This window comes from Mesoplodon mirus (genome assembly GCF_964341445.2).
Source record: "Mesoplodon mirus genome assembly, chromosome: 9".
Lineage (NCBI taxonomy): Eukaryota > Metazoa > Chordata > Mammalia > Artiodactyla > Ziphiidae > Mesoplodon > Mesoplodon mirus.
The window spans coordinates 104,207,907-104,279,995 of NC_138985.1; the positions used below are offsets into that span (position 1 = coordinate 104,207,907).

The 72,089-nt window shown below is 42.8% G+C and overlaps 1 protein-coding gene across 3 annotated transcripts; it reads right to left on the reverse strand.

Moving 5' to 3' along the window:
- Nucleotides 1–29,437: 29,437 nt before the first annotated feature.
- TCAF2 (TRPM8 channel associated factor 2) lies at nt 29,438–59,602 on the reverse strand. 3 transcript variants are annotated; one of them, XM_082631621.1, is made up of 8 exons: nt 59,502–59,602; nt 56,505–57,138; nt 38,556–39,547; nt 38,182–38,279; nt 36,996–37,209; nt 36,417–36,656; nt 34,562–34,899; nt 29,438–31,905 (listed from the first exon to the last, which is right to left on the reverse strand). In XM_082631621.1, exons 2-8 carry the CDS (start codon nt 57,125–57,127, stop codon nt 31,651–31,653), a joined length of 2,760 nt encoding a protein of 919 aa, XP_082487747.1. In that variant the 5' UTR covers nt 57,128–57,138; nt 59,502–59,602; the 3' UTR covers nt 29,438–31,650. The 3 variants fall into 3 exon arrangements, with proteins under 3 accessions (XP_082487747.1, XP_082487749.1, XP_082487748.1); XM_082631623.1 differs by having other exon boundaries at nt 38,556–38,887; nt 59,502–59,601; XM_082631622.1 differs by lacking the exon at nt 59,502–59,602 and adding an exon at nt 58,164–58,989.
- Between the last annotated feature and the right edge of the window lie 12,487 nt (nt 59,603–72,089).

The window sequence follows — 72,089 nt, forward strand, 5'->3', positions numbered from 1 at the left end:
CTGGTGTGTGTTTTGGTGTGTCTGTGACTTTATTATGATTTTAGGCACCCTCTCTGCTAATGGATGGGGTTGTGTTCCTATTTTGCCAGTTGTTTTGGCATAGGGTGTCCTGCACTGTAGCTTGCTGTCGTTGAGTGGAGCTAGGTCTTGGCGTTGAGATGGAGATCTCTGGGATATTTTTGCCGTTTGATATTATGTGGAGATGGAGGTCTGTGGTGGACCAATGTCCTGAACTTTGCTCTCCCACCTCAGAGGCACAGCCCTGATGCCTGGCTGGAGCACCAAGAGCCTATCATCCACATGGCTCAGAATAAAAGGGAGAAAAAAAGAAAGAAAAAAAAAGATAAAATAAAATAAAAGTTATTAAAATAAAAAACAAAAAATAATTATTAAGAAAAAAATTTTTAAGTATTTACAGAAGAAAGAAAGAAAGAACAACCAAACCAAAAAAGAAATCCACCAATGATAACAAGCGCTGAAAACTATACTAAAAAAACAAAAAAAATGGACAGACAGAGCCCTAGGGCAAATGGTAAAAGCAAAGCTATACAGACAAAATCACACAAAGAAGCATATGCATACACACTCATAAAAAGAGAAAAAGGGAGGGCCTCCCTGGTGGCGCAGTGGTTGAGAGTCCGCCTGCCGATGCAGGGGATACGGGTTCGTGCCCCGGTCTGGGAGGATCCCATATGCCGCGGAGCAGCTGGGCCCGTGAGCCATGGCCGCTGGGCCTGCGCGTCCGGAGCCTGTGCTCCGCAACGGGGGAGGCCACAGCAGTGAGAGGCCCGCATACCGCAAAAAGAAAAAAAAAAAAAAAAAAAAAAGAGAAAAAGGGAAAAATATATATATCGTTGCTCCCAAAGTCCACCTCCTCAATTTGGGATGGTTCGTAGTCTATTCAGGTATTCCACAGATGCAGGGTTAACTGCATCAGATACATCATGTTAACTGTGGAGATTTAATCCGCTGCTCCTGAGGCTGCTGGGAGAGATTTCCCTTTCTCTTCTTTGTTCGCACAGCTCTCAGGGTTCAGCTTTGGATTTGGACCCGCCTCTGCGTGTTGGTCACCTGAGGGCGTCTGTTCCTGGCTCAGACAGGACGGGGTTAAAGGAGCAGCTGCTTCGGGGGCTCTGGCTCACTCAGGCCCGGGGGGAGGGAGGGGTACGGATGCGGGGCGTGCCTGCGGCGGCAGAGGCCGGCGTGACATTGCACCAGCCTGAGGCACGCTGTGCGTTCTTCTGGGTAAGTTGTCCCTGGATCACGGGACCCTGGCAGTGGCGGGCTGCACAGGCTCCCAGGAGGGGAGGTGTGGAGAGTGACCTGTGCTCGCACACAGGCTTCTTGGTGGCGGCAGCAGCAGCCTTAGCGTCTCATGCCCGTTTCTGGGGTCCGCGCTGATAGCCGCAGCTCACGCCCATCTCTGGTGCTCGTTTAAGCGGCGCTCTTAATCCGCTCTCCTCGCGCACCAGGAAACAAAGAGGGAAGAAAAAGCCTCTTGCCTCTTCGGCAGCTCCAGACTTTTCCCCGGCCTTCCTCCCCGCTAACCATGGCGCACTAGCCACTTCAGGCTGTGTTCACGCCGCCAACCCCAGTCCTCTCCCTGTGCTCCGACCGAAGCCCGATCCCCAGCTCCCAGCCCCTCCCACCCCGGCGGGTGAGCAGACGAGCCTCACGGGCTGGTGAGTGCCGGTCGGCACCGGTCCTCTGTGCGGGAATCTGTCCACTCTGCCCTCCACACCCCTGTGGCTGCGCTCTCCTCCGCGGCTCCGAAGCTTCCCCCCTCGGCCACCCCCCATCTCCGCCCGCGAGGGGGCTTCCTAGTGTGTGGAAACCTTTCCTCCTTCGCAGCTCCCTCCCCGAGTTGCAGGTCCCATCCGTATTCTTTGTCTCTGTTTTTCCTTTTTTCTTTTGCCCTACCCAGGTACGTGGGGAGCTTCTCGCCTTTTGGGAGGTCTGAGGTCTTCTGCCAGCGTTCAGTGGGTGTTCTGTAGGAGTTGTTCCACATGTAGATGTATTTCTGATGTATCTGTGGGGAGGAAGGTGATCTCCACGTCTTACTCTTCCGCCATCTTGAAGCTCCTCTCCTTGGCCTTCATTTTATGTCTTCACATTAGCTTCTCAGGATCCAGATATCTTTTGTCAAGAAACAAAAGCAGGGGCCTCCCTGGTGGCGCAGTGGTTGGGAGTCCGCCTGCCGATGCAGGGGATACGGGTTCGTGCCCCGGTCTGGGAGGATCCCATATGCCGCGGAGCGGCTGGGCCCGTGAGCCATGGCCGCTGGGCCTGCGCATCCGGAGCCTGTGCTCCGCAACGGGAGAGGCCACAACAGTGAGAGGCCCGCGTACCGCAAAAAAAAAAAAAAAGAAACAAAAGCAAAATTGTCCTATTTCTCAAGGGATTTGTATAAAAATTACTAATCAGAGCAGGTATGATGCCAACACTAGACATGGAGAATAAGGAAGCTGGGTTCACGTGAGGACAACAGCTCACATGTTTATCTTCATTGACTCCACATTCTTACTAGACAGCTCTGAGCCAAGGACCTTTCATGGTAACTGGTTGCAACTTGGTGGAAAACAACTTGTTGAAGTTTTTTTCCCTGTTTTTTTGAAGTTTAGTAATAAATACATGTGATAACTTTTGAACTATTTTTATCCCTTAGTTTGTGAAATAACATATTTACCAAATGTGAGTTTGAGGCTACACCCCAACCTCAGCCAGGTGGTTTAATACATTGAATATCACACCTGACGCTTACAAGATGCTAAACAAACTATTAAATGAAACAAAACAAAACAAAAGCAAAAACAAAAATCAACCAAGAATAAATGAGAAGCCCATTTTATAATCATCAAATTGGCAAAAATTAGAATGCCAGATAATGTAAGGTGCTGGTGAGGTTGTGGAGAAATAGGAACCCTCCTGCACTGTGGGTGGAGGTATAATTAGTGCAGTTTTTATGGAGAAGAACTTAATATTAGTGAAATTGCATCTTGTTAGTAGTCTATGTCTGCAGTTTCACTCCTGAGAATATATCCCACACTTACTCTTCTGGAGAGATAGGAAAAATAAATTCTCAGAAGTTTACTGCAGCATAGTTTGAACCAGCAAAGAGCCGGAAATAACATGAGTGCCCAATAGTAGAGAAATAGGTAGGAAAATGTGCCACATGCAAAAAATGGAATACCATGCAGGGGGTTAGCAGTAATGAACTAAAATTAAGTATGTCTACCTTAATAAATCTCAAAATATAATGATGAGTAAAAACAGTAAGCAAAAGAAATGTAGCATAATGCCAGGTATCTTAATTAAACACATGAGTGAGTACCTGAATAGAATAATAAAAGAAGAACCTTGCATGACTGATAATGTAATTGTGCCACAAAGTGATTACAGCCAAGTTAGCATTTTGCGTCACTCCCTGAGGCTTAGTTTTTCCCTTTATCCCCTGAAATGAGTGGGAATGGGAAAGGATATAATTGTTATAGCTAATTAATATCAAATAATGATTGATCCTTCCCTTATTACCCGGTCTTCTCATTTGAGGTCTATGGTATCACCAATTCATATCAGAAGTTATTGTCACCATTGTTTACAAATTTCTAAGATTACTTTTACCATCTTTGATGATTTCTCATAATAACGACTTCAAAATGTGGGGATGAGGGCCATATTTTCAACCTCCTTGCAGTCACATAATTCGTTCGTTAATGAAGCAATACTGTCGAACCTTGTCCCTGATTTTCCTGTCCATTCATCTTCTGCTGCATTTTCAGTGACTTCAGCACTTAAGTTGTAATATACTAACCATACTTCCCATCCTTGACTATTTCCACCTTTTTGCTTAACTAGTAGTGAGGAGATGATTTAAACTTCATGACTATCACCAACACTCCTCTAAGATAACATCTACTAAACCTTTTAACTAGTTGCCCCCTTGTGTAGCATGACTGCCTACTTACTGAAATTTCACCCCTTATACTAGCCTCCTTTCTGACCAGACACCTACCAACCTTTCCCAATACCAGTGCCTGGCTAAACTTCAAGTGGGTTCCTACAGATGCTTAATAATAGTTTGCTCATTTGCTGATGAAATCTCCACAGTTTCCCTGTCCACCAACCTTCTTCTATTTTTCTTAAGCTTACTTCTGCTCACTTTATTCTGAAACAGATATTTCTTATTGATTATTGCCACTATTGCTCTGTCTAATTCCACCATCCCCACTACATAATAGCTTAGAAAAGTTCCTGGAATACAGTAAACACCCAGTAAATGTGTCCTGCAGTTCTCACTACCACCACTCCTACCATCTACTGCTATTCAGTCTCCTAGGGCCACCATACATCAAACGATTATTATACATGAAGCCTAGTGCCAAGGATTTTGCGTATGTTGTCTCACTTAATTTAATACGTTTTTACTGAGAACACTGAAACCGTTCAAGAACAATCTTTAGGCTGTTCAAAATTGAGCTCCTTAAAATGTGAGCCTTCCTCTTATCCTTTTTATCTCAGAAAAAGAGGTGTGTTCCTCCTCTCCAAGGCCAACACTTCAATGTGTATTTCATTCTCAGTCCTTGCCTATCACTCCCAAGACCATGTGTTCTTGTTTTCTGACTGTAGATTCTTTAGTCTCTCTCTTTCCACTGGCTCCTTTCTCAGACTTCAAATGTGCTCAGGTCTGCCTAACTCGACTTGAAAATCCCCAAGTTTGAACTGATTTCTGTATAAGATTCTATTATATTTTTCTCCTTCAGTTTTTACTATCTTAACACCTCTTCTTGCCTGAATTCTATGTTCCTAGACCCCACCTCTATTATTTCTGAACTAATCATAGTTGGTAATGATTTCCTAGTTACCAAACCCTCTTCTAAATTCTTAGTTTCATAGATTTTTCTAGTGCATTTGCCCCTTTGACCACCATATCCTTAAAACTCTTCTTTGGTTTGTATTACAGGACAGATTCTTGATTCTCGCATACCTTTCTGTGCACATTTCCTGGCTCTCCTTGCCTCTTTAAGGCCAGATGGTGAGCATGATATGAGGGTACCACCTGAGGGATGTTGGAAACAGAGCATGCACAGAAGGTCAGGGCTGAGGCAGAAGCAGAGTCATTATTCACACTGTTGCAGAGACACCAAGAGGACACAAGAAGGTAGAGAAAGCCAGAAGGTTCATATTCCTGGCGCCAATTGATAGCTGAGATAGCTGCAGTTGTAGGTGAAATATGAAAGTCTGGGCATAGTTTGTCAGAGGGTTTACAAAAACTGACGGAGCAGGAGAAAGGAAGCGCAGAAGGTGTGCAGGGAGCAGTTGGTTGCAGGCGTGCAGGGGACAGGGAAGTAGGTTGGTTGGTGGGCAGAAGAACAGATGGAAAGCAAAAAAAAAAAGGATAAAGAGAAGGAGTTTTGGCGCCATTTACTTACCTCCTCCTAGTGAAGTTAATCTTGGCTTGGCCTTGCTCAGAGGCCTGGGGGTAATTACAGCATGAAGCAGCAGACTGGGTGATCATGAGAGCAAGGTGAAGACCTGGGCTGGTCTGATGATTGGCAGTGGAAACAGTAGAACCTGGCAGAGGTACAGATACAATAAGCAAGGCGCTCGGACCGTCATCATCCTTCCTCTCCAGTAAACCTCAGCCGTCCACACACTTTATAGCTTTTTATTGTAGAAAGTTTCATATATACATAAAAACAGAGAGAATAGTACAATAAGCCTTCATGTGTGTATTATCCAGTTCAGCAGTTATCAACATTTTGCCAATCCTGTTTAATCTATCTTTGCCCCACACCCTTTGGGTATTTGCTTTTGCTGCAGTGTTTTAAAGCAAATCCAGAGCATCCTGTTATTTCACACACAGATAATTTAGTGCACTCATTTGTTTTGTATCTAAGCACCTGCACACACTCGTGCATTTTCTGCTCTGGAACAATTATTCATGTAGCTCTTCAGTTAGGATATTTGAGTACCAGGTGAGTCTTAAGAAGGAGTAGTAGCCTAGAAGCCCAGCGGGTTCTGCAAATGGATGTAATAAGGACTCTGGAACTAGTATCTTCTGTCTCCTTTAAATTTTGTGGCTTTAAGAGGCCCCACTAAGACTACACCTTATTCCTTAAATTAAAGCAGGTTATTCCTTTCTTAAGCAGTCTTTAAAGTTGAAATTTGTATTTTGGGTAAAAAGGATTTTGTTATTTGGACGTCTCTGAGCTAGTCTGATAAGCAACATTAGAGTCATCATTATAATCAACCTAAGTTATAGAGCAACTAACTCTGGGAGATAAATAAGTACTAGAGATAAATGAGCCAAACTATCAGGAGAGATATGAAGGAATATAAAGCATAATTAACAACACAGTACTGCATACAGTGCCTCCAATAAGCAGTACAAAAATAGGTGTGCTCAATAATTATAGGGAACTAACTATAAATCAGCAATCAGAACATATAATTTAATAAAGGATTTTTTTTCTAACGTGAATTTATTTACCTTAGAGATCCCTTCAAAAAAATCACATTTCATGCTATGTTTGAATCATCTTCATTTAGAAGAATAAATCATATAAGCCCAGGGCCATGTGGACAATCTGGGACGAGTGAGCTGAGCAATCAACAGGCCTAAGGTGGTTAGAGAAGGGTAGTGTTGAGCTCAAAGGTGGGCTTGATCTTACTTGGTCAGGAGCCAGTTTCAAGGCCAGGAGGGATTTGTACAGGGTACTAGTGGAAGGTAAGTTCAGAAAAGGATGTGGACCTGAGGAGGTAGATGTCATAAACTGTGTTTTGTGGAACATTAGTGCCAAGCAGATGTTCCTAAGGTTTCATTGAAAAAAGTGTTCTTTTCAAGTGCATTTTGAAATGCCAATTTAAAAAAAGTTTCCACTCTTGATCACATATTCAGGCTCTTAGCTAATGTTCATGTAAATGGGGAAGAGATGATAGTAGGTAGCATTTCTTTCTTTCCTTTTTTTAAATGAAGTGTCTATTATCCAAAGAGCACGTGTTTCTCAACACATGGTCTGGGAAACACCAAGGTAAGGAATTGATCTTATCTTAAAGGATATGAAGAGTCATGGAAAGTTTTTCTGCAGGAGACGAAGTGACATGTCACCAGGATTAATCTGGTGTGGTTTTAAGATGGAATGAAAAGGGAGAAAATGAAGACAAAGAGAACACTATAGTAATAGTTGAAAGGTGAAGTCATGAGGGCCTGGATTTGAGCAGTGGGTGTGTGAATAAAACAGAAGGTTCACATACGGGAGAACCTTCAGGTTCAATAGATAACTGAATGAGAAAGGTGAGGGCAAGGGGTAAGTCAAGTGTTATTCAGAGTTTTTGAGTGTAGGCAAAATTTGTGACCATTGACAGAAATGGAGGCATACGCAGAGAGAGAGCTAGTGAGCTGGAAAGGATGCTGAGGTCAGAACGGGACTCACTGAGCTGCACGTGGCCATTCAGGTGATGATGCACAACAGCTGCTGATGTGGGTGTAAAGTTCAGGAGAGGGAGGGCAGGGAAGGACATGGAAGCTTGGAAATTTTTGTGGCTGGATTTTGAGTGGTGGAAGCCTGGTGGTAGTAAAAGTCCATGCAGACTTTATAGTCAGTGTGGTACCTCAGAAAGAATAGACTCTGTCTGGAGTTAGAAAATCCGGTTTCTAGTTCTATCTCTGGCACTTTGCAACTTTGGACAAATTATTTACCTTTCCTGAACCTCGATAGATAGAGAGATAGACGATAGATAGATGATAGATAGGTGATAGATAGATATACAATAAAAATGTCTGTCTGGAAGGATTGTTGTGAAGGTTGACTTAGATAATGTTTGTACAGTATAAACTGTAAAGGGCGGTACCAATATTAGTTACTGCTTTGAGTGTTAGAGAGTTAGCAAACTAAAATGTAAACTCCAGATTCAGAGATCAGTCCCAGAGTAAGTGGGCAGTGAGTAAAGACCATTATAGTTCATGTCTACACAAGTGCCAGGGGCTTCCCTGGTGGCGCAGTGGCTAAGAATCCGCCTGCCAATGCAGGGGACACGGGTTTGAGCCCTGGTCCGGGAAGATCCCACATGCCGCGGAGCAACTAAGCCCATGCGCCACAACTACTGAAGCCCCCGTGCCTAGAGCCCGTGCTCCGCAACAAGAGAAGCCACCGCAATGAGAATCCCGCACACGGCAATGAGGAGTAGTCCCCGCTCGCCGCAACTAGAGAAAGCCCGTGCGCAGCAACAAAGACCCAACACAGCCACACACACACACAAAAAGTGCCAGGATCTGAGGAACTGAACTGGTATGGGGGAGGTAACGTAGGGTAAGAGTGGGCAAATAGTTTGTAACACGGAATTCTGTTAGCAATTATTAGAGATCTACGCATTGGGAATCTGGGGCAGGTGGGGGCCAGCCCCTGGGTGCGCTATATGAGGGAAGAAATCTAAGCAGCAGGCCTGGGGTGGAAGATAAGGACACCCACTCCCTTGGAATGCCAAGAGCACAGCATTAGCAAGAGCAAGGCAGGCAACAGTCAGAATTGGTCTCAGAGTTTGGAGCAGAGAATACTTAAAGGGGTCCTTCAGTAATAAAAATACAACAATAATAATGAACTCTCCAGCACTTACTGTGTGCCAGCCTCCATTATAAGCTCTCCTCATACTGACTGAATCATTTGGTCCTTAGAGACAACCCTAGGCTTATCAGTCTTTTGCAGATGGGGAAACTGAAGCCCAGAGCAGCGAAGTGACTTGCCCAGGTTCACACTGCTGGTAAGTAGCAGGGTCAGGATTCGCAGGGAGCGGGCTGGCTTCAGAGTCTGCCTTTTACCCTGGGCCACAGTTCTCGTGTTAGAAGGGAGAGGAGGTTTCCTAAAGGGTGGATAATCCATTCAACAACCCACATCCCAGGGTCTGGAGATTTTTACTGTTAATCCCTGTTCTTTATACCTCTGTGCTCTCCGTCTCCTCTCCACCATTCATTAGTGTATTCACAGTCACTGTATTAGTCCTGTGACAAAGGGTGGTGGCTTTTCTTAGTCTACTGCATTCTCTATTATGGAGGCAGTGCGGGGTGGGCCCAGGGCTCTGAGAAGGCTGGGTTTGAGGCTGACCCCACTCTGTGTGGCTGTGTGCCCTTGGCTGTTACTTAAATCCTCCAAGCCCTGGTTTTTCCATCTGTTGCTTTAGACTAGTATTGTGTGTGAGGATTCCATGTACAGGCTTTGGAATCACACACTTTGAATCCTGACTTGGCCTCTTATTAGCTGTGTGCTCTTGGGAAAATGATGGACTTTTCTGTTTCTCTGTTTCCCCATGTATAATATTGGGATAATAGCAATCATACCTGTGCCAGAGAGCTGTTCTGAGGATTTAATAGAATATTAGCCCGATGCCTGAGGCTGTCAGTGTTCTCTATATGCCAATTTATAGGGTTACAGAGAGGGTGCAAAGTGCTCATTCTGTGCAGTGCTGAGTACAGCACATGGCACAGAGTGAGTCCTCACTGGACCTCATATGTTATTATCTCCTTGTTTATCCTAATGCTTTTACCACAGAACAACAGCAGTGCACGGTCCGCATTCTTTTCCTCGAGGACTGACCCTCTGTGTGTTCTCAGGGGATGTATCTCTTGAACGTAGATGGCCTCTAGGTAGGATTGAGTCTAAAATTCAGTCGTTACTGATTCCAAAATACAGAGAGAAATTTTTGTCTTCGACTACTGGCCGCAGGGCACCATCTTCCCAGCTCCTTTCTGTGGTCTCACCTGGAGCGCCCTCCTGCACTCTGTAGCTCTCTGAAGGCTGCACAGCAGGGCCCTTAGCCCTCCAGAAGAGCCCTCACAAGGCATGGCTCTGTGGCTTCAGGAGTGAGGGCTGGCAAGTCTGCTACCTCTACTTGCTTTTGGCTACATGACTCCTTGTAAGCTTGCTTCATGAGTCTTACCACATACCCTACCTCATCCTCAAGCTCCTGGAAGGAAAAAGCACTTCTGTTTTAGTTGGAGTTTTATTTTTATCAAAGTTAAAAAATAATTATTTAAGACTGAAAACAGTATTTCCCCTCCTCTGACCCTGTCTGCCTCTGACTTCTGCTCCTCAGTGTCTTAATCTATTATTGGTTGATTTTTTTTTTAGTTTTATGTATTTCTCAACTTTCTATTGTGGAAGATGGGAATCTGGCTTTCTGACACTCCTCCCCAACACAAACACAAGACAAACACACATACTTCCTTTCCCCATAGAATAATTACATTATTATCTTGGTATAGAACAATATTCACTGTATCCATTATTGTAATTATGTTAAGAGTATTCATGGATGAGCCGTAGATTACACTATTATCACCAATTATTAAATTTCCTTTCTTGTAAAACTTTCATTTCCCCTAGAGTTAATAATTACCTCATTTTTTTTGTTTGTTTGCTTAGCTTTCTATGCAGCTATTACTGCTTCACCCCAGAGCACTGAGTCAATAGTGTAAAGCTCCGAGTACATTTAAACGTATCAGCAATATGTCAGTTTCACCAATGTCATGGAGATGTCCCCCCTGGTGCAAAACTACTGCTCCACGTGGCTGGCTGGTCTTTGCTCGCTGTACATCTGTCTTCCTGGCACTGATCGCCCTTTATGCACATCCTGGAGGTTACCTTCACTTTCTCTGGGGTCCCTGTTTGCTGGATGCCCGATTTTTCTCTCTCTCATTTATTCCCTTATTTGTTGGAAACTATCCCCCTAGAGACTTCCTTAATAGAAGGAATATGGGAAAATAAAGTTGTTGTTGTCTTTAACATCTGTTAATGCCTATCTGTCCACACAATGGAGTCATACTTTGGATGGGTGTAAGATTTTGTGCTGAAAATCATTATTCCTCAGAATTGTGAAGGATCATTCTATTGTTTCTGGCCTCCAGTGTTGCTTTTGAGAAGTCCAATCCCATTCTGAATCTCAACCCTTTTCATATAACCTATTTCCCTCTTTCTCTCTGAAAACATTTTGTGTCCTCTCTTTGTCCAGAATAACCTGACATATCATGGCACTGTGCCTGTGGGTGGGTCATTTTAAAAATGAATCCTGAGTACTTCAGTGGGTTCATTCAGTCTTGAAACTCAAGGCTTTCGTTTCTAGGAATACTCATTTATTATGTTTTAGATAATATTCTTCACTTTCTTTGTTCTTTCTTTTTGGAACTTCTATTCAGGAACTTTCTGGACCACTCCTCTTTCTTTTTTTTCAAGTATGATTTTTCTCTAGTTTTTCCTCTATGTCTTTTTCTTTACTTATATAAGGGAGATTTTCTTGAATATCTTCCTAAACTTTCATTGAATTTTTCATTTCTACTGTCAAAGTTCTGATTTTAAAGAGCATTTTAGTCTCTGTTCTTTCTTTTTTGTGTGTGATATGATGTTCTATTTGTTTTCACTTGATAGATGGAATATCTTTTGTAATTTGTCTGGGGAGATGCATTATATATATTTTGTAATAATTTTCTTTCTCCTGAGAATTTTTTGTGTGCATATTTTCTCTAATATTAGAGGTTTTTAAAATGACTGGTGCTTCCTAGCTTTCTGTCATATTTATGAGTCAATAAAACTGTTTAGAAGCACAGTATGTACAGACAATTCTTGCTGATTGGTAGGCTTCAGCAATTGAGTGGTGCCTCCGCTACTTCGACGGGGGAGCCTCTCAATGTCACGATCATAAATTTCTTCTACTGACTTGTCAGTATACTCGGAAAGAAATGCACTTATTTCTAGCTGGTAGGGTATAAGTCTGGCTGCCAACATCTCGGGTGAAAGGGGTTTGAGGGTGAAATGGGGAAGAAGCCTCACCCAGTGTCTCTAAACTACCCCTGTTCTCGGATGTGTATGGAGTCCCTGAGTGCAGAGTTCCTCTAGTTCAACCTCTTCATCTTCACCTGGGGTGGAGTAGGGGCAGCTCACTGACTGTATGGATCTAACTGCTTTTGTGCAGACTTTTTAACCAGACCTTATTTCTTCAGCTTTCAAATCCCGACTCCTCCCCAATTCCAGAGACTTTCTAGTAATCTGCAGCATAAATCTAGCCTTTAAGAGCTACTGTATTTCCAGCTTTGGTTTCTGTTTCCCTTGATCCTCTAAGTTGGTTACCCATCCATTTGTTTTGCAAAGACTAAAATTGTGTTGCTCTCATCACCGCTCCTATTTTCTTGATCCCCTTGAAGATTTACACCTTTTGTAATTCCTTAATTGTCATTTTAGTGAGGTATGAGAGGAAGAAGAGGTAAATCTCATGCATAAATGGAAGTTTCTTGAGAAGCACTTTCACCATCTTCTGCAGGGCATGTGTGGTTACCAAGCATGGAAGATAGTTTTGTTTTTGTTTTTGTTTTTTTCATTTATTTTCCTTCCTGACAGCAGCCAGATTTGGTTTTAGGATTTAACTCCTTCATAGTCAGATGAAACAATAACCACTGGTTCTGCTCTCTCCTAGTCAGGGGCTGGGCATGTGGCCCATGCTGAGCCAGACTGATTCTTTCCCTTAAGATTTCAATCTTCAGAAGATGTAAAACAAGGCTGAAGATATTTGCCATTCATCCATCCCATCCATGGCATCCTAACTAGATTTCTTCTTCTGTTAGACAATTTCTGGTTTTCTTGCCTTCTAGATTTCAGAAATGACTGCTGACTTTAAAAAATACACAATGTGAGAGTTTCTAGTTAAGTTTTATTTGGGGCAAAATGAGTAATATAGCCTGGGAGACAGCATTTCAGATAGCTCTGAACAACTGCTCCAAAGAGGTGGGGGGAAGGTCAGTATATATATGTGATTTTGGTGAAGGGGGAGTACACGCAGTCAAGCACATATTTTTTGCAGAAGGTGTTTGCTAGTCACGAGGAGCAGTCATCACCATGAAAGATTTTAGCGCTTTTCTAGATATGAGGAGATGCAAGAATTGGGATCACAAAATGGGCCCCTGAAAATATCTAACTATCTGAAGACCTGTTCTGCCAGTTTTTCCCAGAGGTGCCTCATTTCCGCTCTCCACCCTGAACTCCTTTCAGGGGTGTTGAGAACCAGCACTCCAGCAGCACATGATTTAATCCTTGTAGAAGTAGATGGCAAGTGCCAGTTTGTAGTTGACACGACTGTTATTACTATTGGTTTCAAATCTGATTCTATGGGCTTCCAGTCAATTTTATTAGCTTCTGATAATGTTTCAGTAACTTCACACTTGATGTTGTCATTACTCTAAGGCTGTGTAAAAGTTGCCATAACTTTGATTTGGTGAGAAGCTGCTTCATTACCCAACCCTGCACATTTCCAACTCACTAAATTTTCTCTAAATTCTTGCAAACTGACCAGTTCTTTCCTCAGTTCAGCTCTTTTAGGTAGCACTTTAATAATGTAGCTAGTAGCAGCTCATCTTTCAACATTCTTCTGCAAAACATCTTTGCTTAACGCTATAATTTTGTTAGTGACAGTTTCTGTCTTACAGGTTATCACAGTCACAATTTATGCCAAATGTCTTGCCTCTATATAATACACGTCGGCATTTTTTCCAGCTTCCACCAACAGTCTCCTTAGAGCCTAAAGCTAATGCCACATATTCCAAGTTTTTGTTATGGCAGTACCCCACATCTGTGTTTCAATTTGTGTTTCAGTCAGCTATTGCTATGTAACAAACAACCACAAATCTCAATGTTATATGACAAGATTATGCAGTCTTCATCAAGTTCCCTTTACATCCTTGTGAAAAATAAATTGATCATTTATGTGTGAGTCTATATCTGAATTCTGCTCTTTTACATTGATTTATGTGTCTGTCCTTCCACCAACACTACACTGTCTTGATTAATGCAGTTTTATAGTATGCCTTGATATGAGGTAGTCCTCCAGGTTTGTCTTTTTCAAAATTGTTTCAGCCCTTGCAGTTCTTTTGATTTTTTTCCATGTAAATTTTAGAACCAGCTTCTCAGTTTGTACAAAAAATATCCCACTGTAACATTAGGATTGCATTGAATCTATAAAACAGTTGATGGGGAATTGACATCATAGCAACATCAAGACTTTCAACTCATGAACAAGGTAAATCTCCTATTTGTTTAGGTCTTTGATTTCTTTCACCACTTTTTTGGAGTTTTCAGTACACAGATCATAAACGTATTTTGCTAAAATTTTTGTGTTACAATGCACCAAATTATTTTGTATTTTTTGGTGTTCTTACAATGTTACTGTTTGCAATTTTCCAGTTTCCATGGGTAATACATAGAATATATACAGAAACATGATTGATTTTATGCTATAAGTAAATTGAACTTATATTGGCCTAATATCCATTGACCTTGCTAAACTTATCTTCTAGCTCTATTAGCTTCCTTGTAAATTCTTTGGGATTTTCTCAATATACAACCACGTCATCTGTGAAGAGAAACATTTTTATTTCTTCCGTTCCAAACTGTATGTCTTCATGTCTTCAAGTCTCTTATTTATCTCTACTTATTGCAATGAGTAGAACTTCCAGTATGATGTCAAATAAGAGTGGTGAGAGTGGACCTCCTAGCCTTGTTCCTGTTCTTAGGGGTAAAATATTCGATCTTTCACCATTAACTATGATGTTAGCAGGCCATTTTGTAGATGTTCTTCCTTAGTTTTAAGAATTTCCATTCTGTTATTAACTCCCTGAGAGTTTTTTTTTTTTTTTTTTTTTTTTGTGAATAGATGCTGAATTCTGTCAAATGATTTTCTGCATCTCTTGGAATGAGCATATGATTTTTTCCTTCTTTTGTGTACTGATGTGAATTAATTCAGTTAGCTTTGGAATGTTCAGCTATCCTTGCATGCTGAGATAAACCTCACTTCATCATGATGTCTTTTTTTACATATTGTTGGTTTGCAGTTGCTAGTATTTTATTGAAGAGTTTTGGATCTATTGTTGTGACGGATATTTGGTCTGTAGTTTTCTAGTAATATCTGTTTTTAATATCAAGTAATGCCAGCCTCATAAAATGAGTTGGATAGCATTCCCTCCTTTTTTATTTTCTGGAAAAAATTTGTGTAGAATTGGTATTATTTTTTGAAATGTTTGAGAAAACTTGATGGTACAGCAATCTGGCCTGAAGAGCTCTTCTTGGAAGGTTTTTAAACCACATATTCTATTTTTAAAATACATATTAGATTATTGAATCTATATATTTCTTCTTCATATCCATTTCATCTTTATAGTTATAAATGTCTGTAGGATCTGCAATGATGTCCCCTCCTTTGTTCCTCTAATTGGTAATTTATATCTTTTCTCTTTTTTTATCTTTGTCGATATAGCTAGTCATTTAATAATTTTTAATTTTTTTCCAAAGGACCAGCTCTTTGGTTCATTGATTCTTTTAATGTTTTTCCATTTTTTATCTGTTGCTATTTATATTATTTCCTGGGAATTCTGGAACAATTTCCATGAATCAACACTCTAGGTCACTGTGTTTAAAACTTAAAATAAATTGTGACTTATAAGAAGTACTCTTTACATCATATCTTGATATGTGTACAAAAAGCCTACATACATATAATTAAAACAAACTTTCTTGCATTACGTGTGATAAATTTCATTTTCCCCTAATTTAATTCCATTTGGTTCCAACCTGGCTGTGTTCTCTTTTGTTAAGAAAAATCTGTTCACAACCTGCTAACTATATTCACTGACCACTAATGGTTAGTGATCTACAATTTGAGAAACTTTGCTGAGGATTATTCTGTTAACAGGTCGTATATACCACACTTTGTGAAACTGGTTACTATTTCTTGATCCATGTCATTGATAAAAATAAAAAACAAGATAGGATACATTATCTAGTCCAACAGCATATCCCTAGAAATCTATTGACAAGTTGAAACAGAGCCATTAATGAATATATTGATACTTTGCATGTGGTGGTTTATATATCCATTGGACAAACACTGAACCCAGGTATCAATTTAGATAATGTGAATACAGCAGTGAATAAAGCAGTTCTCTACCTATGATATTTCTATCTTAGTGGGTAAAGTAGTTAATAAACAGAATGTATAAGTAAGTATGTCAAGTGATAATAAATGCAATGACGAAAAGTAAAGCAGGATAAACGAGAAAGACATGGCATGATGCCATGCTATTTTATTTGTCAGGATTAGTGACTATTTCTCTTAAAAGAGAAATGAAGAAATGAGAAATAGCTGGGGAATGAGTATTCCAAACGGGGGAAAGAGCAAGTGCAAAGGCCCTGAGGCAGGATCAAGGAGCTAGAGAGGAGAACATTGGGGGAGGAGAGTGGTAGAGATGGGAGCAGAGAGGTCGTAGAGTCCAGGCCATGGACTGCTTTACAGGCCTCGGCAATGACTGGATTTTACTCAGAGAAAGGGGAAGCTACTGAAGTGCTTTTGCAGCTGAGTTACATGATCTTATAGACTTACATGCTAAAAGACTCAGACTGCTGTGGGGAGAGTAGAACACAGGGAAGTAAGATGGGGCAAAGGAAGGTGTTGCAAAGGTCCAGGCAAAAGGGGGTGGTGACTTGCGTTAGGGAGATAACAACAAAGGTGGTGAGAAGTGATGAATTCTGCTTCTATCTAGTAGGTAAGGCTGAACATACCTGCTGATAAATTGTATGGGGGTTCAAAAGAAGGGAAAAAGCCAACCCCCAGTCCCTATCATTCCATTTTATGTATTTTTGTAACATTAGTTACCATTTATAATTACACTATGTATTTTTTATTTCTCGTTTATTGTCTTCCTTAACCCATGGATTAGGTATTGCATGAGATTAGAAGCCTTGTCTATCTGTTCACAGCCATATTCCAGCACCTAGAAGAGTGCCTGGCGCTAAAGATGCTCATTACGTATCTGCTTGTATGAACGAGTGAAAGGAAGGGAATTTGAATCCATATTGAGTCCTAAATATATTTTGGCCTTTTCACCTCTAATTTCACTTCTAGGAATCTATTTTGAGGAAATCTTCACAAATACAAAGACTTATCCCCATAGACACTCATCAGAGCAACTGATGCTAATAGTGGAAAATCAAACACATCCTAATTGTTCAACAAGAAGAAAATCTGGGGCACTTTCCAAAGGTTTAAGGAAGACTTTGACCACTTTCAGGGCAGGACAGTGGATGGCAGGAAACAGCTCTCTCTGCCAGGGCTTTAGCACCAGAGCCCAGCAGACCCATGGGCAGAGGACCACACCAGTTGGATGGCACGGTGATGTTAGTTCACTTCGAATCATGCATTCTAATCACAACTCTTAAAATCTCAAGGGTTTAATTTTAAAAGTTTTACAGCGGGCTTTGAGCCAGTTCCTGGGGCCTCATTATTGTCAACTCTCTTCACCATGGGCCTGTGTGGAGGGACTTAGGGGGAAGGAGAGAAGTAACTAAGGGAGGAGAAGTGTACATATAGAAAAACACGAGGGAAAGTGAGTGCAGAGCTTCAGTTAAAACCCAGCTGGGCCATCTGCATCAATGAGTTTAACTCTGAGAAGGAAAAGGTAGTCTTAGGAAATGCTGTGGGAATATGGGTTTGCTTGGCCCCTCGGAGGTAACACTTCCCATAGACGTTGAAGTATAGCTCATGGCAGGAACTCGGCATCTTCCTGTGGGAACTCATGCTGCTGTGCTCAAACTTGACACACTGGCATGTACAATTTTACTAATTAATGAAAACTACACTTATTCTGAGTGCTGAGTGCTGGGGAAAATTAATGAGATATAACCCCATTTTTTCCTCACCAAAGAAAGAATCCTTTTTTAAAAAATTGCACACAAGAGTTCTAGTATCCAATCTTTAGTATATTTATTCCAAAATCAAAGAATTTCTGAGCTGAAAGGTAATCTGAGCTATTTTGCCTCTTTATTTTACCAATAAGGAAAATGATGTCCAGAGAGTACCTCAAGGTAGTAGAGAAAAGAAGAGAATGCTTTGTTTTCTGACCCTTATTTCAGCTCTCTCTCCATGATTCTGTACTGTTTTCTCATTTTTAATGGATTTACTTACTCAACAAATATTTACTGAAAATTTATATGCAATGCACTGGTTAGCCATTGGGGAAAGATAAAAAGGAAATGAATTATGTTTTCCAGGGATGTGTACTCTGCATGTACATGTTCTTGTACTCATTCTTTCTCTCTTCCCTCTGCCTAACTCTAAGACCAACTTCAGGTGCCCGAGATTTTGATCATCGGGAGCCAAATGCAGGACCTAATGCAAAGGAGAAAAGGTAGTTACTATTTGGGCTTCCAAAGACTCTAAGATTTGGGTGGAATTCTTGGAGGAAGAGGCTGTGAGGTTGGCCTGGGGATCCTACAGTTATGCGTATATCTAGTGTAGCACTCAGGGATCTTGGCTGGATAGCAACAGAAAAGAAAGCCTTGGCTAAATTTTGCAGGAAGGAAATTTACTAGAAGTAATTTGGGTAATTCTCGTAACTAATGTTATGTATGGAGAACTGGGCCTGAATACCCTAGGCACCAAGATCTGGATGTTTGGAAGTGCAGCAAAAATTATGCCACAAGAAGAGTTTGGTTGACATGTGGCTGCTGTGGTCACTGGTCACTGGATGCCACCAACAGAATTAATTCCATACTTTACTCTCCCCGTATGTCATCTGTTTGGTATTCAGTGTCCCATTGGACATGACTGACTACTCTAGCTACAGGGTTGAGGGGAAATATATACGTATCTGGCATTTTTAGCATGTGTGTTGTGAAGAGGAACCTTGTCTTACACGGTGACTTGGACTATTTGAGAAGACCCCAAACAAAATGAGGGTCCAAATGCTGAGCAGCCAAAAAAGAAAAAAACCCAAAACTCTAAAAAGTCTGTTTAAAATTGAATATAATTGAGTTGAGACCAAATAGGCAATCTGTATAAATTTAGTCAGATTTCCACTTTTTCATCCATAGAAGGTTTCTAGGTATGAATTAATAAATCTTTTGTCAATATAGGTTTATCCTAGATACCCAAAGATATATTGGGAAGTAAGGTGCTATGATTAGGGGGAAAGCTCCCAGGTATTTTACTATAATGAAAATAATCTATGAGCTAATTAGATATCTGTAAAAGAAAGAATATCTTTTACACATTAGTCTCTTAAACGTCAAGCATATAACAAAATTCAAATCCAATTGAATTAATAGAAAATCACTTTGGCTGACTTACAGATCATGTTCTATCTAGTCTCCTTTTACTTGAGAACTACTTCATAATTTCCTATAAAACTAAATTTAATTTACTTCCCCCCCTTTCAAGCACGTGTCAAAATTTCTCGCTCCAGGGCTTCCCAGGTGGCGCAGTGGTTGAGGGTCCGCCTGCCGATGCAGGGGACACGGGTTCGTGCCCCGGTCTGGGAAGATCCCACATGCCGCGGAGAGGCTGGGCCCGTGAGCCATGGCTGCTGAGCCTGCGCGTCCGGAGCCTGTGCTCTGCAACGGGAGAGGCCACAGCAGTGAGAGGCCTGCGTACCGCAAAAAAAAAAAAAAAAATCTCTCGCTCCATACTGGATTATTCACATCTTCATTGTAGAAATATTCGTTAGTATTTCATTATCTTTAAAAACAAACCTCTCTTAGTCCTTTATCCCTCTAGTTATCACCCTTTTTCTTTGCTTCCTTACCAAGAAAAATGTGTCAAAAGTGTTTCGAATATGGGTTGTCTCAAATCCCTCACCTCCCATTCTCCTCGACCTGTTTTCTGACTCAGCCACCACCCACAAGGACCGCCCCAAAATTGTGTCTCCACACTTGTTTTACGTGACTTCTTCATGAGCATTCAACAACATGAACTGTTGACATCTCCCCCCTTATTTGCTATAAAAAAATATTTTCTTCTCCACAGTTCTGTGATACTGTAATAAATTTGGGCTTTCTTCTTATCTCACCAAGCTAGTCTTTCCCAATCTCATTTGCTTTCATTTAAATAGTGGCTTGCAGCATACTAGTGTTCTTCTTCTTAAGGAATTCAGTGTGGCCTAAAGCTTTGAATACCGTCTATATTCTAATGAGTTCTAAATTTATATCTTCAGACTGGACCTCTGCTCTGAAGTCTAGACTCATCTATCAAACTGCCTATCTCATAACTCCTCTTAATTTTGTACTCCAAACCTCTAAAGTCTAGACTAATATATCAAACTATTTCATGTTTTCTCTTAATCCCATACTGTCATTTCCCATTATCTCAGTTAAAGGTATGAAAAACACTGAGGGCTCATTTGCAGCAACATGGATGGACCTAGATATTTCCATACTAAGTGAAGTAAACCAGACAGAGAAAGACAAATATATGATATCACTTTCATGTGGAATCTTAAAAAAAAAAGATACAAATGAACTTCTTTCCAAAACAGACGTGAAAAGCAAACTTACGGTTACCAAAGCAGAAAGGGGGGTGGGGGGAGGGATAAATTAGGAGGTTGGGATTAATATATATATACACACTACTATATATAAAACAGGTAACCAACAAGGACCTACTCTATTGCACAGGGAACTATACTCAATATTTTGTAATGACCTACAAGGGAAAAGGACCTGAAAAAGAATCTATCCGTCTATCTATCTATCTATCATCTACCTATCTACCTATCATCTATCTATCTCTAAATTGGTGTGCAGTATACTTGAAACTAACACGATATTGTAAGTCAACTATACTTCAACAAAAAATTAAAACAAACCAAAAAAACCCACTGAGGGCTCAAGCCAAGAGCCTAGGTGTCATCCTCGATCTCTCTTTACCTGTCCCCATCACATCCACTTCATCAGCTGTCTATTATATACAATCCCGAAATATAGAGGGTCATATTTTCTGAAAATAATGACTTTTTCCCCTTCCTTTCCAGTCTGTTTTTCTTGTCCAAATGCATTAATAAAGACCTCCAAGGATATGCTGAAGGTAACACTAAGAATGAACGTTCTTTTCATATTCTTGAGTGTAATGTGAGTGCTTCTACTTTTTAACTACTGAGTATAATGCTTGCTAAAGGTTTCTGGTACATACACTACTTGTTACAGGAAGTTTCTACTTCACTGTCTTACAACATGTTTAATCATGACTGTGTCTTGAATTTTTCAAACTATTTTTTGTCATGATTGTAAAGTTTTTCCCTTATGATCTGTAAATTCAGCCAACGTATTAGGTATACTATAAATGCATCATCCTTGCATTCTTGAGATTTGTCTGTTCCCCCAAGCTACCTTCTCTGGATTTGGAGAATTCCTGTGGTCACTTCTGCTCTGTAAAGCACTTTGCACTGAGCAGGTTCTTGTTTTTCTTTTACCATGTGATACCACCTCCCTGGATCTTTTAGGGGGAGGCTGCCTTCTGGCTTTCCAATGCTGTGTTAGAATTTTGGAAAAGATCTGGTCTTTCTAGTAATCTAGGGCCAGGGGTTGAAAGAGGCTGGAGCCTGTGCTTAGTGTGCCATCTTGAGGACAGACTGGAAAGGACTGGATTACTTTGGTTGATGATATAAAAAGATTTGGGGATCATCCTGACTTAGAGGAATGCCCTTGATCCAGAATTTAACGACATATAGCAGGACTAGGGGGAGCGATAATTCAGAGAAAAGAAAAACCTCTCCAAAATTAATGTTGGCCAAAGTTCAAGTGAAGAGAGAAAAGAAACAGGTATGCAAAGAAGTGAAGACAGAGACCATAAAATGTCAAGACCTAAGGAATTTATTTAAAAAATGATTACATCCCTTGAAAGTTTCGATCTTCATTCCCCACAAAAATTTTTCTAAAAACAAACCTTCTCATAAGTACTGAATCTTGAATATATGAGTGGTTGGGAGGAGACCAATGGAAAGTTCCCACTCATGCAGTCTGACCACAAATATGACCAAAATTTTTGTAGCCGGGTATGAGGTGTAAAAAAATAGAGGAAAGGCTAAACTCATATTACTGCTTCCTTCTAGAGTAATGGAAGAACTTCTTTGAATTTCAGTAAATATCATAGGGCTCTATAAGATATTCATTGTGGACAGGCGTTGGGAGTCCTTAATCAGTCTTGTCAGCCAACAAATACCTATCCGTAAAAAACTTTCGATGCGTCAGGAACTGTGCTATTTATTGGGGATAAAGTCTGAGACATATAGACGGCAGCCTTGCCTTCATGAAATGTGCAGTCTGGTGAGGGAAGAGAACATTAAACACACATTAAATGTGAATGTGATGAGAAGTATTGAATGAAGCATGGGTGGTGTGGCTGCAGGTAAGCAGCGTGCATGGTCAGAACACAGCTGGGCGTGGCGTTTCCTCTAAAAAATGACTTTTAGATTGAGACCCAAAAGAGAAGACAAAGAACCATTGTCAGCCTTTCCGACCAGACTCCTGTCTTTCCAAAGCTGGAAAAAAAAACCCCAAATTCTTTGTCTAGCCTCTCTGTCCAGAGGTACCTTTAAAAACAAGAGTGTATGGTTTCAGAATCATGGAATTCTAGAGGCGAAGGCTTTGGTGACTGTTGGTTATCTTTACCATCAGTGGAAAACTGGCTTGTGTTACCACTGTCGCAACTCATGTTATACTGCAGCTGCCCACTGTGAGTAGAGGAGAGAGATATGAAAGCAGGAGGGTCTATCCCAGGTAAGTCCTTCCTGAGAAAAGGCAGGAGTCACATTGCTCCAATAGCAAACTGGAGAGGACTTAAAAAGGGGAAACATTTTATTTGGACATTTCTGATGACAGGTAACAGGAACGCAGCTCAAACTGGTAGAAGCAAAAGGAAGCAATTTATTGATTCAAGGAACAGAAGAGTCTGGGTGTTGCCATGGAGCTTGCAGCAGTACTGGATCTAGATTCTTGAACAACGTCCTTAAGGATATAGATCTTTGTCTTGGATTGTCATTGTTTTTCTTTGTGTGGGTTTCATTGTCCATCAGCCCCTCTTTATGCAAAGATGATATTGCAAGGCAGCTCCTGGCTTAAATGGCTCATGGAACCCGTGATCTCAGAAAAAAAATTGTTCTTCCTCCACCAATGACTTTATTACTTATCAGAAAAGGACACTGCCTGGTTCTACTTAAGTCATGTGAACATCCACAATCCAGTCACTAGGTCCAAAGGATGGAGTACTCTGGTTATCCATGGTCTTGTGCCAGCTCTTATGATGGGAATGCTGTGGTCCCTTGATTGACAACCCCATTCCAATCATGGAGAAGGTAGAGGCAGCTCTCAAGAGGCAGCTTCATAGAACAGATGGAAAAGTGAGTAAGTCCACTAAAGAAAGGTGCATTTATGTATTTTTCTCCTTTGAGCTTACATTTGGCTCCTGTAACTAGAGGAAGAGTAGCCATGATCATATGTTCTTACAGTTAATCCAGTGATTGGTTTCAGATGCTTGCTCTGCTACTTGTTAGTTTCTCACTTTGAAATTTAAGCATGCTTGTGTGCCAGTGAAGATTATATATGCATACATGACTTAGCAGTACTCCATTCAGCATGGATTTGCAGCAGCATTAATCCTCCAGCACAGAAGATACTCACCAAAACGCAGCCATGTGCCTTGCAAAGGTTTCATTGATATGCATGGAACAAGCCAATATTTCTTTTTTTTTTAACATCTTTATTGGAGTATAATTGCTTTACAATGGTGTGTTAGTTTCTGTTGTATGACAGAGTGAATCAGCTTTATGTATACATATATCCCCATATCTCCTCCCTCTTGCGTCTCCCTCCCACCCTCCCTATCCCACCCCTCTAGGTGGACACAAAGCACCGAGCTGATCTCCCTGTGCAGTGTGGCTGCTTCCCACTATCTGTTTTACATTTGGTAGTGTATAGATGTTAATGCTACTCTCTCACTTAGTCTCAGCTTACCCTTCCCCCTCCCTGTGTCCTCAAGTCCATTCTCTACATCTGTGTCTTTATTCCTGTCCTGCCCCTAGGTTCTTCATGACCATTTTTTTCCTTAGATTCCATATATATATGTGTTAGCATATGGTATTTGTTTTTCTCTTTCTGACTTACTTCACTCAGTGTGACAGACTCTAGGTCCATCCATGTCACTACAAATAACTCAGTTTCGTTTCTTTTTATCAAGCCAATATTTCTTTCGTTTGCTTGCCTTGGTCTATCTTTCTGACACTAACGTCAAATTTTCTCAGATAACAGGCTTTGAATTGTCAGCAAATTGTTTGATCATTTCCCAAAGGAGCCACATGGCGTGTTTGGTAGGCTGTGTGGCAGCTCCCATCTGTAGAGGTGAAATGGATGTGCGTGGTCCTCTCTGCTACAGGAATAATTCTAAAGAATTTTGTGAAGTAGTAGATCAACACCCCCTCCCCTGTGCATATGGAATATTTCTTCATGAAGTTTAACCTATTATAACGTTAGAGCTTTAATTTCCAGGAACACATTTTCCTACTTGGAACAGGACCTGTAATAGTTCCTAACTCAGGGTCGCTGCAATCAGGAAATGACCTGGTCCAGTTAAAGCACTTACTGGCTGGCACACAGTGAGTTCTCTATCATGTAGTTGTTACTATTCATTTTCTTTTATTATTATTATTTATTTATTTATTTATTTATATTTATTTTTAAAATTTATTTATTTATTTTTGGCTGCATTGGGTCTTCGTTGCTGCGCGTGGGCTTTCTCTAGTTGCGGTGTGCAGGCTTCTCACTGCGGCGGCCTCTCTTGTGGCGGAGCACGGGCTCCAGGCGCGCTGGCTTCAGTAGTTGTGGCTCGAGGGCTCTAGAGCGCAGGCTCAGTAGTTGTGGCGCACGGGCTTAGTTGCTCCACAGCATGTGGGATCCTCCTGGACCAGGGCTCGAACCCATGTACCCTGCATTGGCAGGTGGACTCTTAACCACTGCGCCACCGGAAAAGCCCCTGTTATTCATTTTCAACAAGTATCTGTTGACCAACTACTGTGTTCAAACCGTGCAGACAAAAGATATTTGTGAAACATATGAAATAATTTTAGGATAAAGAGAAAGGTGCTCTAAAGGGATCTAAGGAAAGACATTCCTGGGGTTAAGTCTTTGGGTCTGAGCAGTTCCTGTCACCCAATAAAGCAAATGTAAAACACTAAACAAATCAAGAAAGCAATCTCTTAGGATTAAAAAATAAAACTAGAGAAAACATGGTTGAGTTATGCAAATTACTAATTTTGAAAATCACTCTAATTTAATCTCTATGTTGCAAATGAATTAGGATATTCTGAACAAGATGGAGAAAAAAAAAGCTGAAATTTGGGTTGATTATGTGAGGATTAGATCTGTTATATCCAATGATCTGTTTTAAAAAGTGAACATTTCTACAATGCTTCACTCCTTTCTGTAGTGTGCATATAATTTCATGGGATTTTCTTGCCACTCAGGCAGACAGGGCAGGCTATCAGCCACTCCCTTCTGGACAGACCAGCCCCAGGCCTCACAGGAAGGAGCCAGGTTCTTCTGCACCTTTTCAGAGAACTCCTTCACCACAGATTCATCTTGCCAGTGTTGTCTTTGGGGATGCCAGAGAGGGTCTGGTACTCAGGAAAGAGCTGGACGAATGCCTCCCACCCAAAGGCCTCCTGGAGCTGGGAAGAGAAGGAAGGGGCAGGATGAGGTGTCTGGTCTACAAAAGCCACGCCCCACCCGACACATACTCACATAAAATTACATGGTAATGCTTAGTTATAAGCTATCTTTTTTTTTTTTTTTTTTTTTTTTTTTTTTGCGGTACGCAGGCCTCTCACTGATGTGGCCTCTCCCTTGGCGGAGCACAGGCTCCGGACGTGCAGGTTCAGTGGCCATGGCTCACGGGCCCAGCCTCTCCGCGGCACGTGGGATCTTCCCAGACCGGGGCACAAACCCGTGTCCCCTGCATTGGCAGGCGGACTCTCAACCACTGCGCCACCAGGGAAGCCCTATAAGCTATCTTTTAACACTGATTTAATTCTCAACAGTGGCTCTCTCCTTCTCCATTCTCTCATATGCTCATTCCAGTGAGTGGTGTCCTACCTTATTCTGCCTCACTCCAGTCTCAGAGATGGAGTCTGTGCTTGCACTTTACTTGGTCTCTAATAAATGGTAGTTACTTTTAGTATTATTATTTTTCTCACTCCTACGCTCAGTGGTAGATAAAGATTTTAATCTGACATAGGTGAGGATCATCTTGTGTAGCTGAAAAGTGGAATCCTTCCATTTGAAAACACAGACACCACCCAGATGTAATGATATTTTTATTCTTTGTTGAAGTCTCAACTCTTAGTAAGTCTGCCACATTGTCTTATGGAGACAGGCAGATGTGTAAAAAGAATGCATTCTTTCTGGGTAGAGCTAAGATGAACTCAGACATAGGGAGAGATGTGTACTCAGAGTCAGTTCCTGGAAGGCCCTCTGAAATGGATAGTTTAGGATTATAGAACTTTAGAGCTAGAAAGGACACAATCCTGGTCCATCATTTAGGAATCTAGGACCCTGGAGGAGCACTGCCTTGAAGACAAGTTAAAGTAGAATGTCTCAGCCAACACCACTATCACTCTTTCATTACTGCTCAGCTGAGATCACAGACTGAGCCATTAGGAGATATCTAATACTAACTATAATCAACTTATTAAATTAAATTTAATGTTAATTAACTGAATTGAATTCAACAAATAACTGACAACCTGGGGTCATTTCAACACAATTGTAACTCAGCACTATCTGTTCTTCTTTGTCCTTTTCCACCTGAGTGTAGGATTTTGGTAACAATTAAAGGGATACATTGACTCAGATCCTTCTAAGGGCAGCCAGCTATTCACATTCATACATCAATTTCTTGCCACTAGAGGAATAGCTAGAGCTCCCTAGAACATCAATTCTGATTAAGATATCCACTGCATAATTCTGCTTAGAATCTTTTCATATATATATACACACACACACATTTTTATGTATATTTGGTTGGTATCAATATATGAGACTAAAATTGTACTTAATCTGTATATTTGACCAGTGCTTTTCAGATTTACTTGTTCTGTATTAGTTTGGATCCAGTATACCAATTGTCCCATACACTAGGGCTTGATCCCAGGTCCCAGATCATTGGAGGCGGTGCAGGAATTTTCTTTGTACCTAAACATTTGATTCTGCAGCCTTTCAAGATCTTTGGGCAGGACATAGATGTTGCTTTTAGTGCTGTCTTAAGCAGGGCCACAAAGTTCTTGACAAAAAGTTTGAGAACAGATAATCAAAACTAAAGACCCATGAGGTCAGAACGCTGCTCTTAAGAGTAGTGTTAGAACTCCCTGGTCATGGATCCTATATTGGTGAGGTGATGAATGACCAAGATATGGATGAAACTCCTCATGAATTTATTTCCAAATGTACTTGGACATTTTTTTGGCAGAGGTCTTATTAGCCTTAATTGTCCTGTGGCTGCAGATATTTTCATTACTCAATTTTTTAAAAAAAAACATTTATTTTATTTATTTATTTTTGGCTGCGTTGGGTCTTTGTTGCTGCGCACGGGCTTTCTCTAGTTGCGGTGAGCAGGGGCTACTCTTCGTTGCGGTGCGCAGGCTTCTCATTGCGGTGGCTTCTCTTGTTGTGGAGCACAGGCTCTAGGCACGCGGGCTTCAGTAGCTGTGGCACACGGGCTCCGTAGTTGTGGCTCGCGGGCTCTAGAGCACAGGCTCAGTAGTTGTGGCACACGGGCTTAGTTGCTCCACGGCATGTGGGATCTTCCTAGACCAGGGCTCGAACCCGTGTCCCCTGCATTGGCAGGTGGATTCTTAAGCACTGCGCCACCAGGGAAGCCCCATTACTCAATTTTTAATAAGTAGTTTGTAGCACTTGACGTCCTTCTGTGAGTAGCTTTTTTCCCCCCAAAATTGGTCCTTAGCGGCACCAAGCGGCCAAGTTTCCTTTTCTGTGTGGTATGAGACAAATGGAAAGGCAGCCTGTACTGTGACCTGAAAAGCTTGTAAACATCTTACTACTTCTTTTCCCCAGTGGGAGGTCACTAATTTACACATGTCCCAAAGCATTAGGCTGGAGAAGCCTACCCAAATCTTGAATGGGTTACCGCTAGTTATAAGGCTACTAATCTTTGTGCCTCTTTCTTACAAGAGCTAGTGTAAATGAGAGAAAGGTAAAGTTTATTTTGGGAGAATATTTCTCTGTGGTCTGGATGGCCCCAAAGGTATATTTTGGGAAGCCTCTTGGGCTTGTTCTAATAATCATTTATTTTATGAAAGTCATAAATTTAGTAAAAAGTGTTAACTAAAACTTCATATGTGTAATTGATAACGGCAATAACTCTTTTGTATGCCAAGAATCTAAATCCATTTTAACAACATTACGAGCTAAAGAGTAGATGAATTTGTTTCCATTCCAGTTGAAGCAAATTGATTTGGGTGGGTTTTTTTATGGATATTAAAAATGAAGAGCATATTGACCATCTGTTTCTTCATGGGAAGAGTCACATGAATATGTCTTTTAAATTAAAACTAAGACAGAAACAGTTTGCCTCTGGGAATAATTACACTGTTACAATTGATGGTCAGGAGCTGTAAGGTTTTCTAGGTGGCCATAAGGGGGAGACAAAGAGCAACATAGGCGACCAGGGAATGTACAATGCCAGAGATTTAGTCAAGATAGAAGATCACTTTAATTCCCTTTAGAAGTGCTTGTTATTTTATTTCAACAATATTTGCCACAAGTATGAGGTGTTGTGGTTCCATTTAGTGTGGCCAACCACTCATGCTTTAATTTGTTGAAATTGTCCATTCTTCTAATAAGTCGGTGGCTATCTTGTGCTCAGGGGATAAGATAGAGGTATAGTCCTTTTTAATCTCCTTTAAAACCTTAAAGTAGCCATTAATACTTCCCCTGAAGTATCCTATGGTGATTTCTTTCCTTTGAAAATTATCCAGTTTGCTAGAAATTTCGGTATTTCAGATATTCGATCTAGTAACCTATAAGAATGCATGGGCTCCTTTGTCTAATACCAGTCTTACACATGAGGATGGAAGTTTGGGTGTCCTTAAGAATGAGCAAAGGACACTTGGGCACAAGCCCTGAGGTTAAGACAAGCTTCCTCTAGGCCTCCGCGAAGTTGTTATTTGCAGTATAGGATCTTTAAAACCTTTCAGACTTGGTAGGGCAGGGTCTTGGTATTGAGGGATGTGTGCCTTGGATGCATGCCCCTTATGGCTAACTAATTCCTGTTTGAGTAACTAGACGTAATCTGTTTGGTTTTTAGTGGTTTGTCTGTGGTCATTGTGTGCTACAGTAGCCGTATACACATAGTTCCATGCAAGTAGAGCTGCAGACCCGTAATATAATGTACGGTAGTACATAGCGTGCTGGCTAAAGTGTGGGTCCTGAGCCCAACTTCCAGGGACGGAGATGTGGTTTCACCACTCGCTACCCCCGTATCTCTGCTGCTTTCCCTGAAAAATGGAGACAGTCATAGTACTTATTCCATAGGACTGTTGTGAGGATGAACAAATAAAAAGCACTTACAACAGTTCCTGGCAAATGGCATTTATTGATGATCCACCAGACCTGCACAGACATCCTTCGGAGCAGGTTTGCTCTGGAATACAGAATACTCTGAGAGTGTTGCAGTTACACGCGATTAATTCTGAACGTAGAAACAAGCGGCAGAGCCACAGTCTCTCTGTAAGAGGGAGAAGGGCTCCAACTTCCACTACAGAGAATGTGGGGAAAAGTCAGGTTTTGTCTTTGTCTCTGTGGCAACCTCTTAAACCCAGCATTATCCATTCATTTACTCACCCCTAGCATCATGGGTAAGAACACCAGTTCTAGAGTCGAATTGCCTGGGTTCAGATCCTTTCTCTACCTATAGGGAAGCTAATCACTGAGACAACCAGAAAATCAGGTCCCAACATTTTCTTAGAGGTCAAATTTTATATTTAATAAAAATTCAATAGTGAACATGGCATAAGTCAGAACTTTGTTGGACTTCCATTTTCTCGGTGAATTTGTGTCTAAATTGAAAATCATTCTTGGAGAAAAGCTCTACAATTTTTTCATTGCTGTGGGCTTCAGTCAAGCCCCAACTCTTCCTCTTATTAGCTTTGTGACTTCAGAAGCTATTTAATATCCTTAAGTGTTCATTTTCTCATCTATGAAATGGGATAATAATATCCGTAAGATAACTCATAGGAAATACCTCACACAATGTCTGGGACATAAAGACTGTTCATTATGTGTTAGGTGTCTTTACTGTTCTTTCAGTTAACAAATATTTACTGAGTACTTTTCATGTGAAAAGCACCTGACGAAGGACACTAATGAAATAAAAGGAAATTATCCTAGAATTGGGAGAAGGATGTGCTGATGGGATTCAGAAAAAGACATTCCCTAGGGTAGTTCTCCACCTGAGGAGTCTCTCTATTCTCAACAAAGCTAATGGAATGATATTGAAAACAACAAAAATATGGTTTAAAAGCAAGCTAGAGGAAAATGGGTAGATGTACACCCCATTAATCCTGAGGATGCATCTCTAATTGGAATGCCACCCAGCCAAAGAGCCGGGATGGGTTGGAATGAGATCATGAGAAAGCTTGGGGCTGCTGGTTTGTGGGGTAATAAGTGAGTGTGGGTTAGTTCGGTCAGCTGCACTCAGGAATCCTGTTCCACTGGAGCCTGTCCTGGCCATGGCCCTCTCAGCACAGTAGTTGTTGATAACTGACAGTGCCTTGATTCCAAGGTGACCAGAGGAGTCAGACACCTGTTTTGTGCTAAGAACCAATGGGCTTATGGAGTTGGTAGGGCTGCTGGAATGATTTTTTCCTTTGGTTGAAGCAAATGTACTCGAAGATGAAACTAACCAAGAAGACCAAACCCCAATAGCTTTGTAACCTCCAGTCTGAGTCCATACCACATTCTTGGGGTTAGGTTATACCCAAGAATCTTTCCAGAGGCAGAAGAAAGGACACATAGGATGGTCTAGGATCTTGAGGACTGTCATTGATACCATGTCTGGGAACAACACTGGTGTTCACTAAATACTCTCACACAAGGACTGAATGCTAACCCTCAAGGAGGTTGACTCTGAAGGGAGATTCAGTTTTCAGGTTGTCCACACGGAAGTGGGCAGACAGGCTACTATGGGGCCTGGTGAAAGCTGAAGAGCTCCCTTATATGCGTATGCAGGTTGTGTTCAAAGACGTTCACCATCATCAAACAGTAGATTTTTGTCCCATGTCATGGATAAGAATCCAGATGCAGACAGAGTTTAGTGATTTTCCGTAGAACCAAAGCTGGTTCAGGGCTCGCTCCAGTATACCAGCCTGTCTCGCTTGCTGTTAGAAAGCTTCTCAAAGCAGAGGTTAAGAGCTTTGTTCAGGGCTGGCTCGGGTGAGGGAGTGATATCAGATTATAATGGAATCCATGGTCTTTAGAACTACCGGTCATAAATAGAAGTGAAGAGCCTGCAGAAACTCAAGATGCCAATATGAAACATCCTCTTCTGGAGGATGAGGATGGTGAAGCAAGTCTCTTGATGAGAGCAAGAGTACAAGCAGAGAAACAATAAAAGAAGCATAGCAACTTGAGAAAGTTGGTCTCATTTTGTCTTAGGACCTTAAGGGCCTTCCTGAGGACAGGTAGGAAGTAGGATTCAGGCTCATGGTACACTAGGCAAGAAAGAGGGTGGCAGAGTTGGTGAGTGATCACCCCCCGTTCCGCACACACACCCCTTGGTGCACATCTTTTAGTCCTCAGTCTGGATGTACATCTGCATGGGGTTTTCCTGCCACTCAGGCAGACAGGCCAGGCTTGCAGCCACTTCCTTCTGGACAGGCCAGCCCCAGGCCTCAAAGAAAGGAGCCAGATTCTTCTGTACCCTTTCAGAGAACTTCTTCACCCACAGATTCATCTTGCCAGTGTTGTCTTTGGGGGTGTTAGAGAGAGTCTGGTACTCAGCAAAGAGCTGGGTGAATGGCTCCCATCCAAAGGCCTCCTGGAGCTGGAAGAGAAGGAAGGGGCAGGATGAGGTACAAGTTTGTGAAAATACCTGCAACATGCGTGTTCGTGAGTGCATCTCATTTCTGGTGATTTCTTCCCCTTAATCATTCACTAGCTTCACTTCTTTGCTTGCCCTTATCTCCCCATCTCAACCCTGCACATAAACACAGTCTTGTTGGCTCATTCCACTTCTTGGCCACAAACCCTGTACCCCCTGAATATAGTAGGGGACTACATGAGGACCCTAATGGCTGAAAAGAGGTAAATACTCAATAAATGACAGTTATCATTATTATCTCTATTTTAAAGAATTATATCCCCAGTTCCTAAGTGTTTTCCCAGGCATCAGACAGGTTTGAGCCCGACTGAGATGGGGATTGGGAGCCAAAATCTGGGAACTTCCGACACCTTCCAGACATAATAAAACCCTTGTTTTTTTTCTCTTTTTCAGCCATCTCAGAGCTGTGACTATTTTCAAGGCTACTGTTTTTCTCTGTGGAACACTGCCTTTGGGGCAAAACAAGGAAGAAGCAGGTATGTCACAAGGGGCTCAAAATGAGAGTGACTCATACTTTATAGGGAACAGCCCACCTGAAAGCCATGGGCAGGAGACTCTTACTTGCCAAGATTATAGAGATTTAGAATTAGCAGGAATCTTGAGGTTTCCGAGACCACCCCCTTTTACGGAGGAGAATCCTCTGACTCTGAGGTGTAAAAGCCTGAGGACAGATGGCATTTGGATCAGCCTCCCTCTGGTCTCACTGTTGTGATCTCACTGCTTATCTGCTCTCACCGCTTGGCCTTTCACAATCGTCCTGTTCATCTCTCTTAATTAATAATCAACAAATTAAATATTTATCACACATACAACATTAAAAAATATCTGCAATGAGCCAGGTATTTCACTAGGCAAAATGATGAAGGCTCTTGTTTTTCTGGAGGTCACTGGTCAGTGGGAGAGACAGACGTGTAAGTAAACAAATTACAAAAAAAGTTGGCTTGTCAAGGAGATGATGTCGGGAGAAGAGGACAAGAGAGCTGAATTTTGACAGGTGACTTGACAGGTAACAGACAAGGTGTTCAAGCACGTTTCAGCTGCAGGAAGGAAATGTGAGGAGGTATAGAAACGAAAACAGCAAGATGTGTTCATAGTGGGAAGCAGCTCGGTAAACTGCAGGATAATTATGGAGATGGGAGATTGGGAGATGGAGCCGGAGGTGTTGGCCAAAGCCTGATGATAAAGGGCCTTCTGCACCCAGCTAAGCAGCTTCCATTTTATTCTGTGTGCGAAGGAGAACACTTGACGAGCTTAAACATGGAATATTCAGATTATTTTGGAAGTGGCGTGGAAGATGGATTATAGGTGGTTGAAGCAAGATGCTGGAAAAACTGAGGAGGCTTTTAAAACAGAAGAGGATACTGAGGATCTATGCTAAGGCAACAGCAGGAGGAATGATGGGGAGCAGACCTCCCACAGGTGAAGAAAACAGAAGGTATCTCTCTGTCCTGGGACCAAGTCTCAGACTCCAAGGTGAGGGGTCTCCCCAAAGCTTTTGCAAAATGATATTCATGGTGAGTGGGTCAGTAGGTAGGGTGGAATTAGGGCTTTGCCTTACACTTCAGTGGCAACTACCATGTAAGGTCTCTTTCCCTATAGACCCTCAGACTGGCTCTAGAAGAATCCTGAGCTGATGCTACACAGTTATCTCACTGACTGGGGCTGTCTCACACTCACTCTTCAGAAAATGAGTGAAAAAAAAAATCAAAGAGAGGGTTCAGAAATGCAAAAGCCTGGGCTTGTCATTAGCTCCTGATTTTAGGTTCTGGGTCCATCATTTAAATGTGTGACATTGGACAGGATGCTTAAACTCTCTAACTCAGTATGTGCCTGTAAAAAGTGGGCAGTACCCACTATCTAAAGAGTCATGGTAGACAGTATAGGAGATCTGATATGGGGAGTGGCTTTGACAACTTGAAAATATAAAAATTCAAAGCAGGATGGGAAGGGGAAAGGGATTTATGCTTATTTCATAGGAAATCGACTCACTTTGGGACTTTGGTGTTCTTTTATTGGGTTGGTTATTTACTTATTCATTCTAAAGACATTTTGGGTTCAAATGGGTGATGGAAATATGAGAATCTCGTTGACAGATTTACCTCCTAAGAGGCCTTCTTGTAATGCAATTGCCCCTAACACATCACTGTAATTATGAAGGGATGCGACACTCACTTGACCCATAAAACTAAGGTGAGAGAAAACAAAGCAAAGCAAAACAATCACCATTTCCGAGGCACCTACTAGGGGACAAAGGACAAATGAGTGAGTGGGAGAGCTGTGACTCAGTCTTGGGAGTGTCTTACTCAGAGCTTCTGCTCTTGACCGATATACCTAGAGACTACATTCTCTACTTATTTTCTTTTCAAGTATTTTTTATTTCCTCTTACATATCATCACAAAACCACAGTATGTGAGTGGGACAGGCATCATTATCTCCATCTTAGAGATGTATGACCTGAGAAGCACCGCCATGCAGCTAGGGGAGGTGGTGGGCCCAGGCTGATGGGGGTGGTGAAGGAGTTGGAGAGCTCCTGGGATCCAGGATGCTACACGACTGAGGGTCTAGTGGCCCCCATCTCCCTGAATTTCTGTTCAGTACCTTTAGATACGTTTCCAGAGCTGTCCACACATTCCAGTCATTCAGGGGCGCTCCCTTTCCCAGGTGTGTTTTGATCCTTTTCTCTCGTTCTGGAGGGCTCAGAGCTGGGTGGGCCTGAGCCCTGGGGATGTGCAGGACCGTCTCGTGCACATAGACTGACCAGAGGTTACAGGTGGCCTCGGTGGTGTGTGGGGGGAACTCCCACCCGTGCCGCTGCTGGTTGTGGCCCAGCTCGTGGATGGCTCCCCACAGACCTCTGCTTCTCATGCCCATCTCACTGATGAGCTCCTGCACTGACTGCAGGTGGCACATGATAGGGTATCCTGAGTGCATCCAGCCTGGGAACGCGAAAGGAAGAGTGAGGCATGGTGGGCGTGGTCCTCCCAAACCCATCTCCCTTCATTCCTCTCCATGGTATAACTTTTTCTCGCCATCCTGGCTGCCACCGTAATTCCAGAATCTCCATGCTGATTGGAAAGCAGATGCTTTCTTCGACTTGGTCTGAAGAGTCCCTACCCTTCTTCCCAGCCTCCACAATGGAGTTATGCCTCTCCTTCTCTCTGGCCCCCCAAATATTAACACTTTATATAGTCATTCTCACTATAATTCACTGCTTCCTTTTGTGTGGGTTTTCTTTGCATGTGAGTCTGCAACATTAGGTCCTGTGTCTGAATTTGAGATCCCTGAGGCTAGGGCAGTGCCATTCCGTCTCCTGTGTAAACTACTGTTGGCCAGATTTATACTTTTTAACAGTGAAAATCTTGTGTTTTTTTGAAGATTAGAAAACAGGTCCAGAGGAATTTTCCACATGTTGGAACCAGATTTATGGGGTTTTTTTTGGTTTGTTTTTAAGATGGACTTCTTTCCTCTAAACCACTGAATACTTAACATAAACCTCTTTACTCTCTCTTTTCATTGCCAACTCTGACTTACGTTTGAAGGAGATATTTCTGTTTTAAACTCTCCTTCAAACAATGCTCACTGCCATCTTGAACTCCTAGTACCAGTTTTTCTGAGACTATTCTCCCTCCTGTGAAATCTTACGCTTTAGATGAACATGATTTACCTTTTCACATGTAAACATCTTTTCATCTCCATAAAAGTCCACGTCTTGAACGTCTTTTTTTCCCTTACTTTACTGGTAAAATTATGCCTTACACATATTAGATGTTTAAAAAAGGCAAAATAGATGTCAGCAGAAGGAAGGAAATAACAAAGATCAGACAGGAAATAAATAGAGATTAAAAAAACAATAGAAAAGATCAATAAAACCAATAGCTGGTTTTTTGAAAGGATAAACAAAATCAACAAACCCTGGCCAGGCTCACAAGAAGAAAAGAGAGGGGACTCAAATAAACAAAATATGAATGAAAGAGGAGAAATAACAACTGATACCACAGAGATACAAAAAATCACAAGAGAATACTATGAACAGTTATATGCCAACAAATTGGACAACCTAGAAGAAATGGATGAGTTTCTAGAAACAGCCTGCCCAAATTGAGTCAAGAAAAAACAGATAATTTGAACAGACCAATTGCTAGAAGTGAAATAGAACCTGTAATTTAAAAAACTCCCTACAAACAAAAGTCCAGGACTGGACGGCTTCACAGGGAAATTCTACCAAACATACGAAGCAGAACTTATACCAATCCTTCTCAAACTCTTCCAAAAGATGGAAGAGGATAGAACACTCCCAAAGCCATTCTATGAAGCCGCCATCACCTTGATACCAGAACCAGACAAAGACACTACAAAAAATAAAAAATAAAAATAAAAAACTACGGGCCATAAAAAGGCAAAATAATAAATAAATGGTGTCCACAGACTAGGAGCATCCCTCTGGAACACCCACCGGCTGAGATCTGCACATCAGCAACAATCCTCTCTGGACGGAGGAAAGGAAAGGGCTGGGCTGCCAGCCTGGCTATAGCCTGCATCATCTCATCCCAGAGGTGGAGTAAAGATTCGGGGTCCTCCAGGGCCTGGAGGTCTGCAGTTGGCACTGTCAAGATGATGTTGTCTGTTGCCAGCTCTCCCCAGGGAGCTGTGCTCTCCTGGATATGCCTCTTCCACTCCTCCAGGGATGTCTTACCTGGGAATAAAGGGCATGGAACCTGTCACCCACTTCCTCAACTTCCCTTGAGCTGAAAAACACAACTGCAACTCCAGGAGGAGGACAGTGAAGTGATGAACTACTGTCATGCGGGTCTATGTGCTGTGAAGTGAAGGACAGGCCCCCAGACCCTTCCCTCTGTTCTGCCCGGAAGTCTCCATGGACACAGGGTGTCCCTCATCTCCTGCCTCCACTGGCACCTCAAACAGTCCCTCCTCCTCCTGTCCACCAATCCTCTTCCCTCCCCTCCTTCAACCAGCCCATCAACACCGCAGCACCCCCAGCTCTCCCACTCCCCTCCACGTTCAGTCCACTCACCCAGCCTGTAATATGGGGCAGGCACAGCCCTCTTGATGGTGACGGACACGGGGCCCAGTTTACTGCCCTTGGGCACGATGACATAGAGGAGGCCACCCCAGAGGCAGGAGACTGACCGTTTGGTCCTATCCATGCAGCACTGGTGAGTCACCACAGGGGCTCGAGACAGCTTGCTGGCACTCGTCAAGTCATCGGTGTGGCAGCCAATCTGTACCTGGAGAGGCGATTCCACCATGTGTGCTGTGTGTGTGTGGTACTGTGTGGATGGAGGGTATTAAAAAACTCTAGCTTCCCCTTTCTATGAGCAGTGCATGCAAACCTGTGAGCTTTTAGCACTCCAAAAATCATAGGGACCGAAAGGGACGCAGAATCATTTTTCTAGGGATTTAAGCAGCTCCACAGTGGACCACCATCAGGCAGACCAGGCATAACCCCGAGGCTGATACTGACTAGGGTCCCGTGGTGCCTCTGTACCAGGCAGAACCTGGGCTCTCGCTCCAGGGTTCAAGCCCCTGAGATGATTCCGATGCTGGGAATGAGGCAGAGGGAATCTTCACCTGCCCTTTGTGCACAGACAGGAGGCCCATCCAGAGGCAGTGGGATATGGGGTGACGGGGGAGAACTGGTTCTCTCTTCCCCCTTTGTCTCAGCCTCCCCTCCTGGTCAGGTAGATTGAGTACATTTTGTCTGGAGTCCTGTGACTGCTTTTCTTAGGTTTAATGTAAGTGAGCTCGAGAAAGGAGACTAACCCAAAAGAAACCCTTACTATGGTAGGAACTGACCCTCAAAATGGAGGCAGGAAGAATTTTAATTCTGCACGATGGCCTGTTTTTGTGAGTGACGGGGTTAAGTACACCCTTCAGCGATCAAGGTGAAGAGGTAAAACCCAGAAAGGCCGTGTTGGAGAAATGAGTGAGGTTCCGAATATGTAACAGGTGCTCCTTCCCCTCATACCCCTGTCGGGAGGTGGAAACCTGAGGGCTTGTGTTTGAGGACTGGATCTGATGTTAGGAGCTCTGGCATCTTCAGTCACTCCCTTAGGCTCCCTGAAACTTAGCTGTTTCATCTGTGAAATCTGTAACGTGGGCAGAACAATGCCTTCCTGCACTCCTGGAAGAAGTGCCACGAGCTGGATGAGAATGAAGCTCTGTGGCTGTGAGATGTGGCAGTGGTGTTCTGGCCTTACCTTCAGTCCAGCAAAGACTGCAGCTTCAGACAAGGAGACTTCTGCATTTTGTCCATTTGGGAGGTAGAGCCCGGTACTCACCCAGGAATCACCGCTGCCTGACAAAAGCCATAGGAAAGGCTGAGTTATTTCCCGACCTGACTCCACCCCACCTGGAACCTCACAGCCCTTCCCAGAGGTGCAGCCCTGCCCTGCGCACCTCATCTCATCCATGCTTCTTGCATGCATCCCACCTAATCCCTGAGCAGAACCCCAACCCCCGTCTCCTGAGAAGTACCTGTTAGAGAATGGAGCTGGCCCACCTGAGCTACAGCACCTGCAATGTCCTGCAAAGCTCGCTAGCCCCACTTTCCCCCAGGTCCCTCATTCTGTACCTGGGTTGTTTCCATCAATCTCCACTGTGACGGCGTGTTCTGAGGGGTACGAACTGGAGCTGCAAGACCAGGTTCCAAGCCCCTGTGCCAGCTGAGAGCAGTCTGTGCCGGAGTGTGCCAGCTCCGTGGCCAGGCAGAGCAGTGCAGCCTCATAGGAGTCACTGGCAACTGGCTTTTCCCTGCTCACAGCTGGGAGGCCCGACAGACGCAGCATCTTCCTCAGGAGCCGGTGCAAGGAAGCATAAGCAGGGACCCCCTCTGCGGGGATCTGCAGGAAGCCTGCTCCATCTGCTCCCAGTTTTGCCAGCCAGCTCTTTTCCAGGTTCCTGCCCCTGTGGTTCACGATAAGCTGGAATTCAGACAGTGCCTTGCGGAAGTGGTAGCTCTGCTTCTCAGGGGTAGGGACAGGGAAACAGCCTGGGTTCAGAGTCCGAGCTAGGATGCTGAGGCCAAAGCAGTTGAGTACGACATTACCAGGGAAACTAGCCAAAGTGGAGCGGCCGGGGTTCTGGGAGGCCCACCACCAAGCCTGGCCCCCGATCAGCAAGCCCCCACCCTCGGCCACATACTCCTGCAGCTGCTTAGCCTCCTTGTCACTGTAAGCCCCACAGCAGTAGACACTCAAGTCAGCAGTCAGATGGGGCTCCAGACTGCATTCCAGGCCATACTCTGACAGCAGGGCACACAGATTCTTTAGACACGTGTTCACCCCAACTTTGCTCGTCTGGCCTCTGGTCAGCCAGCGCACAGCATTGAGCAAAAAGGGCCCCATCTTGGGCGTACAGAGCATGCCCTCGTGGGCAGCCAGAACCACACGGCCCCGGCCATAGCGGGCAGCTGCCAGGAAGCAGCCTAGAGAGGCATCTAAGCCCAGGGGGAAGGCCAGGGCCCCATGCACCAGCAGCTGCGAGGGAATTCCCCCTGTCTTGATGTCCAGCTTTGAGATCCCTTCCAGGAGCTCCTGCTGATCCTGCCCGAGATCCTCCCCAAACCTGGAAAAGAGACAAAGGAGAAGGAACAAAGGGGCTACAGTCAGTGAGTGAACCACTGAAATGAGCTCACTGAATAGAGCAATCTCTGTGGGTACAAAGATACACAGCTCATGCCAATCTTCTTATTCTCGCTAAGATTTGAGATTTGAATCACTCGTGTGACTCGCTTTATTGCAGTGGTCTGGAACTGAACTCGCAGAATCTCCGAAGTCTGCCTGTAACTGAACATGTAAATGAATTGTTAGAAAAAATGGATCTATTACTCTTAGAGAAAGTAGTCCTAAGACATTTTTCAGAGTAACGTTTCTGTAAAAGAAGGCAGTAAAAATCAAATCCCCCTCTCCACGTGCTAGCACTGATCTAGGAACATGTTACAAGTAAACTATTTAATACTACACTTGAAGATTTATACAAACTCACTCTTTTTAAAAATTGTCACTTAGGTGATTCTAATGTGCAGTGCAGAAGGACAGCCACTGCAGGCCACCTTCTCCAACTCTGAAGGCACTCCAGCCGTGTGGCTGACAGGGTCTTGGTGCTCTGGCCGGGTGTCAGGCCTGAGACTCTGAGGTGGGAGAGCTGAGTTCCGGACACTGGTCCACCAGAGACCTTCTGGCCCCACGTAATATCAATCAGTGAGATGTCTCCCAGAGATCTCCATCTCAGTGCTAAGACCTAGCTCCACTCAATGACCAGCAAGCTCCAGTGCTGGACACCCCATGCCAAACAACTAGCAACAAAGGAACACAACCCCACCCATTAGCAGAGAGGCTGCCTAAAATCATACTAAGTTCACAGACACCCCAAAACACACCACTGGATGTCATTCTGCCCACCAGAAAGTCAGGATCCAGCTGCATGCATCAGAACACAGGCACCAGTCCCCTCCACCAGGAAGCCTACACAGCCACTGAACCAACCTTACCCACAGGGGGCAGACACCAAAGACAATGGGAATTACAAACATGCAGCCAGCGAAGAGGAGACCCCAAACACAGTAAGTTAAACAAAATGAGAAGACAGAAAATATGCAGCAGATGAAGGAGCAAGGTAAAAACCCACCAGACCAAACAAATGAAGAGGAAATAGGCAGACTACCTGAAAAAGAATTCAGAGTAATGGTAATAAAGATGATCCAAAATCTTGGAAATAGCATGGAGAAAATACAAGACACATTTAACAAGGACCTAGAAGAACTAAAGAGCAAACAAACAGCGATGAACAACACAATAAATGAAATTAAAAATTCTCTAGAAGGAATCAGTAGCAGAATAACAGAGGCAGAAGAATGGATAAGTGACCTGGAAGATAAAATAGTGGAAATAACTACAGCAGAGCAGAGTAAAGAAAAAAGAGTAAAAAGAATTGAGGACAGTCTCAGAGACCTCAGGGACAACATTAAATGTACCAACATTCGAATTACAGGGGTCCCAGAAAAGAAGAGAAAAAGAAAGTGACTGAGAAAATATTTGAAAAGATTATAGTTGAAAACTTCCCAAACATGGGAAAGGAAATAATCAAGTCCAGGAAGTGCAGAGAGTCCATACAGGATAAATCCAAGTAGAAACATGCCAAGACACATTAATCAAACTATCAAAAATTAAATACAAAGAAAAAATATTAAAAGCAGCAAGGGAAAAACAACAAATAACACACAAGGGAATCCCCATGCGGTTAACAGTTGATCTTTCAGCAGAAACTCTGCAAGCCAGAAGGGAGTGGTGGGACATATTTAAAGTGATGAAAAGGAAAAACCTACAACCAAGATTACTCTACCCAGCAAGGATCGCATTCAGATTTGATGGAGAAATTAAAACCTTTACAGACAAGCAAAAGCTAAGAGAATTCACCAACACCAAACCAGTTTTACAACAAATGCTAAAGGAACTTCTCTAGGCAGGAAACACAAGAGAAGGAAAAGACCTACAATAACAAACACAAAACAATTAAGAAAATGGTAATAGGAACATACATATTGATAATTACCTTAAATGTAAATGGATTAAATGCTCCAACCAAAAGACCTAGACTGGCTGAATGGATACAAAACCAAGACCCATATATATGCTGTCTACAAGAGACCCACTTCAGACTTAGGGACACATACAGACTGAAAGTGAGGGGATGGAAAAAGATGTTCCATGCAAATGGAAATCAAAAGAAAGCTGGAGTAGCAATTCTCGTATCAGACAAAATAGACTTTAAAATAAAGACTATTACAAGGGACAAAGGAGGACACTACATAGTGATCAAGGGATCAATCCAAGAAGAAGATATAACAATTGTAGATATTTATGCACCCAACATAGGAGCATCTTAATACATAAGGCAAATGCTAACAGCCATAAAAGGGGAAATCGACAGTAAGACAATCATAGTAGGGGACTTTAACACCCCACTTTCACCAATGGACAGATCAACCAAAATGAAAATAAATAAGGAAACACAAGCTTTAAATGATACATTAAACAAGATGGACTTAATTGATATTTATAGGACATTCCATCCAAAAACAGCAGAATACACATTCTTCTCAAGTGCTCATGGAACATTCTCCAGGATAGATCATATTTTGGGTCACAAATCAAGCCTTGGTAAATTTAAGGAAATTGAAATCATATCAAATATCATTTCTGACCACAACGCTATGAGATTAGATATCAATTACAGGAAAAAACTGTTAAAAATACAAACAAATGGAGGCTAAACAATACGCTACTAAATAACCAAGAGATCACTGAAGAAATCAAAGAGGAAATTAAAAAATACCTAGAAACAAATGACAAAACACGACGGCCAAAAACCAATGGGATGCAGCAAAAGCAGTACTAAGAGGGAAGTTTATAGCAATACAATCCTATCTCAAGAAACAAGAAAAATCTTAAATAAACAACCTAAAGCAATTAGAGAAAGAAGACCAAAAACAAAAAAATCCCCCAAAGTTAGCAGAAGGAAAAAAATCATAAAGATCAGACCAGAAATAAATGAAAAAGAAATGAAGGAATGATAGCAAAGACAAATAAAACTAAAAGCTGGTTCTTTGAGAAGATAAACAAAATTGATAAACCATTAGCCAGACTCATCAAGAAAAAAGGGAGAAGACTCAAATCAATAGAATTAGAAATGAAAAAGGAGAAGTAACAACTGACACTGCAGAAATACAAAGGATCATGAGAGATTACTACAAGCAACTCTATGCCAATAAAATGGACAACCTGGAAGAAATGGAGTTTCTTAGAAAAGCACAACCTTCCAAGACTGAACCAGGAAGAAATAGAAAATATGAACAGACAAATCACAAGCACTGAAATTGAAACTGTGATTAAAAATCTTCCAACAAACAAAAGCCCAGGACCAGATGTCTTCACAGGCGAATTCTATTAAACATTTAGAGAAGAGCTAACACCTATCCTTCTCAAACTCTTCCAAAATATAGCAGAGGGAGGAACACTCCCAAACCCATTCTACGAGGCCACCATCACCCTGATACCAAAACCAGACAAAGATGTCACAAAGAAAGAAAACTACAGGCCAATATCACTGATGAGCATAGATGCAAAAATCCTCAACAAAATACTAGCAAACAGAACCCAGAAGCACATTAAAAGGACCATACACCATGATCAAGTGGGGTTTATCCCAGGAATACAAGGATTCTTCAATATATGCAAATCAATCAATGTGATACACCATATTAACAAATTGAAGGATAAAAACCATATGATCATCTCAATAGATGCAGAAAAAGCTTTCGACAAAATTCAACACCCATTTATGATAAAAACCCTCCAGAAAGTAGGCACAGAGGGAACTTAACATAATAAAGGCCATACATGACAAACCCACAGCCAACATCATTCTCAATGGTGAAAAACTGAAACCATTTCCACTAAGATCAGGAACAAGACAAGGGTGCTCACTCTTACCACTATTATTCAACATAGTTTTGGAAGTTTTAGCCACAGTAATCAGTGTGGAAAAAGAAATAAAAGGAATCCAAATCAGAAAAGAAGTAAACCTATCACTGTTTGGAGATGACATGATGCTGTACCTAAGAATCCTACAGATGCTACCAGAAAACTACTAGAGCTAATCAATGAATTTGGTAAAGTAGCAGGATACAAAGTTAATGCACAGAAATCTCTTGCATTCCTATATACTAGTGATGAAAAATCTGAAAGAGAAATTAAGGAAGCACCCCCATTTATCATTGCAACAAAAAGAATAAAATATCTAGCAATAAACCTACCTAAGGAGACAGAAAACCTGTATGCAGAAAACTATAAGACACTGATGAAAGAAATTACAGATGATACAAACAGATGGAGAGATATACCATGTTCTTGGATTGGAAGAATCAACAGTGTGAAAATGACTCTACTACCCAAAGCAATCTACAGATTCAATGCAATCCCTATCAAACTACCACTGGCATTTTTCACAGAACTAGAACAAAAAATTTCACAATTTGTATGGAAACACAAAAGACCCTGAATAGCCAAAGCAATCTTGAGAACGAAAAATGGAGCTGGGCAGGCTTCCCTGGTGGCGCAGTGGTTGAGAGTCCGCCTGCCGAGGCAGGGGACATGGGTTCGTGCCCCGGTCTGGGAAGATCCCACATGCTGTGGAGCGGCTGGGCCCGTGAGCCATGGCCGCTGAGCCTGCGTGTCCGGAGCCTGTGCTCCGCAACGGGAGAGGCCACAACAGTGAGAGGCCTGCGTACCGCAAAAAAAAAAAAAAAAAAAAAAAAAAAAAAAAAAAAATGGAGCTGGGGGAATCAGGCTCCCTTACTTCAGACTATAATACAAAGCTACAGTAATCAAGACAGTATGGTACTGGCACAAAAACAGAAATATAGATCAATTGAAAAGGATAGAAAGCCCAGAGATAAACCCACGCACATATGGTTACCTTATATTTGATAAAGGAGGCAAGAATATACAATTGAGAAAAGACAGCTTCTTCAATAAGTGGTGCTGGGAAAACTGCACAGCTACATGGAAAAGAATGAAATTAGAACACTTCCTAACACCATACACAAAAATACACTCAAAATGGATTAAAGACTTAAATGTAAGGCCATACACTATAAAACTCTTAGAGGAAAACATAGGCAGACACTCTATGACATAAATCACAGCAAGATCGTTTTTGACCCACATTCTAGAGAAATGGAAATAAAAATAAACAGATGGGACCTAACGAAACTTAAAAGCTTTTGCACAGCAAAGGAAACTATAAGCAAGATGAAAAGACAACCTTCAGAATGGGAGAAAATATTTGCAAAGGAAGCAACTGACAAAGGATTTGTCTCCAAAATATACAAGCAGGTCATGCAGCTCAATATCAAAAAAACAAACAACCCAACCCCAAAATGGTCAGACAACATAAACAGACATTTCTTCAAAGAAGATACACAGAATGCCAACAAACACATGAATGGATGCTCAACATCACTAATCATGAGAGAAATGCAAATCAGAACTACAGTGAGGTATCACCTCACACCAGTCAGAATGGCCATCATCAAAATATCTACAAACAACAAATGCTGGAGAGGGTGTGGAGAAAAGGGAACCCTCTTGCACTGTTGGTGGGAATGTAAATTGATACAGCCACTACGGAGAACAGTATGGAGGTTCCTTAAAAAACTAAAAATAGAACTACCATATGATCCAGCAATCCCACTACTGGGCATATACCCTGAGAAAACCATAATTCAAAAAGTCATGTACCACAATATTCATTGCAGCTCTATTTACAATAGCCAGGACATGGAAGCAACCTAAGTGTCTATCAACAGATGAAGGATAAAGTAGATGTGGCGTGTATATACAATGGAATATTACTCAACCATAAAAAGAAACGAAATTGAGTTATTTGTAGTCAGGTGGACGGACCTAGAGTCTGTCATACAGAGTGATGTAAGTCAGAAAAAGAAAAACAAATACCATATTCTAACACATATATGGAATCTTTAAAAAAATGGTTCTGAAGATCCTAGGGGCAGGACAGGAATAAAGTCGCAGATGTAGAGAATGCACTTGAGGACACTGGGAGTGGGAAGGGAAAGCTGAGACGAAGTGAGAGAGTGGCAATGGCATACATACACTACCAAATGTCAAATAGCTAGGTCGTGGGAAGCAGCTGCATTTCATGGGAGATCAGCTTGGTGCTTTGTGACCACCTAGAGGGGTGGGATAGGGAGGGTGGGAGGGAGACGCAAGAGGGAGGGTATATGGCGATATATGTATACGTATAGCTGATTCACTTTGTTATATAGCAGCAACTGACACAACAATGTAAAGCAATTATACTCCAATAAAGATGTTAAAAAAATTGTCACTTAAACCTGATGAGCATATTTACTACTTCTTATTGAGAAATGGTCAAAATGTAATGAATTGAGGAAAGATTTTGTATTTCAAGAATTTTTAAAACCCATTTGTAGATACTTTGTCAAGCAACAGGAGATTGGTTAAATAAGTTATGGTTAACTGTAGATGGCATATCATATGGCAATTAAAATAATTATTGGAAAATGCTTAATAGAAAAAATTTTAAGTCAGATTCTAATATACTATGCTCTAAATAAGCCAAATTTTGCACAACAAACTGCCAAGAACAAACGAACAAAAAACAAAATCCACGAGACCAGACAGAGAAACATTATCCAAAGTATGTTTATCAAAATGTCTTCAGTGATCATCTTGGCTAGTGCGATTTAGATGATTTTAATTACCTTTATAAAACTTTGTCTCATAATAAAAATCAAATGTTAATAAAAAGGTTTACTCAGGGCCTCCCTGGTGGCGCAGTGGTTGAGAGTCCGCCTGCCGATGCAGGGGATACGGGTTCGTGCCCCGGTCTGGGAGGATCCCATATGCCGCGGAGCGGCTGGGCCCGCGCGTCCGGAGCCTGTGCTCCGCAACAGGAGAGGCCACAACAGTGAGAGGCCCGCATACCGCAAAAAGAAAAAAAAAAAAAAAAAAAAAAAAAAAAAGGTTTACTCATTCAAGTGGCAAAACATTACTGAAAAAAATTCCTCTTGTACAGTACAGTTTCTCCTTAATTTCTCTTTAGCATGAAAATGGAGACACATCATGTTTTCATTTTGTCATTCCATTTTCAACTAACACGGCCAAATGTCAAAAGGGTTCTGGCATCAGTTTAGCTTGTACCTTTTTTCCACCTGTAGAGGCTTAAAGACTTATTTTGTGGGGCAATGACGTTGAGCCACAACACTTTGCTTATAGACTTAGCTTCCACGCTAAGTGTTCTGCCAGAATCTTATGACGGGCACCTTGTGAAGTCCAGCTACTGATAAAACACCTTCACTGTGGAGATCTGTGATAATGAGACTGGGAACCTGAAGGTTTACACTCATGTGCTTATAAAAATATCTAACTGCCGCTGTCCAGCTGAGCAGGTCATTGGTGGACTCTGGCTCTGACTGGTCAGGATGATCCTGCTTCCTCCCTTGGCAGAGTAGCTGGAAGATCCTGTGAAATTTACATCCCCTCTCCAAGCCACCACTTGCTTACCACCACTTGTGTCTGGGAGTATTCAATAAAGACGACGTCCCTAAGTTGGCTAACATAGTACCTGATACATAGTAAGTCTTCCAACACATGTTAGTGGGTATATAAAACACACAAATACATACAGAATATTTATCTGATAATGAAAGACTTTATATCTGATAGACAGGGACCTTAATACCTAAAAGTATTAAGGGTATAAATGGTTATGGGTTGAGTTGTGTCTCCTCCAAATTCATTTGTTGAAGTCCTAACCCTCAGGACCTCAGAATGTGACCTTATTTGGAAATAGGATCATTGCAGATATAATTAGCTAAGTTAGGATATGGTGGGCCTAATCCAACATGACTGGTGTCCTTATAAGAAGAGGAAATTTGGACACAGACACACACACACATAGGGAGAACGCCATATAAAAATGAAGGCAGAGATCAGGGTAATGCTTCTACAAGCCAAGGAAGGCTAAAGATTGCCAGGAAACCACCAAAAGTAGGAGAGAGGCCTGGAGCTTATTCTCCCCACAATCTCAGAAGGAACCAACCCTGCCAACCCCTTGATCACAGATTTTTAGCCTTCAGTGGTGCGATGACAAAATTCTGCTGTTTAAGCCAGCCAATCTGTGGTACTTGGTACTTGGTTATGGCAGCCCTAGGACGTTAACACAGTCACAATTCTGAAAAGTGATCCACACAGAACACTCTGGGGGTAGGTGATCTGTAAAATTGGTCTGGATGTATCCTAACATTTTTGGGCTTACTTTTTTTTTTAATTAATTAATTTTTGGCTGCGTTGGGTCTTCGTTGCTGCACGTGGGCTTTTCTCTAGTTGCAGCGAGTGGGGGCTACTCTTCGTTGTGGTGTGCAGGCTTCTCATTGCAGTGGCTTCTCTTGTTGCAGAGCACGGGCTCTAGGTGCGTGGGCTTCAGTAGTTGCGGCTCACGGGCTCTAGAGCGCAGGCTCAGTAGTTGTGGTGCACGGCTTAGTTGCTCCGCGGCAAGTGGGATCTTCCCGGGCCAGGGCTTGAACCTGTGTCCCCTGCGTTGGCAGGCGGATTCTCAACCACTGCGCCACCAGGGAAGCCCCTTGGGCTTACTTTTAAAAACACTGATAACTGAATCAGAAAGTTACCCAGGGGTAGGACCATATCTTGTGTGTCTCTAGTTCCAACAGCACCTAGCGTGGTGTCCGGTGGGAAGCACTACCTAGCGGTAGTAAGACATGCCACAGAAATGAGGGGGCAATCATGTAAAATTAACATGCAGTGGGCTGAGAGCAGCCCTCTGAGCTGCAATGCCTCTCACCTTTCTTCTGAAAAAGGACTCACCCTCTCACTTATACAGGAGTACATGTGTGTATATGTATTTGTATTTATATGTGTTTATATATACACATAGGCATGCATATATACACAGAGACATGTGTGCACACCCATATATGTATACATATACTATATATGAAATGATTATATGGGCCTGAGGAAAACTATGGAAGATGACATCCTGGGTTGTCAACACGGTTCCTGGGGAAGGGGTGGGAAGATGGTGTGCACAGCACCATAAGGAGGAGCAAATAAAAACCTGGCATTTAATCGCACTGCAGCTTACTATTTATCCGTTACAAACAACAGGGAGACTTCTGAGAACTAACACGGTCAGGTGTTCCAAAACATTTTTTTGAGTAAAACGTTTAAAAATAAAAACTAACAATTTGGTGATACAATTTATATAAGAGAAAAATAAAACAAAGTAAAATATATGTCAATATATATGTCAAAAAAGTCAGGACAAAATCACAAGAGTGTAAGAAGTATTCTGAATTGTGTGATGGAGACAAGGGGTTGGTATTGAAAGAGCTGCTCAAAGGGGACTTGTCTCATCAGTATTTTTTTTTTTCAAATACGGAGAATGTATGAATATATTTCTCAGGTAATTAAGAATTAAATTTAAAATGTGAAGGTAACTGATGGAAAAATAGAACTGAGAAGCATAATCTACAAATATGTTGGGAGAATTTAAGGAGTAGAGAAAACTAGATCAAATACTATAACGAAGAAAAAATGCAAAAAGAAACAAAGTGTAAAAACAAAACAGGAAAATGAGGCAAGAGTAAGAAATACACTTGAATTATCACTATCTAGGACTGGATTAAATTTTTAGGCGAAGAGACAGATGCTCTCAGACTGGGCTAAAAACATCTAGGTATAAGCTGCTTACAAAAGACACAATTGAAACTATCAATAAATGGTACACAAAGATTGAAATGAGGAAGTCAACAAAGGTATATCTGGAAGATACAACAAAAAGAAAGCAGAAGTGCCGGTATTAATATGAGATGCAATTGATTTCAAAGAGGAAAGAATGAAAATAAACAAAAGATGAATATTTTCTATGAATAGAAGTTAAGCCTTCCAAAGATATAATTTTCATTAATTTTTATGGGCCTATAAACAAAGTGCTGAAAGCAAAAACTGCTACAAAGAAAACTAAAATTTGATGAATTCATAATCACATTTGAAAATAGTAACAGATCTCTCAGCATCCAATGGATCAATTAAAAAAAAAAAAAAGGATAGGGATGATTTGAGCAGAATGACTGACAAACTTGATTAGAACCAGAACACAATAGTGCAATATCACCTAGAATCTGAGGATGAGAAAGTGAGAGCCTAGAATGCTGTACTCTGTCAATTTGTTGTGTAAATATAACAAAAATGCAGATATTCTCAAACATGATACATTAAAAATGTAATTTTTTAGAACACACACACAGGCATAGACAAGCAATTGAGAGGATCCATATCAAACTTCTAAGAGCGGCTGCCTTAGTCCAGAGGCATGAGACTGGGAATGGTGGTGTGTGATGAAAGACAATTTGTCACTCTCCTCTATACATTTTTTTTAATTGGAGTATAATTGCTTTACAATGTTGTGTTAGTTTCTGCTGTACAATGAGGTGAATCAGCTCTATGTACACCTATATCCCCTCCCACTTGGACCTCCCTCACCCGCACCCCCCCATCCCACTCATCTAGGCCATCACAGAGCACCGAGCTGAGCTCCCTGTGCTATACAGCAGGTTCCACTAGCTGCCTATTTTACACATGGTATCTATGTATCTTATTTATGTCAAACCTAAGCTCCCAATTCATCCCACCCGTCCCCTCCCGCCCCCCCACCCGTGTCCACACGTCCATTCTCTACATCTGCGTCTGTATTCCTGCCCTTGTATTTTTCATTATAAGCTTGAATTCATTTTGAAATATTTTTTGTGAAAAGGTGAAATGTTTCGGGACTTCCCTGGCGTTCCAGTGGTTAAGACTTTGCCTTCCAGCGCAGAGGTTATGGGTTCAATCCCTGGTCAGCGAGCTAAGATCCCGTGTGCCTCGCGGCCAAAAAAACAAAACGGAAAACAGAAGCAATAGTGTAACAAATTCAATAAAGACTTAAAAATTGGTCTACGTCAAAAAAAAATCTTTTAAAAAATGTTTTAAAAAGGAGAAATGTTTCTCAAAAGAAAAGAAAGGAGGGAGAGAGGGAGGGAAGGAGGAGAAAAGGAAGGCCGGACAAGCAAGCATAGAAGATGGGATGTCAGGGAATTCTCAACAGATGCTTCTATTTACCAATATTTAAGTCTTGTATAATATCTATTTACAGTATTTAAGTTTGGATAATAACATAATGAAAGTAGCTATTATTTAATGAGGTTTAATATATTCTAGGCGTTTGCACATACAGATCATCTCGTTTAATCATTATAATAAACCTGAAAGTTCTTATTCTTGCTTTATAGATGAGACAGAAAAGTGAAGCTATTTGCCCCATGTTTCTTAGCTAATAACTGGAAAGGACAGGAAACAAATCCAGGGTGGTTTGTCTCTAAAGCCAATGATGTTGTCCACACACCAGTAATCTTTCAACTACTGAGTTTTGAATGAAGCCCACAGTTGGGTATGCGGCAGTCAACAGGTATATTTTGTGCAAAAGAGGCTTTAAATAGACATGAAGGTGTGAATACTACTACTGCATTTATGGAAAAGGAAAAGCATGTGCTCCTTCAGAGCTGGAAGTGCAAGAGAGGGCACTGAGGAAAGGAAGAGAGAGGTGGCAGTACTCAGGTACCAAATCACACCTGAGCAAACCGGTGATACAGGAGATGGCTTTCTGATGGAGATTTAAAGCCTGCCGTAGTAACGACAGCAGTGATCAGAGAGTTCAGTGTGAGGCGAGCTGCTGTCATTGTCACCATGCATTGGCCTTGTCTCTTCTCTCCCATGTGCTGGCTACTAGACCTATTTCTCCTGGGGTGTTTGCTTCTTAATCTGTTTTCTTCACTCTGAAATTCCCCCTTTTCATCTCATTCTGTCTCTCGTTTTATGTAACATACATTTTTAGAAAGTTCTGTTAGAGCGTGAAGCATTCTCAAGGAGTGAAGTGTCTTCATTCATGTATTTATTCACTAATTATGTAGTCTACAAATATTCCGTTCTGTTCATTGGGTCATATTTTTCTTCCAGCCATGATTGATTCTGTTGTCTTTCCACACTAAATTTCTGTCTAATATTTCCCTTTTAAATTTAATATAGCCTTTTTATATAGTTATTACATAGTTTTTTCTTTTCACTATGGGCATGAGCAGATCTTTTGCACGCTCTGATATCGTGTGGGTGAGTTCCTCTTGATATTCTTTCTAAGTTACCCCAGACCAGTTTGTTTGTAGACACTACCACATCCACCACCTTCTCAAATTATATTGGGGTCTGTATAATGCTTCCTTCCACTTTCTTATTGCTTAACGTCTGTATCTCTGACTGAAGGGCAAAGATCAGCTGGGGCCTATTGCTGTCCTTCCTGGGGGCTTGTCCCTCCACTCTTCAGGGACCTAAAGCAAGGCCTACTCCACCCAACCAGGCATGGAATGCACTGGAGGTGTTCAGCCCACCATTGTCTTTGGAAGATGGCAAACTCCAGCATCCCTTTCTGCCTCCACCAAATTCTGAAGGAGCTTTGCTGCTTTTACATTTGAGGGTTTTTTCCCTTAAGTGTCTACTCACCCAATTTGTTCATTCTTCTACAACATGAAAAGACATCAGTGATACATCTTGGATTTGTTTCAGCTTTTTCCTTGTGGTTGTGCATCGTGGGTAGGTACGGTCTCAGGAGACGCTGCACACCGTGCCACACGTCAGTCACCCGGCACTCCCACCGACTGTGCCTTAGCAGTACGTGGGGTCAGCATCAGAACCTCCACATTCAGTTGTTTGCTTACTATTTTTCATTCACTTGGTCAGATTTGGTGGAGAGGGCAATTCTGGGATCTAGGCTCATTTCACACTGCCTTTACCTGGAAACTCTCTACATTTATGGATCTTGAATATGAAAACAGAACAGTGCTACTTACAAGCTGAGAGTCCTCAGACAAAGACCTTGCACTCTATGGGAATGTGGTGATGATCAAGAGAGATAACACATAATCTTTAAGAGAGGCATAAACCTAAGCTACTAGTTTGTATTTACTTTTATATGAGCAGCTCCTAATACACTCTAGGCCTTGTAGGTTATGCCATGTGTAAGAGTAATGAGCTGCTGATCTGAGATTAATTTTTCCCCAGACTCTCCTGTGTCTTGGTATAAAAGCAGCAAATGCCTTTGGGTCTGGCTTTGCATGTTAAAGTACAGGCAGGACCTCCTCAGGTGTGTAAACGTAGGTGTGCAGGAAGCTTTTGCCCTTGGGGATAGGACCCTTGAGAGGATCTTTTGTTGGTTTTATGAGACTGCTCCTCCCCTGGGCAGACAGGGCAATTCCCTTAAGGAGCTCTAGAGCCTCCTGCAGCAATTTAAAGTCAGCAAACCTGTTCGGTCAGCCCAGGAGCCATTGACCAAGTTTTGCTGGCAGGAAAGTTCACTGAAAACCTCAAAGGAGACATGCGTGAAGGCGGCAGGAATCTGAGCTGAGGGCCTGGGCCCCATACAGGCCTTTTAAGACTTTAGAGTTGATGGGGTCAGTCAACTCCAGCTCAGTTTTGGGCTGAGGCTGGAAGCCTCTGAGACACAGCACATTCTATAACATGAAGCTGTCTGTAGGCTCAACCCTGGTACCCAGGCCACCCTTTCCCTTCTCGTGGTTTAGGATGTGTATTCGTTCATATATTTATTCATTAATTTACGCAGTCTACAAATACCTGTTTCTCTCCACCATGTTTCACACATCAGGCACTGAGAATAACGCAGCACACATGACAGGCGAGATCAGTGCCTCCGTGGAACTTTAGACGTTGGTTGGCTAGACATGTACCAGCAAGTACACATGTTGGGTATTTACAGATTGTGATCACTGATGTTTAGGCAAGAGATGGAGAAAAGTGAAACCGGAAGTTTAATCTTAGTTTCAAGAGAGTCATTGAGGAAGACTCCCCTGAGGAGGGTGTTTGAGCTGAAACTGAATAAGGAAAATAAATTGGCTTTTCAGGAGCTGAAGGAAGACCCAGAATAGGAAGAGAAATTTGAAAACCAAGTCTTACATTCAGTTTTGCTGGAGCTACCAGTGTAATTTTTTCGATTAACTGAATTTCCAAATATCTGATATTTTGTAAGACAAACTGTAAGGAAAAAATGTTGCCTGCCATCCCAGTTCTACAAGGATCAAGCCATTGGCCAGTGCAGTCATGCACTGACTTATATAAAATTTGAACATGAATCTGATCAAGCCTCTCAACCAGGAGGTGGGAAACTTTTTCTTAGCAGCCCAATAATAAATATTTTAGGCTTGTGGGCCACATGTTTTTCACTGACACAACTCAACTCTGCCACTGTAACTCAAAAACAGCTACAGACAATATGTACACAAATGGACACCACTGTGTTCCAATAAAACTTTATTTATGTAAACAGGGGGCTGGCCCACAGGCGATAGTTTGCCAATCCCTGCTGTAGAATCCAGATCTAACTTCCACTTTACAAGAAATATAGAGAACAGAGGAATACATTCAATGACACCACAGGGATTCAATCAGCAAAACTCAGATTGTTTTGAAGGAACCACATTCTGTACTGTGGGGAAACTGTTCAGGACGTAGTACCTAGTTTCTTCAACAAAAAAGCAGCAAGAGATAAAAAGAATTGGAAAAGAAACTCAACATTATATGAGACATAAAATTCATATCAAGCAATCAAAATATTTGGGTTTTAATAAAAGACCAATTCCAACAAACAGTGAAAAAATAAGACAATTATGGAAACGAATAATGACATTAAGAAAGTATTACTTCTTTTGTGTATGATAATGGTGCCTTGTGGTTATGTTTTCAAAACGATTTACATCATTAGGGATACATATTAAAAAACAGATGGAATGATATGATGTCTGTGATTTGCTTCAAAATAATCTGGGGTGAAGCGGGGGTGTGGCTATAGATAAAACTAGATTGACTATGAGTTGGCTGTTACTGAGCTTGGGTAGTGGCTGCATGGGGGCTCTTTGTAGTGTTCTCTCTACTTTTGCATGTCTGAACTTTTCCATAATTAAAAGTTAAAACAAACATAAAATATACTTCAGATTCAGTGGCAGAGATGAAAAATGTAGGCGTGGATGAAGAAAAACAGGTTTAGTTTGATGGACAGGAGTCCTTTGGAACAATTAAGAGCAGTTAGGTTGATGGGATTTAACCTTGTTTGTCCCTTAGAATTAAAGAGAAGTTGGAGTGAATCAGATCCACCCTGCCTCTCTGAGTAACTCATCACCTCCCAACCCTCTCAGAGGGAAGGAAGACCAAGGGAGCCAGGACTTGGGGCTGAGGACACTGCTAAATGCTTACTAAATATGTGTATTCCCTTCCTTGTAGCAGAGTCTTGATTTCTTCAGAGATGCCAGGGCCCATTTAAAAATATTCAGCCCTTCAGACCCTCTGGCAGCTAGAGTTGGCCAGGTGAGCTAATTTTGGCCACTGAAATATAATAGAAGCCTAATGGTCAGGGCTCCCAGAAAATATATTATTTTGTGCGTTAGAAGGGACATATTCAGCAGGTGTATTCATTCTAGCTTCTTCTTGCGGAGGTGTAATTATAGTGCCTGAAGCAGTAGTACCAATCTTGTAACCATAAAGATAAAAGTGAAACATCACGATGGGAGGGGTGGGGGCCACGGGGGTGGGGAGAGAGCAAGAGAGAGATGGAGGGCGAGGGAGGCAGGGAGCGAGAGAGGGAGAGAATGGACTTGCACGAATGGACCTGGGTCATCATGAAGCAGGGACTCAGTGCCCCAGGCCTGATTTTCTTGCCCGGACTTCGTTACATGAGAAAAATAAACTCCTACGTGGTCAATCCTCTATAACAAGGCTTCTGTTACATGTGGCCAAGCACAAGTGAGTCACTGATAACAAGTTATCTAGAACCCCAAATATCCAAAACTAAACTCCTGCCCTCCTCTAATCTGTCTTCTCATAGACTTTCACAGCTCCTTACGTGGCAACACTCACCTTTAAGGCATTCGACCACCAAAACGCTTGATTCCTATTCCGCACCCCCCCCCCACCCGCCTCACTCCACATTCAGTCCATCAGCCAAGCCTGAAGGCAGGAAGGAGGAAGGAGCGGAGGTACGTGTCTCTCTCAGGCTGTGTCTCTGGCCATCACTGTGTCTTCTCTTAGGCTCCCGGTCCCATCAGACAGCCCCCCCGTCTGGGGTCCCAGCTCCTGCTGGACAAGCCTCCACCAGGTGGCTGCAGTTCCCGGGCTGCTGGACCACCACCGCCTCTGCCAGTCCTGCTGCTGCTCATCTCCTGGCTGCCTCGCTGCCTCCTGTGCAGTTTTCAGCTCTTGTGTCGCCTGCTTAGTCAGTTCCCCATATTAAATCCCTTCTGTTTGAAACACCAGTTAATCCTGACCAGGCCTCATTGATAAGCCTTCCCTGATGACCCTAACTAAAATATTCTCCACTCCCCTCGCTGTCACTCTGTCACTTATCCTGCTTTACTTTCCTTGTAGCTCTTATCAATACCTGCTAGAGTATGTGTCTATTTGTTTCCTTAGTTGCCTAATTTTCCACTGGAATATAAGTGTCAAGACAGCAAGGGTCTTCTGCATGGGGCCTGGCACATGGTATGTGCCTCACACAACGAAACAAATGCTTTTCCATTCCTTTAAGAGATACTGACACACACTCTCCAAGTCTCAGGCACTAGACAGACTGATGAATAAGACAAGTTTTTCTAATAGATCGACAGTCGCTTTGGCCACAGGTGGGAGTGGCCGTGAGAACCCAGCCGCTCTTGGGCTTCAGTGCATTTTAATTGGCCTATTTTCTACTTGTAGTGGTTCTGAAAAGCAGTGGAAAATCACGTGTATTAAAGCGGAAGCTCACTGAAGAGGGGGATCAAATCTATTGTGAACATGCATCAGACTCCCCATAGGGAAACACCACTCACCTGACCTGCAGAGGGATCTTGGGTACCTTCTTAGAGACCTTGAACCGGCTTCTGTCCCCACAGGTATCAGTGAAGTACACACCGGCCACACTGGTCACCTGGTTCCCTGGGAACTTGGACAGCACCTTGTCATGGCCATGCTGACTGGCCCAATACCAGGCTTGGCCCCCCATGAGCAGGCCCCCTCCACGTTTCACAAACTGGATCAGCTCTGCAGTCACGGTGTCATTGTAGGCATTGATGCAGTAAACCCCCAGGGGTTCTCTCGGTTCTGGCTGAATCTGTGCCTCAACCCCAGAGCCCTGCAGGATGTTTGCTAGTGATGCCAGGGATGGGTGCACTCCAACGGCAGCCCCAGGAGAGGGACAGAGCCAGCCCACTGCATTGAGAAGAAATGGGGCCAAGCCGGCATCCAGCAGGTAGCCCTCATGGGACACAACCACCAGGCGGCCTCGGCCATAGGAGGATGCAGCAATGAGGACCTGGCCCTGATCATTCACCATCACTGGGAAGGCAGCCTCTCCAATTAGAAGGAGTTCACTGGGGATGGGGCCTTTAGGGACATCCCAGCTTGTCACTCCATCCATGAGGGCCTCAAAGGCAGCAGCAGGAGTTGTCGCCATGGCTCAGTCAGCTGCGGGAGAAGAAAGCAAAGACTGAGCTTGGTCAGAACAAATGAAGGAATGCATGAAAACAAAAACAAGTAAATGCATTCAGATGAAAACTACTTGTCAGGTTCCCCACTGTGTGCCACGGCCTGGGGGTGCAGCAAGGAACACAACAGACAAGGTCCCTGCTTTCATGAATCTAATATTTGAGAAGGGGAAGGACAATAATTAGATAGGTAGATAAACAGATAAAATGCAGCAATTAATAAGTGTTAGATGAAAATAAAACATAGTGATGTGATATCGAGCAACCGGAAAATTACTTTAGATTGGGTGACAGGAAAGGCCTACAGGAAAAAGTGACCTTGAAGCTGAAACCTGACATTTAAGTTGAGGCCTGAAATGCTGCAGGAGAGTACTTTAGCAGTGAGAAGCCCCAGGGTGGCTGGAGGAACACACAGGGAGGAGCAGGACCTGAATGGAGTGAGGGTGGGGCTGGATCCCACAGAGCAGGTAGATCAAGGTGAGAGTCGACCTGAGTTGACTTAGTATTTTCTTCTCTGGAAGAAAAGGTCAGTTGACCTTTCAGAAACTAAATTTGTTCTGGTAGCTTTGACCAAATGAATTGGAAACGCCTCCCAATTTATCATACCTGCCCTAACTAGGGAGCTCCCCGCCTCTACTTGGGGAGCATCCTGAGGTTTACCAGGTCTTTGAAAATTTGGTGTGCCTAGAACTGAGTTAATTATTCCCTTCAGAGCAGCTCCTCTTGGATAAATTACTTACACTTTAGTCTCTCCATTTACATAAAGAGAATAGTACAACCCTTGGAGGATTTTTTGAAGATGAAGAGAATGCAAATAAAAATGCCTTGTCCAGTGTCAGGTATACAATGGGCACTGAGAAAACACTAGTGTCTGTCCCTCTGCTGTCTTTTCTAGCTTCCTAAGTGACAAGAGCCATGTAGTAGGTGCTCTGGGTGCCCCAGACCGCCTCTGACTCCAGCAACTGCCCTGGAGGACTTTCCTGGGCACTGGGAAACCTTTCTCACCTGGCAGGTGCCCTGAAGTGGCGGTGAGCTGATACGGGGTAAGCTTCACCCGGGGGAGGGCATCATGGATAAATGCCACAGGGCGGTCCTAGGTGCATTCTGGAGCCCCTCACAAGGTCGCCCAAGGAATTGGGTTCCAGCTGCCCACAGTGGTAAGCAGCTCAGCGACAGGCCCTTCCTTGCTGGCTTCTCCTCCTTCCTGGTCTCTTCCTCCCCATGTCCTCACTGTGCAGTACTGGGCTCACTTCCCAGATAAACTACCTGCACTCAGGTCCTTCTATCAGGTTTTGCTTTGGGGAACAATCTAAACTGACAGACACCAAACCCTTCCCTTCCACTGCATCTGCCTCTGTCCTTCCTCCCTCCTGCTTCCGTACACCGCCAGCCACCTCGTTTTGTTCATCTTCTTTCACGTATCTCTCAAATATCAGTCCCTTCAGTTTACATTCATATCTAGATGAAACCAATCTGGTTTCTGTCCCCAGGATACATTCCCACCTGCAAGCTCCCTCAAGCCATCCTGCTCACACGTCTTCCTAATCAGAACCCTCAGGTTCATCCACTCCCCCAGGTAAAAACTGAGTGGCTCACCCTGGATTTTAAGCCTCCAGGGTACGGGCTCTCCACAGTTTTTTAGACTTTCTCCCTTTACTTTCTCCACCAAATCTCTGGTACGCTTGGCTCCCAGAGCATGCCTTGTATTCCTTGTAAAGTTCCAGCTCCTTTTTTTTTTTTTTTTTTGGTTTTAAACTGCCGTTCCCACCTACCACCTCTCTCTTAATATTGCCCCCAGTAAAGTGAATTCACAAATAAGCACCAGTTCCCAGTTGGAGTATGGAGCGCGTGGGTGAGTGATCTCAGCTTGCGGGTTTGGGGTGGGAAAAGGCAGCGAGAGATCAGGAAGCCTGAGGTCAAGCCAACCACCTCCGACAAGACAAGGGAGGTCTTTCAGGAATCCGGGCCTCCCTAGTTTTACAGGAAAAGCACCAAAAAACCCAGGAGATGAGTAATAAATATGTTCTCATAACTTTGACCACAACTCTCCATAACTACATGCCCGCGCGCGCACACCCAGAATCGCACGCACACACAATCACACATCTTTTGTCAAATTCTTGACTCACACATTCAAAGAGGCGAGAGAAAACTGTTTTGAGACAAACAGCAAATAGGGAAAGAAGGGCGCAACGAAACAAGAGCGTGAACCTAAGAAGACAGAGACACCCCGACTGCCGGGAACCTTCTCGGATCTGTAACTGGCACCTTGGGGCGCACCCGTGTCCCCAGATGCTCGGCCCCCAACCCACCCTACGGACGCGCTCGGATCGGCAAACTCACGCTGGGGCGGCCGGGGTGCGCGGTGCAGGCCAGAGCGAGGAGGCCGGAGCCGAGGCTCGGCGGGCGGTCCCGGCGCGGCAGGCGGGGCAGGGCGAGGTGGCGGTGCCCGGGAAGCTCCTCCCCGCCGCACCTGGGGCGGGGCCGGGCTCCTGCGGGGTGCGCAGCCCGCCCCCTGGGAGGCGGGGCCTCTCGGCCCGCGGGTGTCTGGGCCGAAACCGGCTCTCCCGGGCTCTCCGAGGGTCGCTTCGGAGCGAGAGGGAGCTCCGCAAAGGTGCTGTCACAGTTGGTGAGGAACGCACACGCCAGGTCTCCAATAAGTCAGACTCGGGGCGAAGAATCCCCCAACAACAACGTAGCCCACGGCCGAGGCTCTGCTTGGGCCCCGCGTGGAACTGGGCCCCCTCTCCTCCGGTCCGGGGATGCGGCGCCGGAGAACCCAGGCTGCCGTGTCGCAGCCTCAGGGCGGCTCCTGAGTTGAGGGTCTGCCCCCTGGTGGTCAGCGCCCGGCCTTGCATCCCGTGCCGGGCGGGATTCTCGGCGGTCCACGGAGCTCCACGAAGAGAACTAAGTCTGGGAGTGTAGGCAGAAATGCCGCCTAGTGATGTGCTTGCTGGGAAGGAAACGTGCCGGTTACAGCAGCAGACACGTCCATTCCAGCTAAAGTTATAGAGTGGCTGCTGCTTGGATTTCTACCTAAAACTGGTGGGAAGGTCAAAATCAAGGTTAAAGAGTTCTAAGTTTGCCGCGAATCTGATTTTGCACAGCTTTGTGCAGCAGATGCGCTGTTTTAACTTTTATGGAGTTTTTGTTTTGTTTTAGGGGGAGAGAGTGACAGGTAGGGGTGGGGACACGCGTGCGTACTTGAGAGTGATTATGGAGAAGGGGGCTTTAGATCCCTATTTTATAATCCCCCCACCCCCTTTTGGGGCTAACACTGGTTATACATGTAAATCATCGCACTGTTCATAAAGTTACCGGATGTATCTTTTTCTTAAAGGTTCGTGACTGTCTCTTTATAAGCATTATTTAAAAGTAGCAGATAATCTTACATCCTCACTGAATTTTAACATGTTGTGGACATTTCACTCATATTCTCTTCTGTCTCGGGGCTTATCAAGGCCAGTGCCTTCACCAGATCTCGAGCCCATTCTCTTTGTAAAATAGGTAGCACCTCCTCCAGGATCTTGCTGTCGAGTTCCCTTTTATGTATTTTCATTTTTTAAGTCTCTTTTTGACTTCTTCCTGGATAAAAATATACTTTGGTAAGCTCCGTTTCTTGCCTCTCTGTATAGAACATGTCATTTCTTTCCTGCAGTTCACCCTCCCCTTTGCCAAGAATGAAGTTCAAACCTCGCAATCCAGCTTCTGCTTCTTCCCTTCATTTCCTTCCCAAGTCCAGGCTCCAATCCACCCCTGCCTCCTTGCCTTAAGCGTACACTGGGTAGTGCTGAGTGACTCTTCATTTTCCCTCTTCGGTGTTAAACTAACATAATGCTAATTATTACTCTATTTCTTTTTGGATCTTTACCAAAATATACTTTCAGGATTTTAAAGCAGTTTTTTTTTTCTTTGAGAGTGGGGGCAACCAGGAATGACGTGCTGTTACTTATTTTAATATGTTGTGAAATGCTTTTTGTTATGGGCTGAATTGTGATTGAGTTAAAATGAGGCCAGTGAGGTGGGACCCTGATCTAATATGACTGGTGTCCCCGTGAGAAGAGGAAGAGACATTAGGGATGCCCTCACAGAGAGGACAAACCATATGAGGACACTGTGGGAAGGAGACATCCCTAAGCCACGGAGAGAGGCCTCAGGGAAACTGACCCCTGCTGGCACCTTGATCTTGAACTTCCAGTCTCCAGAGCATGAGAAAGTAAATTTCTGTTCTTTAAGCCAAAGACAACTCAAAATTACCTAATCAGTAAATTCTAACAGTAAGTTAGCGGTTAAATTAAACTACATCATACAGTGGAACACTTTTCAACTGTTAAAAGGAATGAAGTAACTCTGCAGGTACTAGTATGGAAATGTTTAAAAGTTTAATGTTTAAAATGTGTTGGTTAGTGTGTGTAATATTATCTTGTTTAATATAGAAAAAGATTTTATAGAGACACAGCTGTGTGTGTGTGTGTGTGTGTGTGTGAAGAACTTGATAACCATGGTTACCTCTGATAAGTGATTCCAGGGTGTTTGGGAATGGAGAATACTTTTCATCTACTGTAGTGCTTTTTTTAATATATACAAATTATTTTATTTATTTATTTTTGGCTGTGTTGGGTCTTTGTTGCTGTGTGCGGGCTTTCTCTAGTTGTGGCGAGCAGGGGCTACTCCTCATTGCGGTGTGTGGGCTTCTCATTGCGGTGGCTTCTCTTGTTGCGGAGCACGGGCTCTAGGCACGTGGGCTTCAGTAGTTGTGGCATGCGGGCTCAGTAGTTGTGGCTCGCAGGGTCTACAGCATAGGCTCAGTAGTTGTGGTGCACAGGCTTAGTTGCTCCGTGGCATGTGGGATCTTCCCGGACCAGGGCTCAAACCCGTGTCCCGTGCATTGGCAAGTGGATTCTTAACCACTGAGCTACCAGGGAAGTCCTTCTTTTTTTTAATATAACTTTTCTTTTTCTTTCTTTCTGTTTTCTTTTGGTTTTATTGAGTTATAATTGACATATAGCACTATATAAGTTTAGGGTGTACAGCGTAATGATCTGACTTACATACATAAGGAAATGATTATTACAATAAGTTTAGTGAACATCCATCGTCTCATATAGATGCAAGGTTAAAGAAATAGAAAAAAATTTTCTTTCTTTGTGATGAGAACAGTTAGGATTTACTCTCTGAACAGCTTTTGTATATCAGGTACAGCATGTAAATTATCTTTATCATGTTGTACCTTACATCTCTAGAACTTATTTGTCTTATAACTGGAAGTTTGTACCTTTTGACTACCTTCCTCCGATTCACCCTCCTCCCACACCCAGCCTCTGGTAACCACAAATATAATCTCTTTTCTTAGGAGTTTGTTTTTGAAGTATCATTGAGCTACAACACTGTATTAGTTTTCTGTTACATAACATAGTGAGTTGATATTTCTATACGTTTAAAAATGATCCCCTTGATAAGTCTAGTTGTTGTCTGCCACTGTACAAAGATATTATATAATTATTGACTATATTCCTCACATGGCACATTTCATACCTGTGACTGATGTAGTTTGTAACTAAAAGTTTGTACCTCTTAATCTCCCTCACCTCTTCCCCGCACCCCCAACCCCGGCAACCGCCTGTTCGTTCTCTGTGTCTATGACTCTGTTTCTGTTTAGTTTTGTTTGTTCCTTTGTTTTGTTTTTTAGATTCCACATGTAAGTGAAATCATACAGTATTTGACTTGTCTGATTTATTTCAGTTAGCATAATACCCTCTAGGTCCATCCATGTTGTCGAAAGTGACAAGATTTTATGCTTTTCTATGGCTGAGTAATACTCCATTGTGTGGGGCTGAAGGGCTTTGGTGGTACCAGGGCTAGTGCTGGCCTACTGGCAGGTGGGGCTGGGTTCTGGCCCCTCTGGTGGGCAGTGGCGTGTCCTGGGGTGACTGGGGGTTCAAGGGGTCCTATGGTAGCTGGCCTGCTGTCTGCTGGGTCTGTGTTTCTACCCAGCTAGGCACTTGGTCTGGGGTGTCTCAGGACTGGGCCTGGCTGTCTGGTCGCTGGGGTCAGGTCCCAGTTCTAATGAGCTAGAGGACAGACCCCCAGATCGCACTTGCCAACACCAGTGCTTCACCGTGGGATGAGCACCCCAAAATGGCTGCTGCCAGCATCTGTGTCCCCAGAGTCCCGGTTGCCTTCTGCCTCCTTTGGAGGCTCTCCAAGATCAATAAGCAGGTCTGACCCTGGCTTCTTTCATATTACTGCTTTTGCCTTGGGTCCCGGAGTGTGTAAGATTTTGTGTGTGCCCTTGAAGAGTGAAGTCTCTATTTCTTACAGCCCTTTGACTATGGCGAAAGTAAGCCCTGCCAGCCTTCAAAGCCAAACATTCTGGGGCTTGTGTTCCCAGTGCAGAACCCCCAAGGCTGGGGGAGTCCCAGTGTGAGGCCCAGACCCCTCACTCCTTGGGGAGAACCTCTGCAGTTTTCATTGTTCTCCTGTTTGTGGATCACCTGCATGGGAGCATGGGTCTTGACTGTACCATGATTCTGTCCCTCCTACCCTTTTTGTTGTGGTTCCTTCTCTATATCTTTAGTTGTAGAAGATCTTTCCTGGTAGATTCTGGTTTTTCTCATCAATCCTTGCTCTACTATCCTGGTAAATAGTGTAGTTTCGGTGTGGCGTTAGAGGAGGTGAGCTCAGGGTCTTCCTACTCCACCGTCTTGGCCAAACTCCCCTCCAGGGGTTTTCTTTAAGGTTGCTCGATGTGCAAAACTCCCTCCTACCAAAGTGCAATTTCCTTCTCCTAGAAAATGACTCTTTTTTCATATCTTAGCTCAGTCATCACTTCCTTAGGAAAGACTGTCCTAACCTCCAGACTGTACTGAATCCTCCTTCTGATAAACCTACACCACATACCTCTGCTCCAGGTTGTAATTTTACATTGATTTGTATGTTCATCTGATTAATGTTGTTCTCTCTCATAGGCTCTCATGGTATGAGTGTAGAGTCTGTCTCCTTTTTGCCCACCATTGATTTTGGTTCTTTTCTGGAATGTAGTATCTTAATAAATATATAAATGTATGTTGAATAAATAAGTATATAGTGAATGTTCAAGAAATGTCTGTTGAATTGGTGAATAAATAACTAAGTCTCTGGAGGATTAGTGCAAACCTGATTGGCAGAGAACCAAATGCAGTCATGTTTCAGAAAGACGGAGCATGGCAAAACCTATATACAAGGAAGACAATTTGAATAAAACAGATCAGAATTTCCGAATACTTCAGGATGGAAACCCAATGTGAGGTGAAGTTAGTTGCATTCTTGGTCTCATACCAGCAAACAACTGACCTTTGAGAAGCAAAGTGGGAAACGAACACTGAGGGAGGGTCAAGCAAGTTCCATGTCAGTGTTGAGCTCAAGATCTCTTTTGAGGGTTTGTGCTCTTAGGTTTTAACCGGTTTCTACCTACATCAATCTCAGTCTTTATGGTAAAATACCATATTTACTTTACCCTATTGTTCTAAAAGGACTCCTGAGACTATTTCAGTGTTGATCTAATAGAAGAAGGGATTTCAAACAAAGGTGATTTTTCCAGGGTCAGAGAGCAGAAGCAGACCCACCATCAGTAACGTACCTGCCATTTGGGAGCAAGGGTTGGCTGAAGAATGGAAACAAAGCAACATAGGGCACAGCATAAGGGTCCATTAAAAAAAAAAACTGGGAAATGAAAGATGGTGACCAGCATGGATGTGACTAAGGATCATTGCTCATGTGAAGGTGTGAACCCCCAGGCCTTTCCTCCCACCCAGGAGAACACAGAAACTAGTCCATGAAAGTCAGCATATTCTCACGGGGCACATGTTCTGTGAGGCACTCTGGGAGATGACGGTGATACTGTGGTGAGTAAGTCGAGAGAGGAGAGGAGACACGAAGCAACTATAGTATCAGATGGATTTATGTAGGTGCTGAATTGGCTGCAAATTAAGTGCAAGGGAACAGAAAGGAAGAAGCAATGATTTCTCATCAAGACATCAGAGAAGACCTTACAGAGGTAACACTAAAACTTAGGTTTGGAGAAATATGTATGATCTTTGTGGGCAGATGAGAGTGGCAGACATTACAAAGTGAGCCTATGTCATAGTCTGCAACATGGAGATGTGAGTGTGAAAAGCTTGGTTTGAGAAAGAAGATGTTCATTGTGAGTGAAGCTTGTTAACAGGACTTGTATATATAGTGCCAGCTCTATGAGGCATTTGGGCCAGATTTTAAGGGACTTTGGCTGATATACTAAGGAGCTTGGATTGTAGTCTCCAATTTGTAGGAAGGTTTTTAAGAAATGCCATGTAGGAAACACTGAGGTTACCTCCTCAACATCTACTTTCTACCTCACCTCTCTTGTCCTTTCTAACCAAATCCCAATTTTTTTTTTTTTTTTTTTTTTTGCGGTACACGGGCCTCTCACTGTCCCGTTGCAGAGCACAGGCTCTGGACGCGCAGGCTCAGCGGCCATGGCTCATGGGCCCAGCCGCTCCGTGGCATGTGGGACCTTCCCGGACCGGGGCACGAACCCGCGTCCCCTGCATCGGCAGGCGGACTCTCAACCACTGCACCACCAGGGAAGCCCCCAAATCCCAATTTTGTTCAGATAATCTACCTCTCTCCTACAAGATTCAGGGAGAAATGAAGCCATTTCCAGTTCCAAGGGTAGATATGAATTAGCTTAAGCCAAGCATGCTAATCCATACCCTTTGCACTGCAACGACAGGCTCTTTTTGGGTTATAAATAATGTAATAATTGTCTAGCATACACAAATCAGAATTTTCATTGTTACTAGTGTTACATCAGTCCATTTTTGTCAAATAGAGGAAAATCTCTGCAGTAATTCCAGTTTCTCACTAAGCCAAATGCAGGGGTTACTTTATACACATGCCTTCCAACTGTGGGCTAGCATTAATAGTCACTGGCCTCCTTCTTCAATTATTTTTAGTTATGAGTTAAACTTAATGTGGTCCCATATAGTCTTTCCCTAAAGGGCCTCAAGAATCTGGAAAGGATTAGCCACACTCTAATTTAGGAATAGAGAGGGATGAATCCACCTATGTGCCTGTACTGGTATGAGTCACTGGCGAGGTTAATTAAGTCACTAAGATGATCCAGAACAGGTGTCTACAGCTGTTTTAAGAAGGAGTGTTTTTGTGGCTATGAAAATGCTCGGCTCAGATCTCCAACTGCAGGGAGTGGGTATGCAGCTGACAGACCGACCCAGCTGCTGTGCTCTAGAATCCTTGGCGCCAAAGCCACGTGGCCCAGGAGCTTCTGCTGGCCAGTGATTAAGTATGGTGGGGGCACTAAGGAGACATGGGACTTTTTTGGTGCATGACTTTGGCTCACGGACTCCCCAGAGGCCTTGTCAAAGCCTTCTGAGACCTACAATGCAAGCCATTCCCTCTTTCACTCCCTCCTTCACAAAGGTTAAAACTACATCACAGTCTGATGGCTCTTCCAGCCTCCTCTGGGTCTCTCTCCATTTTCTCTCACAAGTGTTTCCCTTAATAAACCTCTTGTACACCTGACCTCATCAGGCTTATGCCTCTTGGAGGACCCAGCTAATATAAGTACCGTTATAATTATATCTCCTAACATTAAAATGCTCAAGTGTATTCATTAAAATTGTGTTGTAGTGGGAGTAAAGAGCAAAGTCCTCAACTTGAGAGTATTTAGGGAAGACTCATCCACATTTTTCATTCTGTAGCACATGTATGATAACCTTTATTCAAATTATAGCATGGTCTATTTCCAGGGGCAAGTTCCTGCCTGCATGTTTACTTAAAGCAATAAGCTGGAGTTTGCTGGCCATCTTGACAGGTGGCCAGCCCTAATTCAGAGTTATAAAAGTTTTCATATTCTTCTTTGGTGTATTTGTGAAATTAGTGTGGGGTGATATTTTCTTTTTTGGGTTATAAGTGTATGGAATATATATGGTAGGAGCCAGTAATATTCCAACCACAGAAGATGACTTGGAGAAAATCACTGCCACTCCAGAGATATCCAGGCTGAAACTCTCTCCCTCCATTGATGAACGAGGGAGGGGGCTTCTTACATTTCTAAACTCCTCCCATTTCCAGGTCAGACGTAAACTTTGGTTTTGTACTGAAGATTTCAGCCATCTGGGAACCAGTGGAGCTGACTTAGCCCAAGGCTGAGTGGATGTTCTTCCTCCAGCTCTGAAATATCAGACCCAATGGGTAAGCACACAACAGATCCAAATTTCTGTCATTGCACCGACACCAGTGTGGTTTATACATCTTCATACACAATCCCACAAGGGTTGTAAATATCAAGATGCCAGAGGGGCTGTTGTATGGGGATTGGGAATCGTGGAAGGTCAAATATCTCCATAACAAAATTCCTACAGAGGAGGAGTGTGTCAAAGTTCCTAGTCTTATAAAGACCAGCAACATAATTTTTTTTCCTGCAAATGTTATTTCAGAATTTATTCTGAAGTTCCTGTGACATGAAGGCCTTCCTTTTTAAGTCTTTCCGTTATGTATTGAGACTTGTGATCCAAAGTGTCTTTTAATTTGAACTGAGGTCGAATGGACATCATTCAGCTTGGGCAGGTGGGGGAAAGGGGGAAGGGTGGATATAGAATGACAAGCCAGGAATAACTGACTCTAAGGTTCCCACTACTCTCTACACATTTGTCGTGATGGGCATCAATATATAAGACTAAAATTTTCATTACTATGCAAATTTTGTCAGTTGTTTACAGATCAATTTTCTCCGTATGAATTTGCTTCCAAATTCTACTTACTGGATCCATCAGGTCATTGACAGGGGCCCAGAAATTAGTATAGAAAAGTATAGAGTCATGTCTCCATTCAATCCCTTTGGTAGAGGCCATAACAACTACTGAGATGAGCCCCTCTTTCTTTTTATAGTCAGAGAAATTTCAGAGGGGAGCAGCTGCAAAATTTATTGTGAAATGTGGCTTGACTTTGAAGTTTGAGGACAGACATTCAAAAGTTACAAGTGTCCATTAGGTTAATGGCCCCTAATAGAACGTTAAGGTCAGAAATCTGTGGTCAAGACTTACATCTGGGGCTTCCCTGGTGGCGCAGTGGTTGAGAGTCCGCCTGCCGATGCAGGGGACACGGGTTCGTGCCCCGGTCTGGGAAGATCCCACATGCCGCGGAGCGGCTGGGCCCGTGAGCCATGGCAGCTGGGCCTGCGCGTCCGGAGCCTGTGCTCCGCCGTAGCGGGAGAGGCCACAACAGTGAGAGGCCCGCGTACTGCAAAAAAAAAAAAATCTGAGAAAGTAGCTATTGACTATTCTAGGGATGAAACTCATGTCTGTCTTGCTGCTCTCAATATGCCAAATATAATTTTATCTCTCTTTGCCATGAATTATCTGCAGAGTTTGCTCCATCATTTCCTTTAAGAATTTTGCTCAAATGTCGCCTTATCAAGAGAGGCTTTCCTGGACCTTACTACCCATTGTCTACTCCTCTATCCCAGAACACTCTCTTCCCCATCCTTTGTTTTATAATACTTCACCGGACTTAACATACCTGATATATGTTTATTTGTTCATTTTTATGTTTTAACTGGAACATGGGCAGGAGCTTTATTATGTTTACCTCGTATTTCCAGACCCTGTAACAGTAACTAGCATCGCCGTTGGTGTTCAATACATGTTTATTTAATGAATTTTTAGGTGACTTGATGGCTAGACTAGAAGAGGATGCCCAAATGTGGGAAATGCATCTTTCAGAAACCAAACTTTTATACTGGTTTTATGAATGTTTAAGAAACATGTTATGAATGTTTCTTAAAAGAGGACAAGAAGGTTGGGCTTCCCTGGTGGTGCAGTGGTTGAGAGTCCGCCTGCCGATGCTAGGGGACACGGGTTCGTGCCCCGGTCCGGGAAGATCCCATATGCCGCAGAGTGGCTAGGCCCATGAGCCATGGCCGCTGAGCCTGTGCGTCCGGAGCCTGTTCTCTGCAACAGGAGAGGCCACAACAGTGAGAGGCCCGTGCACTGCAAAAACAAACAAACAAACAAACAAAACAAGAAGGTTTTTAATTTAACTTGGAGAAGTGTTTCTCTAGTGGCTTCATCTAGTTTAGTGCTAAAAAAATATTGAAAATCTGGGTGAGGCCATGGACCTTTACTACCTTAATCTCCTATCCCAACAGAGATTCTAAGTTTAGCAAGGGAAGTTTGAGCACTGGGGAAATGGTTTCTGCTACACTTTCATCCAAGCTTTATCTAATGGAAAAGCATCTTCCAGTTTCTGTTTTAAATTTCAATTCCTTCTGTGTGCCCCAATTATAGCAGTTAGCAAATGAATTTACATGAATTGTAAAGGTATATTGTTATCCCTCCTAGGTAAAAGCAAACTGCTACTCTCATGACTGCTTTCTATTCCTCCTAGGAATGGCCCAGAATCTACATTTAAGGAGTGAGCATGTTTCAGACAATAAGTGAGTACCCCTTGAGTATTGAGCATGGTCCCAACTTCATTTTGGTTTATAATCAAGACTTCCACCAAGTCTAGGGGATCATTAGGGAACCATCCTTTCCCAGGATATCTCTTGTGATATTAATTGTGATATTAATTTTTTTCTAACTTATCCCTTATGCTCAGTCAAGAGAAGAACGGTTTTGAATTTTCTGTAAGAGAAACAAAGGCTCTTTCTCTATTCTTTTGCATTAGGAAAGAAAAAAAAAAGCAGCCCCTGACACTCAGGAAGTTGTCTGACACTCACAGCTAGAACATGGCCATGTTTGCCCTGTCGGACATAAAAATTTCACAGAACATTGACATCAGACAAGGTCACTCTGAGACTATGATAAATAAAGTTAGATGGAAACAAGATCTCTGGGCAACCACAAAATACCAGACACATCTCTCTCTTGTCTAAAGTGAGTAACTGCTGCTTTTTTTTTTTTTTTTCCTTTTTTTTTTCTTTAGGATGCCTATTGTGGAGGAAGGGGGATGGGAGTGGGGAACAGGAATACAAAGGAATGAATAAGTGAATGAATGAATGAAACAGAGCTGAGCCTTGATGATGAAAATGAACTCAGTTCTCTGTACCTGAGTGAAGTTAAGCAAAATAAAACAGAACCTAGACTTTAAGGGCAGTGGAAGCCAACTGGAGTCAAGGGGGTCTATGCTCTGTTCATTTGTATGTTGTTCAGTCAGTCATTTATGTACTCATTCATTCATCACATTTTGGGGATCTTTCTCCTTTGGGCCAGGCACTGTGCTGGGCTCTAGGGACAACGCGGTGAACAAACAGATATTCTTGGGCTCTGGTCTCACTGTAAGGCTAAGTACCTAATAGGTCTGCTCTGGTTGTAACTGCTGCTTTTTTTAAAAAAGCCAATTTCAGCTTTAACCTCACTTTAGTCAGCCCTCCTTAGAGATGAGATTTATTGAGAAACTCAGTCATAGAAGTGCCACTGCTTCTTGAGAGCATCCAGAACAAAGCCTTGCTTCCTTAGACCCTCCCTTAAACTACCTACCCAAGCCCAAATCCTTTAACAGGTTCTTTCTAACACTCTTTTACTGAGACTCCCACAGTTCCCTATGGTGTGCATTTCCCCCAGCTGTGATAAGTAATACATCCAACTTGTTCAACTACAGGTGTGTTCCTGATGGTCTTTGACTGGAGGGCATTAACACCATCACCGGCTATACCTGAGGATATTCTCTCCTCCCCACCCTATCAAAGGCCCTTCTTTATCCAGTGCCAGAGGTCCACTAGGTTTTATCCAAAGGTCACTCAAACACTTCTGATATGAGTCAGATCTTTGCCCTTTTATAGTTTATCTGAAAGTTTCCCTATGAGGACCTGAGATTTAAGTCTGCTCTAAGTTTTGATTAAGTTCGTCATCAATAAATAAGCTTATAGTGCCAGTCATCCTGTGATTAAATGTCAAAAGCCTTAACCAAGGCTTGTTATTGTTTGCTTTGTAACAGTTTGGTTCCAAGGCTACACAGATAGCAAGAAAAGGAGAAACTATTAAAAAAAAAGTTGGAGTTTCCTCTCCTGTCTCTGTTAACCTTGACAAAGGGTGAGGAATGAGCTTATGATCTTTTCAGGTTCTTGGCTCCTGTTTAAATCAGACACTTCACAGATGAGAGGACTAGGCATAGGTAGAGCCTGCCATATTGTTGAGAAGCGGAGAGGGGTCTTCTCTCTCTGTCTCTGGGGCCTCTTCCCAACCACTTGACTTGTTTTTATACTGTACATTTGATCATTTTGCCCTCCCTCCTACCCTTTCAGCACTATCTCAGTTCTCAAATTATACTAAATAATTTTGGCAATCTGTGAAAATGCCTATTATGTCCAAATTTAGGCAGTTCATGCAACGAAATTTTTAGTACCTCCACGTACATATCTCTTAACTAATTATATGGGTTCTTACATAGTGCAGATGAACAGGATTAACTTTCTGATGGCCCTCAGGTGCACATATTTGTATTAACATAATCCTTGGCTCCTGACACTGTCATCAGTGGTCAATGCATACCTTGTTTTTAATTTACTCATTCATTTATTCTATTTATTTCTAGTATAATGAGCACCTATGAAACCAACCACCTAACATGACACTAGAACATTGGAAATAAACTGCTCAAGCTTTCCTATCAAAGAAACGCTTCTCTTTACAACATTTCAATCACAAGAATCCAAATAAGTAACATTTCTGTAACTGTCTCGAATTAGATGTGGAATTGTTTTTGTGTATCTGTAGCTAGATGTCTGAGAAGTTAAGGATAACCTCCACCCCTTCTCTACCACACTTGGAAGACTGACTCCAATTATGTGGGTCAATGAAAGAAACCTGTTTCAAAATGGAAGCCAAGTAGGGGAACAAAATCTTTGAAGGAGTAAAGAACATAGGTGTGAATTAGTCTTGGAAGAAGGGTGTG

Bases quoted from the DNA above. Each gene is read 5' to 3' on its own strand.
- TCAF2 (XM_082631621.1), bottom strand. From the start codon at position 57,127: ATGGCGACAACTCCTGCTGCTGCCTTTGAGGCCCTCATGGATGGAGTG. The intron at 37,210-38,181 runs GTAAGGCCAGAA...TCGCCTCTCCAG, and splicing joins CAGTCTTTGCTGGACTGAAG to GTACAGATTGGCTGCCACAC. The intron at 34,900-36,416 runs GTGGGTGTTCCA...TCGCGTTCCCAG, and splicing joins TGATGTGCAGATCTCAGCCG to GCTGGATGCACTCAGGATAC.